Source organism: Aphis gossypii, chromosome X (assembly GCF_020184175.1).
Source record: "Aphis gossypii isolate Hap1 chromosome X, ASM2018417v2, whole genome shotgun sequence".
Taxonomy (NCBI): Eukaryota; Metazoa; Arthropoda; class Insecta; order Hemiptera; family Aphididae; genus Aphis; species Aphis gossypii.
In genome coordinates, this window is record NC_065533.1 from 7,303,063 (window position 1) to 7,368,683 (window position 65,621).

A 65,621-nucleotide genomic window follows, 5' to 3' on the forward strand; every position below is an offset into this window, starting at 1 on the left:
TGCAGCCAACAATGAAAGAGTCTGACTGAAGAAACTAAACAGCACAATAATAATTTCACATTATAAGTGAGTACAAATAATTAAACTTTATATAATTGGTAAATATTAAAAATAATTTATTTTCTTATCATCAGTTATTTATTATTTCTAACAAGATATTTATTAAAATAATATAAGCACACACCTAAAAAAGTCAACAGAAACATCTAGATCGTCTTCCAACACAATAGCATAATCAGCTTGCGGGAACAGTGAACTAAATGTGTTTGTTAATGCTGATTTATAATGCTGTGTAACTCGACGGCGGCGTGAATTGGTATTACTTGCAATACTCCCTCCACTAACTGCATTGACTGAATCACCTACAGCAGGCATATGCTGTACAGCCCTTACACCCAACAGCCGAGCTACTTCGACTGGTTCGTCATAGTATCCATCCACATGAACAGTAACCATATGTCGTTGAACACCTCGAGCATTCAATACAGATTTTAATGTCCTATACAATCAATATCAATTATAGAGAATAAACTAAAATTTAACTTCTTCAATAATATATAATAAGCATATAAGGTAAATTACTTAGTGTGCCTAAATAGAATAATTTTTATACCTGTAAAGATAGTCAGCTCGATTACCAGCTATTATTACCACAGGTATTAGATCAATATTTGAATCAGGTATCTGCATAAAAATAAGTTAAAATATTATTAACGGCCTGATAGTTATTTTATTCTATTGCCTAAAAAGTACCTTTTGCTAATAAAAATAATTCATACTCACAGGTAATGGATGGAAATCCAAAGGAGCAGGATGTATACAACTACATACGTCACCATAACCCTCGATACGGCTGCAGAATCGTTGTCTTCGTGCCAGTGGTGATTCAACTATAATGTCATCATCAATAATGGAACCACTGTCCACAAAATCACCACCATCATCATTGTTATCTTCTGAAGTACCAGCTGTTATCCACGATTCACACCATTCATCATCTACAAATCAGACATTTAATGTAAGTTATAAAAATTAAATGTAAAGAAAGTTAAGTGATTATGCAAAAGTTATACATAAATACTTACTTTGATTGTTATGACTACGATTTACGTCAAGAGGAACTTGTACGCGTAGTAAAACATCAGTGCCCCAAGAAGACAAGGCTGGTGCACTCTTACTATTATGTTGTACAGCTAAGCCTGGGTTACTATTATAGCTCTCTCCGTATACACGACCACCAACACCACCAACATTTCTTTCTTCTTCTGCATCATTATTATGATGTTTAGCTACCATTGCCCACATATCACGCCAACCAAGTTCCGATAGCCACAATGATCCACCTGCAGCAGATCCAGTTCCACTTCTACTAGCACTAGCACCACCTGCGCCAGTATGCATTTGCATTGCACGCCTTCCTTTACTGGTGAGGTGGAATGATGCCTCATCCTTAGGAGTAATATTCACAATTTTATTAAGTAACAATGGTATGATTATACTAGCAGTAATTTAACATAATTGAAAAATTGAGAAGCGACTAACAATTTTATTTATTATTAATCATCATTGAGTTAAAATGCAAATTTCTTTAAGCAAAGCGGTGTAGTATAGATCTCCTGATAATATCAATTAGGCGGTACTAACTTTAACAGCAAAAATCATTATACGACCAGAGGACACACGATGCAAAAAACCAATGAGTGGTTCATCATCCATGTATGTGTCAAATACCCGTTGAGCCATCACCATACCAGTATGTTGATTCAAGACAACGACATGCATGCCTCTATTGTTTAATGGATCACTATCATCAATCACCTGAAAATAAATAAATACATTTTTGTAAAGTTATAAATTAAATGTTAGCACACAATTTGTTTTTTCTTTTTAACCTTCAAACAACATGACGTGTTTATGCAGTAAACTTGTATAATGCATTAAACAACTTGCTGTATTCTAAGGCTATAGTAACATATTTGTACTTGGAAAATATAGTTAAGTATGTAAATAATGTGTAAATTACCGTCGCATCGTCAACACATATCCTCACACGGTTTTTACTGGACAGCACTTCTATAGATATATACTTTGCTGCATCGCCATTTTGAAGCCATTTACTACTATTATTGTAACCAATACCTGCAGCGGTAGTGGCCGGATCGACAGATTGGCGGTTAGTGGTAAGCAAAGTCAGTATCACGTTAACTAGGATAAACAGGATGACAGAGCACACGAGTAACATCTGTAAGCATAATAGACATTAGAAATGCTGTTTGATTTAATATTATATTGTACTACAACGGTCTAGCGAATATTCACCCTGAAGCGCTTCCAGCAACAACAGTTGCGGCGCATGGCCGATGTTGCCATGGTTTTCGTATAAATGCGCACGGAAAAATCACTCATTGTCACGGTTTCATCAGACCACTATATAGGGATTTTCTTTCGACGCTGTTCTAGCTTCGCCACCATATCACTCGGAACATTAGGAACAAAACACGCGCTCGACGTTACAAGGACACAGAGTGTCTTGTCTTTTTTAAAAAAAAAAGAGTCGCAAGTAGGTACTTTATATCTCTTACGGTTTGTGTCGCACTCTGTATCCCCGGTTTTTTTCCGCCGATTCAAGCTACCGGACTGAAAAGCCGAGATGGACGCTGTAACGAAAATACAAAATATTATTCTAATTCCTAACCTTACCGATGACTCAGTAGTCGATACTCACAATATAGTCGGCTCCTCGTAAGACTACCACCGTAGACGAGTAAGTATTTAAAAGAATATACCACCACCACTGCCGCCTGGGCCCGAAGATCGTCGTTTGTGCCCGTCAGTACGCGGCCGACGAATCGGTGATCAAGGAGATTGCGTCATGTCCACAGGGATCGTACCTGTGACGTTTCCAACGGTCCTCGGTTCAGCATCCGCAATAACAGCGACAACAACAAATGTCAAATAATGAAATAACAATAATATCAGTCTTGTCGTTCGAGCGGCTAGTGTCTGGATTGTTGATAACGACGGATTGTAAACAACAACTACACACTCTGTCGTCGAGGCTGATAAGAGCTGCGACATCGGCACGGGCCCGGATGTCCGACTCCGGCAGATGTCGCGTCCAGTAACGGCGTATGCCGACGGCGAACCACCAGCTTACGTGTCTTGTACCTGTTGTACCTAACTTGTAAAATGTAAATATTGAAGTTATTTGTAACCAAGTGGCAAGTACCTATCTGTACTAGTCATCGGCATACGCCATAGGGCATAGACCGAAGACGCGTGTTCCAGAATTGTATATGTTTGATGATGCAAATAGTATTTCAGAACTACCTAGCTAGATAATATATCAAAAAAGAAAAAAAACTATTCAAAAATTATAAGTTTGAAAACCAAATTCTCTAACAGAATAATTCTGATAATATTGCAGGTAGGTATAGAATATTTTAAGTAGCTACAAATTGTTAGATAATAAATAACACATTACAAAAAGTCAACATTTTTAAATACTAAATATAAATTATACATTGTTTTTTAATTTTTTCATACTAGGAATTAGGAACCGAGGTATAGTTCCCAGACACTTGGAATTTAAATCATGGTAGGTACCTATATATTACAACATTTTTTTTTTTTAATGGCTATGAATTATTACATGATAAATAACATAATAGGTAGTTGCCAAACAATGTAATATTGTAAAGTCAATATTTTGGAATTGTGGTAGGTAACACCTTATTTGTTATATTATTTATCTCCATAGATATATATCTATCAATATCCTCCCGTTAGTTTTTTCTCATAAGATTATTTAATTTGTTATGTTATAATCCTTTTGTCTTAATTCCTACGTTCAGGAATAAATGTGTTTCCAAGTATTCCCTCTAGTGTAATAATTAAAGTAGAATACAATATAGTTTTTTGTTTTAACTGCGGGGACAATTTATATCTTCATGTCTATCTGTAAAAGTTATAATAATTGCTAGGGCTAGGATAGTATAGGATTTTGCATTTTTTTTTAGGATTTACAGGGCATAGCTTTTCAAGCACAAAATATGATTTGGTCATATATGAGTCCAAATATATAGTTTTTATTTTGATTTTTTTTGCATTTTTTTGCACTTTTATGGATTTAGGGTCATTTTGTAGCATATTTAGGTCATTTTTTCAATTTTACGGGCATTTTTATACTTTTTTGAAATCTAGGTAATATTTTTATACATTTTCATTTATTATGTTTTTGATAAAAGTTTTGAACTTGTAACAGAAATAATATCGAATTCAATATTTCAATAAAATTATAGAGATAATATTAATAATAATGATAATAATACTCGCTATCGATAATAAAATCACGTATATTTTACAACAATAATCTTCGATACCGTGAGTTTTTTATAATATTATAATTTAAATAATTTTGTACTGAAATATTAATTAATAATTAATAATTATAGTGCATTTTTATAATATTTTGATATCATTTTTTATCTTTAGAGCATTTTTAAGGTCATTTTTAGGTTATTTTAATGTCATTTTTTAGGTTTTTCGGGTCATTAAAATCCTAGCTCTAAATTAATTGCTATCAAAAAATTCTAAAGTGATTAGTCTTTTCATCAATTCTTTTATTAAAATAACAAAATTATTTATTTTATTGTGAGTAATTTGCAAAAAATCGTCATTAAATTATTGAATGTAGCTTTAAAAGTTTTGAGCAATAAATATTTATATTATTGTCTTGAGAAAAAAAATTGGGCGGATCGCAGATGTTGATAATCAGATAATGTATTTAAGTATGCCCAGTAACAGCTGTTAATTGTTAAGCTGTTGTTTTAATTTATTAAACGCCAGTAGTTTTCTATAGTCTGTTGACTTTTCTGTTTGAATCGTATAATTCAAATCGACGAGGACGAGGCGAAATTTCCAAACTTATAAAAGCAATATTGTAAATAATCTATTTATTTTTTTCAAAATATATATTTATTTGATTTTTTTTTTGCTATAGTTATGATAAAATAAGATCTATAGAATACGGTTAGCAATCATAAAATCTAAGATTGAAGAATCACACTGAAATTTTTTTTTTGTTTAGTAAAGATTAGATTAGGTTAGTCAGTTTCTAAATTTTAAGTCTTCTTAAAAAGTAAGTTTTAGTACGAGATTGTATTTTCGGGATTTAAATGTTCATAGACACAATTATTGAAACGTTATAAATTATAATAGGTACTTAGGTATAAGTTATAACTTAAAACTTTAATATTCAACTAGTTTAAAATCATTGCCATGAATTATAATATTATTACTGAGAAATCCTCAGATTTTATCTGCAACCAAAACTAATCTGAGAATTTATCGAATTGATTAGGGATTACGTCATTATTTACTTTAATAATGGTACTTTTATAACTTATTTATCACTATTTTTTCATTTTAAAAAAATAGTTGCGCTAATATATGTACTGTGTAATTATTGTTATGTTATTTTCAGTTACATTTATTTTTCTATATACATTTTATTGCTGTATCAATTTAATACATAATGAGTTTTCAATATTTGTTTGTGTTTAAATACCTAAAAATTTTATATTTTTTATTATTTCGTTTTTTCAAAAATTGTTTATTCGATACTGTCAATTTAATTCAGTTATCATATTAGGCACTTTATTGTAAAGGAAAATGTTTTTGATTGGTCGTTTTAAATTGTAGCGGCAAATACAATAAATAAGGTTGTTTTTTAATCTAAATATTATTTTTCAGCAGATTTTTAGTATGACAGAATCGTTATAGGATCCCGCTGTTTTCTATAAATCTATATAATTTATTTCTTGGAATCTTATAATATAATATTTGCAAAATCAATCTTTCCCTTTAGCATTGATGCCTGATGTTAGTCTGTAACCACGATATAATATGTTTGCAGTAACATACAGTCATAAGTAGTAGAAGTAGATACACAAATAAATATATCATACCTATATAATAATAAAAATAATTTATAATTTATGCAAGTATACCTATAAATACTTATTTATTATTTTTGCAGGATTTATAAATTCTAAATTGAAAAAATCTAATAAATGCCATGGTTAAGAAATTTTCGGTAGACATATTTTACAGTTGTAATCAAACATTTTTTATTATGTATATATAAATGCTTAAAATCACGATGGTATTGTGGATATATTATGTGTAAGAATACGTAATAATATTTATTTTATTATAATATCGTTTGTGTATTAAATTACCATAGTAGAATATATATTTATTTTCATGCAAGTTGGTATGTAAAATATTAAAATTAGGTACATTCAAATACATTTATATACGAATTTGTGTGTTACTCATGTATAAGAAAAAGAAATAATTCACTGCGACATATCATCTTAATACCTGTAGTGTTTCTATCGGCTTATTTTATTCGTACAACTTATAATTACGAGTATTAAATTATGACCTATCATATTATTTTGATTTCTTTTCCTAACGCATTCATAATATACATATAATATGCAAATTAATTAATTAATTAATTTTAACTATAGACTGATTAGTCTAGTTAAAATAATAGTTAATGATGATAATGAGTCATGTGAGAGTAATCAATAATAATAATAATATTTTAACAGTAACATATTTATATCATCATATCTACGTCATAATCGTTTATCATTACATAACATTTATAATTATTGGAGTTTATCGGTTACGACTTATATGCATAAAAAATAAAAAAATTTATTCTTAATTCTAAACTATATATTACAGTAGACTAAAGCATCTAAAGTTGTCTAAAATAGAAAACAATAGCAACATTAATATTGTAAATATGAACTTGTACATATTGACTTATAGGTTGTATTTTGTCATCTACTTATAGGTATATAAATATATATATATATATAAATAAAATATGAAATTTATCTTGAACAAAGTAGATACATAGTAACTATAAAAAATAAATGACTCGCGAAAAAATTTAATAGAAACAAGTTTAAACGAATTAATGATATTTTTAAACTCAGTTAAATTAGCAATTTTTTTAACTTATAAGTTACTCATAAAAAAATAAAATCTATTAAGTTAAAAATATAGAACATATTTTTAATTTAAAATTAAATATTAACTTATTATTTGATTTCCAAAGAATATTTTTATTTTTATAGCTATTATAGGTCAATATCAAAATAACACAAACTTTATATATATATATAACTATCTCTTTTTATTCATCACAATAACAATTACCTACTTACCTATTTAAAATTTACGTGTAGTGTGTACTTATACCTATCTATTTAGTCATATTAAGAGAAAAAAACATTTTTCTGACAATGAAAATTAGAAACTATTTTTCATAGTTAATATTAAATAAATACGTTAACTATAAATTAAAACAAATGCAAAAAAATGAAAACCAAATACAAATGAATTGTCGTAGCTTATTAATTTTAATGCACATCTATAGAAAGGAGCTATGTGCCTATGTATATATATATATATATTATTAATAAATTTCCTTATAAATATATAACATAATACTGATAAAAATATATATGCTCCTATAAGCTTAAACTTGTAATGGTTTTGACCACAGAGAGTTAACATTTGTATTATATATTATACGATATACCTATCGTAGAAAAATAAAGTAAAACTAAACTTATCAAACAATATTACATATTTAAATTTATTACAATAAGTTAGTTTTTACAGTACAGAAAATAATAAGTATATTATTCGAATTATTTACATACCAATATTGACTGATAATGTTATTCATATTTTTACTTATTTTAATTAATAGTATATAAAACTATCAAAAACAATAAATAAAATAAAATAAAAACTAACACATCAAAAAATAAAAATGCAGTCTTATTAGGAAATTGTTAATTTGGATAAAAGCCAATTATAAGCTAGTAACTAGCTACCTTTATCCCATTTAATACGTCTCGTTAAATATGTATTTTTTATATAAAATTTGCATTTTATTGAAGTATTTTAGACCTAAATAGTCTACATAACATTTCCCAGAGGAATTTTTATTATATTTTACCAGTATATCGAATATCATAGAAGCTATGTGCTTCTACAAAAATCTACATTTTCACTGCAGGGGTTATAAGTTTTTTTGTTTAAGTGTCTAACTGGAAGAATACTTAAATACATATAATTCAATTTTTTTAAACCATCGAGAGATTTTTTTTATATAAAATTATTCTTAGTGTATTATTATAATATATTTTATCTATAATATGTTTAATGTATATGAATATATTTTTTTATTTATTGAGAAAAGACCCTTGATAATATACACATTGAGTGTAAGTACATGGGTTTACTAATGGTACATTTTAATTTGATTGTTACATTTTTGATTGTAATCTGGAGGCTGTATAATGAATTTATTGATATTAGTGATTGACTGAGCCACTGATGTTAGTTATTATAAGTATTTCGGCTATCAATTCAAGAGAGTTGTGGTTTATTCTTTAAATAATAAATATAGGTACAATAAAAATATGACAAGTATACCTCTAAATATTATTTAAAAATTATTTTATTGATGTCTTTATGTTTTAAAAACCTAACTGCAAGTACCAATATAATATGGATTATGTAATGGATAAGTTCTATTATATTATTATGTAAAAAAAAAAAAAACATTTTTTTTTTTATTTTCAACTTCTGTTGGAAAATACATTTTCAGTCGAAAAAAATAATAATAATATCGACTGTATTAAATGAGACATATTTTTTAATGAAGTAAATAATAAATATGCCTGAAAGAAAATTCAAAATGTTTTTGTTTAGAAATATTTAAGAACGTTTTTTCTCCACTTTTATTTATTAAATACATGTGACTTAACAGTTAAATAAAAATATTTTCAAGTTTCGTTAAAATTTGAACAATATTTGCCATACCTTAGACCCTATGGTAGGTACCTATGAGATGAGGTACACAATTACGATAAAAAACGTAATAAATTGTCAAGCATATAGTATAGATATTAGACGTAGTAGTTCTTTTGTATTATTTATGATTTACTATATTCAACAATGTATATATAAGTATATAACACAAATATCTATGTATTATTTGGTTTGTCAATTTCGATGTATTATTTCGACAAAGCAATAATTATTTGCTGATTATAATTTACTTTAAGATAATAAGGATATAATTATTATAATTATACGTATATTATGTCAGTAATTAAGGTTATTACTTATTATATACTCAACGGTAGGTATAAACGAAACTTGTTTCGCATGTTAAGTAGATAGTTTTATTAAAGATTTGCTCCTAAAGGAAAATAACATATAATTGGATTTGAATTCTGCATTATAGTATTTGTTTTTTGTAAGCAATTAATCATTTTGAAATTAATATGTCGTTTAAAAAACGGAAGATTACAAGTTCCTAGATTTCTATCGCGTATGAATTTATTTTTGACTCTTATAATAAAATATATCAATATTTTCAACCTACGAAAAAACTAATAAAAAACTTTTTATTTTTTTTAGCTTGCTATGCAGAAGCTATGACTATCACCCAAGGTCTAACAGTATGTATTTATATTATACATTTAACACAATTTTGATTTGGATACAACATAATTAGACAACATTACATCAACATAAATCGTTAGATGTCTGACGGCCATATAATAATCCTATTGATTCTTAAGTAAGATACACATATACTCATTGTATACACATATTATAATATTATGTAATAATATAATTATTTGAATCGGTATTGAGTTGGTAGGTAGGTATATACACATAATTTTATTTAGACATTTACTACATCGACCGCCGGCTGTGTTCGCCTTGTCGTAGATGTTAATTTTTATATTTTATCGAATAAATCGAGTTTAAGCATACATAAATAATAATTAATAACGTTGGTTTACACATTTTACCTATGCATTATATTGTAAGTTATTATATTACAATAATTGTTTTGATAGTAATCTAAAAATGTGTATATATGCCGTGTAGTTTAGATTTAAAAAATTGAATACATTATAGTTAAAACAAAAAAATTAGGTACTTATATATATTCTCATTTCTACATAGTAGCAGGTAGATATTATTTTAAATATGCGATTAAAACGTAAACGTAGTAAGCCTTATTTACAAAGTTGTGTGCATAATATAACTATATGAGCAGTAGCATGACCTTATAATTCTCGTAACTAACATATAATACATGTAATTACTCAATTACTCCAACATAATAATTAATAGCAGTCTACGAAGAAAAAAGCAATACAATTATATTTTAAAAACACGATGAGTGTTTTACTCATTTTTATTTTATAATTTTATTGTCAGTTACTTCTTTAATAATATTGTTTATTTACGCAAAATCAATAACTATGTGAATAATAATTATTCGTATGGATTAGGTAAGTACTTATATGAGTATTATAATTATAAACTGATATCCTTCACGATGTTCACGTTTTGTTTAGTCTGTAGTACAACAGACATGTCAAACACGCTGCCTGCGGTTAAATTTTTTGTGTCCCGCAACTACCAATATTAATAGACAAAATAAAAAAGGGTGGTCAAGTGGGTAACGTGCTGCAGATCTACTGTACAGTTTGAGGTATCGAGTAAAACAACAAATAATAACAAATATTCATGATTTTGATGAATTTTGTCAATATTTAAATTTCAAAAGTATGTATTCTTATAATTTTTGAATCAATTTAAGATTAATTCATGAGGAACTTTGTAATACATTCTCAAATATTTTGACTTAGTTAAAAAATTTTTATCGACATTCATAAAAAAAAAAAAAACTAAACAAAAACGAATATTTCAAATGCCTATAAATAACCTTAAAATAAACGAAATATTTTGAAAAGAAAATTATGTAAAGAATATTCCAATCTAATAAATAACTGGTAAAACTTTTGGTTTTTACCGATTTTTTTGAAAACTGCTGGAAATTTCTTACTTTAGACCTCTATAATGCACCAAGAATATTCAGTTAGCCACCAGAAACCACCCCTAAAGTTTTAAATTGAAACATTATTTCGAAAAGTTATGGTGTACACAGACACACAAAAAACACTTGTAATTTCATTGTATTTCATTGTAAAATCAATACATAATATTCATCACTTCGTTCAGAATCTATATTGATAATAATAAAACAGATTATAAAATATTAATTTATCACTACTATTATAGAGAATGGTGTTATATTTGGTATACATTATTATAATACTGTCTTATCTTCTGTTAAATTTTAATCGAATAAGTATTATTGGTGGTATAATATATTACATATTATATAGATAAATACAATTTTTGAAAAATGTTTATGTATATATGGCTCGCATAGTGAACTATTCAATATAATATTTGGCCCACTTGATACTTAGAGTTTGACAAGCCTGGTCTAGAGTTTTGACTCAATATATTTCCACTTACGTTAGCCGTTATAATTAAGTATCACCGAAGATGAGCGACGGCCATTACAGTCTGAACGTTAGACTAAACAAAACATAATTATACTATAAACTAAACTAAACTTATTCTAATTTATTCAATTTCTAGGAAAATGCAGTAAGGCATGTCACACAATCGAATAAATTTAAAAACCGAGAAATAACCATAAATATATGAACTTTTTATAATTTTCTTTCAGGAACTTTATCATAACAACTATTTGTATGACGAATGTGTACGTATATTAGCAACAACAATAGGGTTGTAATGAAAATTCAGGAAAATTTCATTGAGAAAATGTTGATAGGTAGAAATAGAACACAACTTTCTGTTTACATAATTATTGTCGTTATGAGTAACTATAAAACTATTTGTTACTCGTTTTATTTGTCACTACCTATATTATGTGCCATATTAAATTATTTTAAAAAATTGACAATTGAAAACACCGATTGTAACACTTTCTTTCTATTGTCGAGATTATTCTATAAGTAATTATAATATACTGAAATACACTTATTAGAGTTAGGGAAATTTAATAGCCATAATACATACATACATTTGCCTAAAGATAATAAAGGGTAGCACCTCAAAAAAACAAAATATTACCTATAATGAAAAAATAAAAACATTTTCTGAATTAATACAATTTTTGTTTTATATTTATTTGTAGTAAATGAATTACTTTTTTTTTTATAATTATATTTCCAATACATATATATTGTAAAAAAAAAAATTAGTTGGTTAATAAATTATTAAAATTGCTGTCAATGATAAGAAGCGCAATAAGTATACCTATAGCACTGAAAAGTGCACACCATATACCTAACATTGCAGGTGCTAGGTAGCAACCACTATAGTATATATGATAATAAAATTTAGGAATTTTGGTATTAAATTGTTAAGCCCAATTTTATTATTCATTTACAAAATTCTTAAAATACATAAAATTATGAATAAAAATTGTTTGTTTTCGATTCTTTAATTCTATATCTATTTATTATATAATTAATCTTTCATAAATTTCTTAAGTATTAAAAAACCAAATTTTTATTTTACCTGGTTTGCAGCCTATTCATTCAACAAAAAAAAAAAAAACACCGAAAGTAATAAGTTCCGAAGTCTATATTAGTATAGTAATGATCTTAATGATATAATTAAAAAATTGGGATGTATAATGAGTTACAGACATTTAGGTATATTATACATAATACATTATTAAATACATACATAAAGGTATGTATAAAATTTTATGATGATTTTTATGGCTTAATATAGATTCTTATATTGTAAAACGAAGATCCATTATTGGTTATCACTTATTTAGTTATCTGTGAATAATAATTTATAGACTTTTAAATTATTAGTGTTATTATAGTAAGCTTATTAATTCTAGTTTTTATGTTTAGTTGCTATTATCAAATCATCATAATTTCAAAATCACATTAATTATATTTTTTAATATTTTTTTAAAATTTAAACTGTGGTCGATTATTATAAAACAAAATACCTGTACTCAAACTTTCATAATAATATAAAGCAAGTAGCAATAGGATTATAAAATATAATAATCATTGCGTTCAGTGGAATAATTGACACTTATATAAAATATGTACATAAAATATATTAAATATTTATCACAGGAAAAGTTCACATTTTCATTATTTAGTTCATCTTTAAATAAACCAAATTATCGTTTAAAATATATTTAATACCACGCGAACCTGCGTGATAACATCATAAACATTTTAGATAATAGTAGTTATCATGGTACTTTTATGCTTCCTAGGTAGTTATCTATCAGTCAATTATTATCACGGCATCGTTGTCGTCGACATCAATTTGGTTATTATTCACTTGAATGGCTACTGTATTGACGAATTCGTTGTCAACGCGTTCTGTGTCATCGTTATTGTTTGGCCGGCTGTTCCTGACGATGATTTTCCGGCTTTCTTCCAGTCTATCCCGGTCCAGAGGCATGTAATATTCGACGTTTGGTAAATCTTTCATAACGCACGCCGACAACGCGGACCTGTACACTTGCATGTTTTTCGCTTCGAACCTTCATTATATTAGACAAGAAATATAAAACATAAATAACAATTTCAATATTGATATACTATGAGGCGATTCGTTTAAACAGCAAAACCTTGTATAGTAAAATTTAATTATAGATGCGAGTAGCTCGAGAAAAACTTATGTCCGCTTACTTTTAGTATTACAAGTGGTATGAACACATTTTAAATTGTATCTTATTAAATATACCTACGAGGGAAACCTAACTATTAAAAAACGACATAATATTATCTATTATTTAAAAATTTTAAGATTTAAATGTATTGGTAAGGAATATAAAGTCTATTAAATCATGTCATAATGGTTGATGCGTATAGGTATATAGGAAATGAATTTTAACTAATTACGACGACGACAAGTTGAAAAATAGACTCAACCGAAACTCCTACCATAGAGAAACTGTACCTATAAGACAGTGGCAAAACCCGTGTTTAATTTTGAGAGAGGAAAAAGTACAAAACAATTTACGACATTTACACATATATTATAGCAGAGTGGCGAGTTTCACCCATCCTAGACCGCAGTCAAGTTTTCATTTTGAATATTGTAAATTGTAGTGATTTTTTATTCCGTATAATATTAAATAATAATTTTTAAACAACAAACGAATTTGGTAATAATTATTATTTATTAGCACACGCGAAACGTCAAACTGTCGAAAATGTTCAATAAGCAATAGCACATTACACGTTGGACTGCGCAGGTAGATACTAATAAAAGTTGTCATTTGCCATGCGTCGAGTTGTGTATTGTTACGAAATAATTACTTTTGTCGTATCTACTGAACATATACTAAGTAAGTCTACTATCTAGTCAGTCTAGTTAATAGCCACCTGAATTATGATAAAAAAACGGAATTACTATTGTGCTATTGTTAGACTAGCGAAAAACTATCAGAATAATTGTAATTACTAATTGTGCATTGTTTACGATAAACGTCCGTATGGAAATTGAATCCTATAATTCTGGAAATATAAATATTTACTGTATCCACTACTGTCTATTAATTGTCTATACTGTTGAAAATATCCTTTTGCCCCCTCCTTGTATCCGTATGAGTATAAGATCGAATTTCATTACTTATCATACCAGATGCGAGTACTTATGCTTAATAGGCATTCAGTTTAATTTTATTTGACGTGTTAAACTAAACCCAACCCACCGTATTAAATTATTATATGTATACTATTATATTATACTTATCTATTGTCGTTAGCTTTTGTATATGATCTAATATATATATTTGTACTGAATATACATATACCTTATACCTATTAACATTTTATGTATGTACTTGTATGAGAGGGCTCGAAAGCGTTTTTGAATATTAACAATAGTTTTATGGTTCGATTTCCAAAAACGATTTTCGGACGCTTACAATATCGCTATCACTATAAGGAGTAAATAATATTGCGTGTGCGTCTTACGCGAGTGAACTCGACGCGAACGCGATCAAATGGTTTGATACTTTCGTCCTGAACTGGTCGATCGCGAGTCGCAGGACAATGTCGTCGCATCGCTTCCCGCCACGAATTGGATCGCTCGAACTTTCGGGCTCGAAACGCGTTCGCGTCGGGTTCGCTCTAAAAATTCATAAAATCTCCCCCACGGCCCCCTTTACCGCCGTCTCGTTCTCACCACTCGTCCATGCGATCGTTGTAACACTCCACCTGAGCTATGGTGGTTACTCCGTTAAAACCGCCGGCCACGAATATCATGTCGTCCAGCACCTCGACCGCGAAATTGCTCCGGGGGTTGCACATGTCCACCACCGGTGACCAGTGGTTGGTGGTCGGGTCGAACTTCTCACTGCTGTTCATCCTCACCAGCCCGTTGAAGCCACCGATAACGTACAGACAGTTATGGTACGTTATGCAGGACACGCCGCTGCGCCTGGTCTGCATGGGCGGTATTAGCGTCCACTCGTTGGTGTCCACGTTGTAAGTCTCTGCGGTGTTCATGCACTCTTGTCCGTTGAACCCGCCGGTAATGTATATTCTGCCTGCGCAATAGTGTTGTATAACAAAAATTGTGACGTTTCGTTGTCCTTATAATATTGTTAGGTATAGGTATAGGCAATAGGTATTAAATTATTATTAGCGCCCGGGACTTGCTGCACTTGAAAAGTACTAAAATATATGCGTGCGCTTAACAGTACAGAGTACCTAAAGATATGCACTTATGTTTTTTTTCTGCTCACGATTTTCAAATACAAATATTTTATTAAAAGGTATTTCTATAGTTTTTGTTTTACACTAAACATTTATATTAATAAGAACGGCAAATTTTGTAGGTCGACTAGGCATTTGAAAAACACGATACGATAACATTTTAAACGTATCGTATTAATCATCAATTAATATATGCTTTAAAAAATGGTAAATGTGCAAAAACATTCACTTAATATGCAACTTTTAATATATTAGTATAGCTGTATAGGTACAATTTTTATAATCGTAACGCTAAGAGATTTGTATACTAACTAAACAAAAAGTCAAAAGGTATTGTTTAGATATTATCATCGGATAAAAGTGACTTTGGTTGAATGGATTTAAATTTTGAAAAATTGATTTTGATTTGACAAGTTAACTATATAATTATAATTATCTACTGTTGTAAACTATTATATTATAGTTATATTTAATTTTTTTTCCATTGAAATGTCGATGAATTAAATATAGATATTTTTATAATTTAATATCGTTTTGTTATGAAAAAATAACAGTTTTTAAATATTAAAAATCATTTTCATTAAACTATGTTAAATTTTTTTCGTATTTTATATTGTTTTGAGTGATTTTAATATAATTGTGATCACACTAGTGTAACAGTTACAGAGGCTAGAGTCTTAGAAAATTAAAATTATTATAACATTTGTAATGACTAATGACATTACACTTACCATTCATCACGGCTGCACAGGCGTCACTTCTCTGAGAAGTCATAGGTGCTATCATTGTCCACTGGTTTCTTTCGAAATCGTATTTTTCCGCAGAGCTTAGCCGATGGTGACCGTCGAATCCACCCATTGCATAAATAATACCGTTTAATAACACAACACTGACATAACATCTGCCAATAATATTATAAACATTTATAATATCGTATTTCTTTATGAACATGTATTTTTTCTATAAATAGGTATGAATAGCTCCGATTTAAAGAAAAAAATCATTTAAAATATTTTGAGATCCTCAAATAAGTGAAAATGAAAATGATGCATCATAAAAATGTAAATTTTTCTTTACATTTATATTATATACAATTTGGTTCAACCATTGGAGACCTCGGAACATTCGCAGTTATCGTCACAACCACTGAAGTACTAATTATTTATATTTTAAGCAATTTCAACTAGGTATACGATTTTATTGTGTAATCGCGAGTTGAATTTTTAGTTTTCCAAACGTACTCGTTTGCAGGTATATGCACAAGAAATTTCTGATAATATGCACTTATAGTCTATTCATACAGTAACGTTACCGCACCTCTTACAGTTCATCGGAGCTACTTCCTCCCAAACTTTAGTGACCGCGTTGAACTTCCTACAAGAGTTGAAATATTCCAACCCGTCGAACCCTCCGATTATGTAGATGTAATGTCCCATGACGATAGTGCCGTGGTACGCTCGCGGCCCGTGCGTGTCCTCTTCGAATATCCTTGTCCACCGGTCGGATTTTGTGTCGTACGTTTCAATAACCGCGGTCGGGCTGCCACCGCTCCAGCCGCCGATGGCGAAAAGCACTTCGAACGGGTACCTGGGACGCGCGAGCGACGGTGCTATGGTTTCGGCCAAGCTCGGTGTCAGCTGTAGGTTGTGCATGAATTTCAATGTCTCCATTACGTAAGGTTTACAATCTTTTCGGTTGTCTATGTAATGGTGATCCTTGACCTACAATAACATAAATATAAATAATTCGCACGTGATAATTAATACACCGTCAGTACCTATTATTAGTCAAAATGAAAACTACTTCGGAAAAAAAAATATATATTTTTAAAAAAAAAAAAAAACGTTTTTGATCAATATGACTTTATATGTCGGGAACAAAGAATAGTAGAATAGTAGGCGCAAATTGAATTTTAAATTTGGAGCGAAGGACTGCAAATCTTTTCAAACAAGACCGCGAAGGTCATGGCTTACACTATCATATTATTTCAATTGTAATTTTTTAAACGATGAATACCATATAGGTAGTTTTAGTCGCTGTCACTATAAATAATACTTATACCTAACCTTCTTCGTTTAGTTATATGTTTGAAATGGAATGTCTTATAATAGCTACTAATATAATTTCAGAATCTCAGGTATAATTTATATATTTATTTGTTTTGTAAATAATCAACATTGTAATATAATCGTGCACATTATGTACGAACATTATTTATAAAAATTATTAGTAATAACAACGCAGCTATGAACTCGAATGACTATAAAAGTTTTGTAGCGTTATAAATGCCAAAAAAGAGATAGATATAAATCAAATAAAAATAAATCATAAAATATATGAGTAGAAAATTTAAATTTTAAAAAATTATTAAAAACGAAAAAAATAATCGAAAAACAGTTAGCTAAAAATAATACATTTTTCTACAATAATAAAAGAACTATCTATAATATTTATGTAAATGTTAAAAAAAAAAATATTATTATTATTATTTCATTAACAAATTAAAAGCATATATACATTGCAGGATTTAGCATATTTTTTTCCCGAGCCAAAGTATAGTATTAGAATCCTCTCATAATTCAGCCTTCTTTTATATTATGACACTGTTATTTGGTAATTTGACGTCGCTCGACTAAAACTTTTGGCTTTCCTAGATCTAGCCCTGCATATAGATATATTACTGTACATTAATTTTATTATTTTTTTTTTTGAGCTAAAGTATTATAGTCGATAAAGCGGGGACTAAGACTTTCAGGTGTTGCCATATTATTATCATTACGTTTTCGATGAAATATTTTGTGTCCATGAGACCAAAACGTATTTTGGGCAGCAGAAACAATAAATCGTTTTTCCGTCTTTCGGGATCCCTGTCCACCCATTTCAGTACCACGTCCCAAACAAACTCTTCCCGTTTCACATTCAATTGGTTATTTTCGATTATTAGTTTGAATTCTTCGTGCCGAAGTTTCATTAACTCATTGCCTTGTTCGGCAATCGTCATAAATTCTTTGATGATGTATTTGTACGCTGCACTTGTCAACGCTCCAAAGTAATAATAACTGCCAGATGAAATATTATTTTTATTATTATTACACGACGTGTGATTGAAATTAATTAAAATGGTAATGCGATTCCGTGGGATCGTAGCTATTTTTTAGTAGGTATGTACATACTCGGCAAATTGCAATATAGTAACACAGTTATCAGGTCCCAAACATTCGACGACAAATTCGTGACAGAGTTGCACCAAGCCGTCTATGCATAAATAATCCGCTGTCCGCATAATATCCATTACGTTATCATAGTTAATATCGATTTGTCTCATGTAAATGTACTGCAAAATAAATTCCATCGTAGTACTTTCTATCGATTTTAGATTTATTTTCGTGTAATCTCCTTCATGCAACGTGGTGGTGAAGAGTATTCTAAAAACATATCTAGTACAATACAAGCTTAAAATATCACGCTTAATGGTGGTTATATTGCCTTCAAAATAAGTAATTGTCGTACATAATAATTGTTCTATTTGTTAATTAATATTCTACGGTATTTAAATATTAATTATAAAACAATAGTTTATGATACAAAAAACTATAATATATAATGTTAAGTTCAAATATTTTAAACTGTATAAAACAATTAATGCTTGAAAAATAATATAAACAGTATGCGTATACATTATAGTACATTAATATCTAATAAACTTCTAAAACTTACACAATCACTACGTTTAAGTTTTCAGGTAATGGAAATTATCGTATATAAGTTACAGACAGTGCCGGATTTACCATTAGGCTAACTAGGCTATAGCCTAGGGCGGCAATTTTTTTCTCCTGTTTCGTCTCTATAAACAGATAAAAAATTATTTTACTTTTTTATTAGCGCTTTCTTGGCCACGTCGACCATTGGGTCATATATGAAGCTCGTATTGGTTTTAAAAAAATGATTGTATGATTTTGAGGCGGCATTTTCCTAATAGCGTAGCCCTGGCTGAAGAGGTAAATCCGGCACTGGTTACAGACAGTTACAACTTACAACTTATACAAACACGGGGACGTCTACATATTGTTGGGTAAGCGCAAGCCGTCTCTACCAAGTACAATGTGTATTTATTTGATTATATAATATTATTTATATTTTATACTCATTTTTTTTTCAATTTATAGAAGAGGGCGCGAGACTTTTGAAAATCTCCAAAGGGGGCATAGCCCGAATAGAAGAATTTGATTCATTTTCCCAAAATGAACTACTTCATTATTTCAATATACGTATTTTTTTTTTTCAAATAACTATATATATATACAAATTATAATTTACATAATATATTATTGGCTAATACAGGTAAGAATATTATGGATTGTGCATAATATATTAAAAACATAATTAACCGAAAAAAATGAATAGTTTTTTTGAACAAATAATATTTATTGAAAATTATAATTTATAATGACTTAATTTTAAATTATAAATTATCTATATATAACAATACATTATTAAGTTCAAACTAATTAAAGAGGTAATAAGGTCGGCATATAATATAATAAACTATATATCAATTATTGTAATCAAACGGTAAGTACCTACCTATAATTTAGGTTTATTTGAATAAATTATTTTCTGTGTAGGTTTAAACACAATTAATTAACTTTTTTTCTATTGGATAGGTTTTAAATACGTAAATTAAAATTATTTGTATGATAATAAATTTAAAGTGTGTTTAAAATGATAAAAAAAACCTTAAAATGACGCCACACTTGTATGTGTTTCTTAGACTTATACAAAGTATGTCTAACATACTCTAAAATTAGGAAATGTAGCAAACTTTGTGTTTAGAAGTTCCAATATAATTGTGTAGATACTAGATAATAGATATACTAACATTTAATAATAGAGTGAATTGATCTATTATCAAACTTAAAGGTAAGAATAGTATCTGTGTTTTTACAATATTTAAATGTTTAAGAAAGCGATGAGTATATAAAATATTACAATTAAACGTTTTTATAACTCGCATATAATAATATTATATATTATTAGGTATTTATAAAAACATTAATTATAAGTAAATTCATTTTAAAAACCAAAACGGAGATAATATATGTATAGGGCTGTAGTTTCCTCTTAAGTTTTTATTATGAATACACAATATAATAATGGATTTATTCTATTAAAACTTCTATAATATGATTACATAATTACCTATAGAATATTATAATAAAACGCCGCCAATTATAAGAATTACACTGTTTTTCATTTTACATTTCAGCCAATTCAGGATTACTGACTAGTACATAATATTATTTTATTATGTAATGTAAAAGTTAAAGTGTAATGTAATAGTACCTATTAAAAATGCACCGAGTAGGTTGTAGGCTGTGGCATTGTGAGGTGGGTCTATAGGAAGAGCAAATTTTGGGTGAGTGGGTATTAAAATTTATCATCAACGCGCATACTAGAATTAACGAAGTGGTATAATATAAATAAAATAATAATAAGCGCAACAAGATAATTTTATTATCAAGTACGTTGTTAAATGTGAATACGTTTATAATCAATATATTATTATTATTATCGATGTGTCTAAATCAAAAATTATAATAATATTATGTTCTATATTCGTTGTACAAACTTTAAGGCATACGGTGTTTTTTTATTTAATATAATATGTACGCATCTTTCTCACATAATTCTTTTTTTTTTTGTATGTTTGATAAAATAATATTGGGTGGGTTTGTGGGTGGATAGACTTAAATCTTTGCTCCTTGTGTTAAAATAACTCACCTCGCCACTGGTTGTAAGTACCAAATACTGACCTAAAATAATCGCTGGAGCCACTCAACACTGATCGATGTATTGGAAATGTGTCACCGTTATCAAGTATCAATGACGCGTCGCAGAGTTTTACGTTCAGACGGAGTTCGTTGAAACCATTTAGAGTATGCATAGAAACTTGTCGGGTCAGTCGCCGTCTGTACGAATCTTCTCCGTCGGATTTCTTGATTAAGTCTACCGTGTGAATAGTTTGATATTCGTTAAAACAAGTGCAGTTGTTATAAATTGTACGTTTTAACTTACTGTCCATGCTATTAAAGTTAAAATTATAAAAAAGTTAAAACTATTTACTCGATGTATCTATCGATGATAATATATATCTACAATTTAAAAATCAAAATAATATGTCTTGATATATATCTTTGTGAGAAATCGATATTTAAAAATTATAATTTTTTGTTTTGTTTTTTTTTTTCAAACATGAACTTACAAACACTTTAGTTAATATAGAAACGAATTCATAATTATAATATAGATACACAAAAAATATCTAATATCTATCTGCTGAATAAACCGAATATATGATAATATGTAAACATTATAGTCTCAATCTACATGGGTACCGTACTACCGTCTTACCGTTAAATATATAATGGACCGCCGAAAATTTAAATCGGATATGAAATGATTTCTGCAAATACCCGGCTGACGGCTGGTTATAATGTATGTATATATACACAATCTGAGCGCACGGCAGTGCGCTAGGCCAAGTTACAGCAATGCCAGTGTATCTTTACACGAACCAATTCGTCCTTTTTTTCTAACCCATATATCTCTGTTTCCTCTTAAGATAAACTTTTGAAATTTAAAACACAGATTAACCTCTAGTAGCTTAGGACGCTGTAAGAAAATGAGCCCTTAATATTGTGCCATTTCAAAATGGCAGGATTTCAAAATTTGCAATATTGTTACTGACTCACTGACTCACTGACTGATCATCAAAATTATAAGACACTTCCCGTATAGCTAGAAACGTGAAATTTGGCACACAGGTAGATTTTACAGTGTAAATAAAGGGAAAAATCTAAAAATTAAATTTTTTTCAAAATTAATGCCTCTCCAGAGTGTATTTCTTAACACGTTCAATGCTGCGGCCTATTCGCCGTACGTAACCGCGTCGCCGCAACAAATTTCCGCCCGGTTGACTATTCTAGTATATTATGTTATTTGTCATATATTCCTGTTACACCCTGTATATCATTTTAGAACCTACACATATATTTTCTTATACTTTATAACTAATAATATTATTTAATATATTATACTATTTTATTGTAGTTTAATTTTATATTGACGATAAACTGCTGCAGAGATACATATAAAATATCATTGAAAAAATTATATAAATATGTTTGCTTATAACTTATAAATAATATTTTAATTAAAATCTACTAGATTGTGTATTTCTAAACGTATGAAGTGGCGCGCTTAACACGCATAAACGTTTACTTTCAAACAGCGTTATTACAATATGGTAATAACTAATAAGCAATTGTTTGTAGTTGATTTATATATATATATATATTTATAAAACATAATCATGTTTTCGTTCATTTATTTTATTCAAATACAAAATATAACATAATTCTACAAATACAGAATATTTTAATAATATTCGTCGGTTTGCGAACGATAACCTTACAAGAGAAAATCTACAACTAATAAAAAAAAAAATTTTAAAAAATTAAAAAAATAAAACAGTAAAAAAATAAATAAATAATAACAACACGTCGTCCACGACGCTGAAGCCCGCAAAAATAAATGATATCCCCAACAAAAACATAACAGTGAAAAAAGGCCAAGTTCCAAGTTCCAGACTCCCTCCCAAAAAAGTCGGTCTATCAAAGTAGTGAAATCTACATTATGGCCAAGTCTGCTATTTTTTAATTCATAATCTCAATGCACTTCTACATTAAGGAGCAACACTTCTCTTTTTTTTTTGTATTGTTTAACACTTGGTCAGTTTCTGAATGAGGAATAAAACATCATTATCGAATGTGCTCGCTTATGACTTACGAGGATGATGGGGAGAAGAAGACTTGGAAAAAAGTAAAAGGTTTAGATTTCTTCTCAAAAAAGACAGCGAATCATAGTAAGTAGTGGTATCTACATTGCGGCCATGTCTAGTTTATTCCTTATTCAGAAACTGACCAAGTGTTAAACAATACAAAAAAAAAAGAGAAGTGTTGCTCCTTAATGTAGAAGTGCATTGAGATTATGAATTAAAAAATAGCAGACTTGGCCATAATGTAGATTTCACTACTTTGATAGGCCGACTTTTTTGGGAGGGAGTCTGGAACTTGGCCTTTTTTCACTGTTATGTTTTTGTTGGGGATTATTATTACTGCCAATGTTTTGAAACCATATATAGGTAATATAATATTATTATAACGGTTAGGTACATCGAACTCAGAATAGGTAAACTTATTGAGATAACATATTAAGCAACAATAGGTATCTGTTATGGCTTGTCACAGTGGTTAAATAATTAATCAGTACTGTTTATATTTGATAAAATATTTTATCTCATTAGGTCAAGAGTTTTTATTTTTTGTTTTCGGTTCCGATCAAATATTTTTCCGTGTTTTGTTCCAATATTCTTTATGGATATTAGAAATGATTAATTATTTTTTTCTCATATACGATTTTATGAAAATAATAAAATAAATTTTCACAAAAGTACAAAACACAATAATATGGTTAAAAAGTCGGCAAGTGGGTACCGCTCTGCTGTACATTAGGGGGTGGGGTGGACCTCGGACTAGGGTAGGTTTAATTTGAATGCAATGATAGGTATCATTGTATACGAAAAACGATTCTGAACGGAGATGATTTGTTAGTCTAGATTATTTAATGTTAGATATAAATACAAACAATTTTATGAATTTTGAACTACAAAATAATTTGCAAATATTCATGATTTTGACGAATTTTTGTCAACATTTGAACTTCAAATGCTAATAAAAAAAATTGTGCCTGTGTATTCTTATAATTTTTTAATCACTATAAACATAACATATGAGGAACTTTGTATACAATTTTCAAGTATTTTGATTGGGCCAAAAAAATTTTATCGACACTTCCAAAAAAAATTTTCAGAAAAATTGAAAATTTCAGTTGTCTATAAATAGCTTAAAAAAACTCAAAAGATTTTGAAAATTTGACTGTATATAGATAACACTAATATAAACATTTTGTGAAAATTTCAAATATTTACAGTGATTAGTTTTTGAATTACAACCATATAAAAAAATCGATTCGGTCGAAAACTGGTTTTGCGTAAAAATTCCCGTTTTTCCGTCATTTTTTTTTTTGTTTTTCTCGATTTTTTTGAAAACTGTTGGAAAATGTTTACTGTTTACATCTATTATGCACCAAAGATATTCACTTTTCCATCGGAAACCATCCCTGAAGTTTGAAATTGAAGCATTATTTCGACTAGTTATGCTGTACACAGACACAAAAACAAAAAACATACATCATTGTAAAATCAATACATTCATCACTCCGTTCAGAATCTAAAATAATGAATTGAAGTTAAAAAATATTGAACTAATAAATGTAGTTATAAGTCAAAAAACTAGTCTGAGCAAGAAAATGAACGATTTGAATATCGTTTTACAAAAATATTGTTGCATTTATTCACCAAGACTCAAATAGGTATAGATACTTTTAAACCCTAAAAAGAAGGTAGGTATACAAATGACAACCTAAAAATATTTCTTCTGCAATTACATTGAGAAGTATATTACCTAGAGCATTATATAAATACTTACAAAAAGAAAAACATTTTCCTTTAGTTGGTTTGTATTTTTATCTACGTGTATAAATGGTAACATTAGTATTACTTTTCTTTATCAACACTTCGAAGATAAGCAGTTCAATTTCCAAAAGAACCCGGCATTTTTTCAGGTGTAATAATGTTAATGAAAACGAAAGGTATCTATTTTAAAAATATATTATTATTTATTGTGTTTTAAATAAATATATTATGTGAATTAAAATTTGAAAAAAAAATCTGAGGAGAAACACTAAGCTTATAGTTGTATCTTTCGATGAAACATATGTGTCAAGAAGAATTTATTTTGACAAATGTATGAACAAATGGTTGGACCATATTATATTTGTGTCCAGACTGTTGTTTGAGGTCTAAAAATATAAAATTAATTATGTATTAGACACTTCAAGCAAAATTTTTTTAGGGTTTGTTGTTTCTTGGAAACAACGTGTTTATTATAACTATGATACACCAATGGGCAATGACGATGCAAATCCTAACAAATATAATTTGCAATTTATATGAAATTATATACAATGTAGCATAGGCGTCCCCAGACATTTTTTTAGAGGTAGGAAGGCAAAATTTTTTTTTATCTGAATATATAGGTAGACCTATTTGTAGAAACTTATTTTTCATTAGGAATTTTACCAATTGCTGTGGAAAAAACATTATTTCAGCCTCCAGAGGGGAGAGCAAGTGCCCCGTCTTGCCCTCCCCCTTGGGGACGCCCATGCAATGTAGTGGCTATAGATAATAACATGGGCCCATAAAATGTTGAATTATGGCTAATTTATATATTTCAATGAACAAAACTTACTTTAAACATGCTGTAACAAAACAAAATATTTGCTTTTGCGGATGCACCTCATTTATTTTAACTATCTAGGAATCATTTTCTGGACTAGAAATTATTTAAATGATTTCAAATAATTTATAAATTAGTTTATTTTATGATACAAATACTACAATTTTTACAGAGGATTCGTTTTACCTAATGGTTAATATATTGGTAAAATAATTTTACACAAATTTTTAAATGTAATAACTAATACCAGATTAAAAATGGACAAATAGGTACGCATCAACCTAGAAAACGCGTTCCCGACCGTCAATGGGATTGTAATAGTAGGTAAGTATACTATCATAATAATTGATTATAGATTAATATGTATAACAGAACAAAGGAGCTTATCTCGCGGTAACTGTCACTACCGATTTAATAATAAAATATTTAAACTTTATATTTAACTTTAAAAATCTTACAATAGTCAATAGGTATGTTATCTGACCTTAAAAATCAAATACTGTATCTAATAATATGTACATATTAGGCCCTTTTTATAAAGGGAATTGAAATATTTTATTTTTTAAATAACGTCTTTTCAATCATATAATGTTAATAATATATTGTAACTTGAATATTTAATTGAAGTTGTAAATATTATTGGTTTACTATAGCCTATAGGTATACTTATTCTTCATCAGGCAACTATTTACTTAAATCAGTGTTAAAAATGAATATTAATATTTAAGGGAAAACGCCATAGTCATTAATTATACATTTTTTTTTTTTTTAAGAAAGTATTATCATAAACAATATAAACAATAATATAGTTAAAAATATACTTACAAAGAGATTGTGTATACTAATTAATTCTTAAATGTAATGGTCTATCAACGACCACCGCTTCATAAATTGGATCACTTATTGATACTATTTCCATTGACCAGGAATTGATTTTAGGATTATAAATTTCAACTTCAGTAGTAGTTCGAAACAATCGAGTTCCTCCAATAACATACAATAAACCACCCAATGTCACTACTCCTGTAACAAAATATATGATATAATTCAATTCAATTCAAATACACTTTTGGAGAGTTTCCTAAAAAAAACGAATGATTATAGTTACTAGGGTTCTCTCGGCCTAAATGCATATCAGCAATCGATGTCCAAACTCCATAACTGGGGTTATAAGCTTCAACACTTTTAAGAACTCCTGATTCATTATATCCACCAACAGCATACATTATGCCGTCCAAAACTCCTACACCAACACAAGTCCGCCTTATTGACATTTCTGCAATTGGGGCCCAACTGTCTTGAATGGGATCATAACAATCAACAGATTTCAAACTCCTACCATTATAACCTCCTACCTACATTAATTAGATAAAAATATAAAATGGACGACATAATTAATATATTAAAATTATTTACTGCATATAAGAGGTTATTGAGCACTCCAACACCACAATTACTTCTCATATTAGACATACTTGATACCATTTTCCATTTTTGAGTATCGAGGCTAAAAACTTCTACAGGCATTTCATAACGTTTGAGGGAAGGAGAATACACTGCATGGCCGCTAATCTAGCATTTAATACAATATAAAATATAGTATACTCGTAGATAGTACCCATAACATATTATAAGTAGTATAATATAGGTACAACATACAGCATATATACAATCATTTAATACACCAACTGCATATGATTGTCGACCAACTGCATATGATTGTCGACCAACTGCATATGATTGTCGACCAACTGACAAATATGGCTTGTGAACAGAACAGTGCAATTGTAAGGATGTATCTAACATTACAACAGAATTCAGCCGTCCTCTATTCACAACAAACACAAATCGATCTTTTACAACGCACAGATTAGATGACTGACAGAAGTTAGTATTTTCTGATGCAATCTGCACTTGGTTGGTTGCTGGGTCGTACCAGTTTAAAATAAACTTGTCATTTGAAATACACGAATTTAACACTAAAACAATCTAATAGAATTACATGCGATTAAAAACATTGTGAAGATAAATCAAGAAAAAAAAGATACAAACTTTTGGGAACTGTCTAGGTTTATTCCGAATCGTTTCAGGAATAGAGGAAGGATTTACAGACTTAATTAGATTAAAATGTAATGCTTCAATTACATAATCTTTACCTAGAAATATAATAATAATAAATTATTAAATTATTTACATTGAGTAATAATAAACTTATATGTATGAAAAAAAACATACATTTAGGATCATTTTTTAGAAGATCAACTACATTTTCTAATAAATACTCTTTTGAAATTAATGGCAAACGCACATGTTCCATTAGATTGGGTAATAAATGTTTTCTCTCATTCAATTTATGTTTTACCCATTTAAGAACACATTCGTATACCTAAATAAATAAATTTAATTAATATACAAGGAAAGAGATTATTGAAAATCAGCATCAATAGTCCTTGTAATATTTTCAGTATTTCAGTGGCGTATTTAAGGGGTGATATATGGGTGTTAGATCACCTCCCAACAGCCGTATGTATTATGTTATTGTTGTTGTTTTAGTATTAGTATTATTTATTTTATGTGGCATGTGCTTTATAATAAAAAAGTTTTATACAACTAACACATACTTATATAATAATTTAAATCAATATATGATTTTTGTTAATGTACTATGGGTGGTTCCTCCCTCACTCTCCATGACACTATTAAACATTAAAACACCCCCCCCCCCCGTAAAATGAATCCTAGATACACCACTGAATGTATTAACATATTTATTTTAGATTCTAAATAAAGCGATGAATGCATTAATTTTATAATTATGTAATTATGTGTGTGTGTGCGTGTGTGTGGAATTGCGGACAATTTCCTCGCATTATATTTTCGATGCAAACATTTATCCCCATTTATTTTTTAAGTTTAAAATTTAATAATATTTAAATACTGTTCATATAAAGTATAATAGTACTAGCATAACTATTGTATTATTAACTACAGTAACATTGAAATCTTAAATTGTATCTAAAACTTAATCAATTATTGTGTTGTCAAAAACTTTCTTAATTACCTATTTGATTTAGAGTTTAGACTATTAAGATAAGATTCATACAGTGAAGGTTTCAATAAAAAATTTAAAAGTTCAATAAGATCTCAGCATCCAAATATTTGGATTTTTATTGAAGCACTCCAAAACTCCAAAATTAAATTCAATAGCAATTAATAAATTATCAAAAATCAAAACTGGTACGGTTTAAAAAAATAATAAATAATTATGAACGAAGATTAAAAATATGTGTTTAGATATAACAAATAAATCGGAAATTAAATGTTTTTTACAAAACATATTATTTTTATGCTGACATTTTTAGCTATTTTGACATATTTTAGATTCCTAACGAAGTGATGAATGTACCTATTAGTTTTACAATGATATGTGTTTTTTTTTTTTTTGTACAGCATAACTTATTGAAATGGATTGAAATTTTCAAAAAAATCGAGAAAAACAAAAAAAAATTAACGGAAAAACGGGACTTTTTTACGCAAAACTAGTTTTCGACCAGGTTAGCTATAGAGAAAACTCATAACAGTAAAAATTTTATGAGCGTTTGAATTTTAAATGTTTAAGAAATGGCGTAACGATAACGATTTATCTTCAAACGAAATTAAATAATTGTTATATAATTCAAAAAACATAAGTCGTGGATATTTGAAATTTCACCAATTATTTAGATTGGCATTTTCTTTACATGTTTTAATTTTCAAAATATTTCACTTATTTTAATGCTATTTATAGGCACAAGGCATTTGAAATATTCGTTTTTGTTTAGTTTTTTTTTTTATAAATGTCAATAACAATTTTTGGCAGAATCAAAATACTTGAAAACTTAATACAAAGTTCCTTATAAGTTGGTTTTATAGTGATTCAATAATAATAAGAATATACATAGGCACATTTTTTTTATTAGCATTTGAAGTTCAAATATTAATAAAAATTCATGAAATCATGAATATTTTGTAGGTATTATAATTCATAAAAAATTTAGTATAAGAAGCTAAGAGATCAATATTTAATACAATATTTTTCATAAGTTTGGCTTACAATAATTATAAAAGAACTTACATTTTGGTTTATTTAGGCCAATTAAAACATAAGACACCTTTTCACCAACCACTGGAAATTATTTCCTAAACTGATAAATCATCTTCAATCAGAATCGTTTTTGTTTACAATGATACCTCTTATTGAATTCAAATTTAATACATAAATTATAGTAACCTAACCTACTAGATCGACTTTTTTTGTTTTTGAACCTGTAGATTAGACTAAATTTTTTTATACAATTTTTATTACATTTATAGTTATTAAAAAAAAAAAACAATTTATAGCCATTTGTATTAGTTATTAATTATATTTTAGGTAAATATATATAATTTCATTTATAATTATAATTTATTATATTTATGAAAAAAATTAAAATTCTTAAAAAATAGAGAGAAAATATCCGCATCGAAATATATTTTTGGAGGATACCAGGAAAAATGTTCTACTACGCCCAAAAACAGTCGTGAGGGGAATTGTCCAGTTACCGAGTGTAATTACAAATTGAATATTCTTAATACATTATGGAGATAAAAAGTAAGAAATTTCCAGCATTTTTCAAAAATGTTTAGAATAACCAAAAAATGTGACGGAAACCTATTTTTACGCAAAATCTATTCTCGACTAAATACATTTTTTTTATATCGTAATTTTTATATGTAATTTCACTGTAAATACTATAAATTTTCACAAAATGTTTATATTAGCGTTAGGTATCTATATACAGTTAAAATATTCTGATTTTTTAAAGCTATTTATAGACAACTGAAATTGTTGATTTTTCTAAGTATTTTAATTAAAAATAATATAATGTCGATAATTAAATTTCTAATCCCCAAAAAAATTTGAAAATGTAATATACAAGATTATTTCTTATAAGTTGTTCTTATTGCAGTTAAAAAAAAAAAAAAATCGTGAGCTAAAATTGTTTATATAAACATTTAAGTTTTTACGAAATTGTCAAAATTGTGAGAATTTCAAGTAATTTTGTAGTTAAAAATTCATTAAAAAGTTGTTATCATTTTAAATTTAAGATTTAAATTAAGCATTTAGTTTCCCATAAGTTAGGTTATACTCTAAACCACCACTATTTAAGATTATATTTTACTAAGTGTAGGACTATTGGTATATTGCTATTTATCCACAGTATTAAAATACAACATTAATCATTATCAATTAAAGTTTTCATACTTTTTCTTCAAATGGAACAGCAATATCATTGCACGAGATTAACTTAATCACTTCTTCGGACGATAAATATAAAAACTCATCATATTTAACCATTTCTCTGAAAAATAATAATTATATTATATACTTTATTATATACCTAACTTACCGAGGAAACCAGTAAATTATAGTTATCATACAAAAAATGTTTTTTAATAAATGCTTCACATTTTGATAAAAGTTCTACACAGTTGTGTAAGTCAGCAAATACTTTAATACCAAGACAATTTGAAGGATCCAGTTGTTCTTGTAAAAACTTAACACATACTTGTTTTACATAGTCTAGCTGTAAAAGATCTGCAGCTGCTAACACAAGCTTGAGCAATAAACAATTAATTTAACTCAATTAGATTGACGTTAGTACATAACAAATCAAATATTATATATTTATACCTGTGCATTTTCTTGAGTAATCATGATTTCTCCTGTATAAATATAGTCAATCAACAGTTGTAAAATGGTGGAGTCAAACTTTTTTATATTAACAAGATCTTTGTTGCTTTCACCAAAATTAGAAAACATAGCATTGAAATATGGAGTAGCCGATGCCAATATATTTTTATGTCCATATATTACAGTACCGTCATCTGTTTGTAATTTAATATCACAAAATCTGTCATTTCTAAAGTTAAAAATGTGTTAGATATAAGAAATTATTTATCAAGCAGTTATAAAAACACTTATTTTTTTTTATAGTCATACTTATTGCGGGAAGATTGAAGTACTTCAAACATTTTGTCTTTGTGAAAATTGTTTTTAAAACTTTCAGATTCATATTTATAGGATTTCAGAGCAGGTTTTTGTACAGAATCCATCTCCTCTTTCACAGACATAGTACCTTTTAAGCCGAGTTAAAGATAGTTGATAATTTATGTACATTTATTATGTGAATGTTAAATTTAAGTTCATAAATACTATGGATCCATATAAAATAGTTCCAATAAATTTATAAGTGATAAAACAATAACTAAGTTACTATACATTTAAATAGTTGTTGTAATTATTAATTAGCCTAACTCCCCTCTTCCTAATTTCAGGAAAATTATTAAATATATGTTTTATTATCGAACCGCAACATCTAAATTAATACTACAGATTTCATATGAAACGCATTATCGTTAACCCGATATCAGTTTTATTGCAAAAGTAACGATGAACGAATATTGAGGGAAATGCTGATGCGATAATGTCAGAACGATAATACTATAATATCTGAATTGCTAATGACTTATGTACAATTTTTTTTTAAATATTTTTTCTGATTGCGAAAAAGCTAAAGTGCTTTATCGAGATTACACGCCAGCCGTCTCACCAGAACATTACTATCCATAACGATATTATTTTTATCAATGCTGGATCATTTAATTCTTCAATTTTTAGAAAAAAGGCTTTCTAAACATTATCGAGTAATGTTCACTCTACAATCATTAATTTCTAAGTACATAACTCAAAATACTATATATTTAAACAGGTTAGCACTACCTCGAAAATGACATTTTAAGAATACTGACGTTTACAATGAGAAATAAATTGTTCCATAATTTAAATTTTGTAAACTTCTTATTAGGTAATAGACAATAGTCAAGTTTATATAGTTTGGTTTAAGTATGACAATGTGTAATCTAACCTCCCCCCCCAAAAAATATCTTTTTATGTACACACCAGGTAGATAATAATTGGTTATAGATATAATAATTTTTAACTTTTAATAAATACTTATTATTCATCCTCCAAGTTTTAAAACTATCTTTAAGTTGGTTTATTATTAGTGCGGGGATTCGAAATCGTAATATTGAAAATTTATGAGTAAAATTTATAAAAGTGCAATGCACCAAATTATGGTATAGCAGTATAGCACTATAGCGTATACTGCAGGTAAATTATATAATGCTAGTACGTAAATAAAATATAATTTAATTTAATATAAATATGTTTTCTTACCTATTATTGAAGTGTACTGTAACAATCACTAGTACTGATGATGGTATAAAAACAAACTTGTTTATAATTATTATATTATTATATTTTAGTGTAATTCAAAAATAGATTAACCTAAAATGCCAAGAATTAAAATTTATTCATTCGATATAATTCTTTGTATAATTAAAATTAAAATTATATACCTACATTGAACACAGAACGGTCAACGACTATAATTTTTCAAAATCCTGACAATGTCTATTGAAGAGAAATTGATGATACTATAATACTTGCACCTTATAAATTTTAAATTATAATACCTGTTTCGTGTGTATTGTCGTGGCTAGGCTAATGTTTGAGTAGTCGGTATCATTATTTATTTAGTCGAAACTCAAGAGTGCACTCTACAGATTACAGTAGCACTAGTATATGACTGTACAATCACGTGATAATTAGGTATATACCATACAAAAATATATTATTGTTGTATTACACAATTTGTATTTTGCATTTAATCAATTCTATAAGCTAACAATAGAAAAAGTATTAAACTAACTTAGTGCATAGGCACATAGGTCTATATAATGGTAATGGTTATAGGTAACTTAATAAGTGAAATTTTTTAGAGATAGTAAAGTGCGCCTTGCCGCCTTACCAAATATATCAGCTGTGGCAGCAGTCACTTTGAATTTTTGAGTTTCATTTGTTGTAATATTTCTAATAAAAGCGCCCGCACCTACAAAAACATTATTTATGTGCCTACTATACAGTTTGCCTGAATATGAGTACCAATATATCGATAATTAGACAATAAAAACTGTAATATAACCATGTTGCATGGTTTAATTTGTATTAATTGCGTATTATTACGTTTTAAAATATTTTAATACCTAGGTACTTGTAAAATATTATAATTTATTAAAACTCAATACTGCGCAATCAAATTAATGTATTTATTTTCCACGATGTGCAGTTCATATTTTAGTTATTTAAAAGAAAATATATTCTTTTATATGAGACAATATTGACTTGGTATGAACATATTATTATATAAGTATCTCTAAATAACCATCATATTAGTGGCATACATGGTTAGGAGTGGTGCATACTAATACTTGAATATACATTCATAATTAACATTTAAATTTTATACTTGTACCAGTTCACAGTTGTATGTATATATAAATTTGCTTTTGCTTAAACATTATCGATCGTATTTTAATTTTAATTGTTCGTTAGTATGATTAGTGAAAATAAGGGAACTAAGTTGTTGATTATTATTTTTAACCAAACATACTTTAAAGTTGATAGTCCTAAGCCTATAGGTACCTACAGGTTATACAATAGAAAAAAAGAAGACAATCAAATGGAGGTGGAGGAGGACCGTCCACTGATTGTTTTTGAATAAAAAAAAAAAAAAGACAAATGTGTTAAAAATTGTAACTTGCAATGTATACCGAAAAAGTACTCAAATAATACATACCATACATACCATACATTGTGCTATTTCAATATTATTGCATTGAAATATGTAAGCATAGTAAAGTTGCCTATAATCACATCGTTTGGAGATGGAAATTCATTTGTCAAAATATATTTTATTCCGACAAAACAATTTCAATGAAAAAAAAAAAAAAAAAAATAAAACACACGTGCAGGCTACGTTTATTATTCAATTCACAACCAGAAACCACTATAACTAATTAAAATTAAAAAAGTAAACATACCTTGACGAAACGAAAGGTAACTCGTTTCATTGGGCTTCAAATGCAAACAGTTCCGTTGATAAATTAAACTAATCACTTGGTTATTTGATAATTGATTACACCATATTAACAAAATACAATAAAAACAACTAGATATAAGTTTAGAGCGCGGATTTCTATGCAATTGCATATTTTTTTCCTATTAATATTTTTGGATTTTTGTCAGTTATCTCCACGAATCATCATAATTTGAAGCTAATGGTGAATTTTTTTTTTGTATATTTCTGCATATTTAAAGGTTATTGCATATTTTTACATATTTTGACAAAATTCAAAATTTATTGCATATTGAAGCAAAAATTTAATTCGGAAAAAATCGATTCGGTCGAAAACTGGTTTTGCGTGAAAATTCCCGTTTTTCCGTCATTTTAGATTCTAAACGGAGTGATGAATGTATTGATTTTACAATGATTTAGGTTTATTTTGTTTTTTTTTTTTGTGTCTGTGTACAGCATAACTAGTCGAAATAATACTTCAATTTCAATTTTGGGTGTGGTTTTCGATGGAAAAGTGAATACCCTTGGTGCATTATACAGGTAAAAAGTAAACATTTTCCATTAGTTTTCAAAAAAATCGAGAAAAACAAAAAAAAATTACGGAAAAACGGGAATTTTTACCCAAAACCAGTTTTTGACCGAATCGATTTTTTTATATGGTTGTAATTCAAAAACTAATCACTGTAAATACTTGAAATTTTCACCAAATGTTTATGTTAATGTTATCTTTATACAGTTAAATTTTCAAAATTTTTTAACTTTTTTTGAGTTATTTATAGACCACTGAAATTTTCGATTTTTATGCGAATTTTTTTTTGAAGTGTTGGTTAAAAAATTTTGGATGACCAAAAAACTTGAAAATTTAATACAAGGTTCCTTATGAGTTGTTCTTAATGTAGCTAAAAAAAATTAAAAATCGTTACTCACAATTTTTTTTATAAACGTTTATAGTTCAAATTTTTACGAAATCTGTCGAAAACGCGAAAATTTGCAAGTAATTTTGAAGTTAAAAAATCATAAAATTGTTTGTGTTAATAACTAACAATTAAAAATACAACACTAAGTTTTCCATCAGTTTTCCTTCAAGTATCTATAGAGAAAACTCAAAGCATCATTATAAGAAAAATTTTAAGTGCGTTTGAATTTTAAATTTTTACGAAATCGCGTAACGATAACGATTTAGCCTCAAACGATTTTAAATATTTGTTATTATTCAAAAAGTATAAGTCGTAGATACTTGAAAATTTTACCAGTTATTTAGATTGGCATTTTCCTTACATGATTTAATTTTCAAAATATTTTGACTTTTTTGAGCTATTTATAGACAACTGAAATTTTCAATTTTTCTGATAATTTTTTTTTGAAGTGTCGATAAAATTTTTTTGGCCCGATCAAAATACTTGAAAATTTTATACAAAGTTCCTCGTATGTTATTCTTATAGTGATTAAAAAATTATAAGAATACATAGGCACAATTTTTTTTTTATTAGCATTTGAAGTTCAAATTTTGACGAAAATTCGTCAAAATTATGAATATTTGCAAATTATTTTGTAGGATTAATTCATAAAAATGTTTGTATAGGTAGCTAAGAGTTGAAAATTTAATGCAAGATTTTTCATAAGTTTAACTTACAATAATTATAAAAGAACTTAAATTTTGATGTATTCAGGCCATTAAAACATAAACCACCTTTTTCACCAACCACTGGAAATTATATCCTAGGCTGACAAATCATCTTCGTTCAGAATCGTTTTTCGTATACAATGATACCTCTCATTGCATTTAAATTTAACCTACCCTAGTCCGAGGTCAACTCCACCCCCTAATGTACAGCAGAACGGCACCCACTTGCCCACTTTTTTTTTTGTTTTTCTCGATTTTTTTGAAAACCGTTGGAAAATGTTTACTTTTTACCTCTATAATGCACCAAGGATATTCACTTTTCCATCGGAAACCACCCTCGAAGTTTGAAATTGAAGCATTATTTCGACTAGTTATGCTGTACACAGACACAAAAAAAAAAAACAAAAAAAACATACATCATTGTAAAATCAATACATTCATCACTCCGTTCAGAATCTAAAAAAAGATCAATATTTAGAATTATGAATCATTACACATACAATATAATAAATGGTTGCTTGCACTGTTGACTGTTGAATAAAAACGTATAATATAAAATATGGACTTACAGTTTACACCCATCACATATATTACAAAAAATACTAAAGCGTACAGTGGACAGTAGCCAAGTGATTATTACTATTACTAAGAACAACGAAAATTTTAGTAGAAATCTATAGTTTTTTGTCAATATTAATAAATCAGGGACATTTCTGTAATATTTTATTATCTATAATTATGAAGGTATCTCGACGATAGTTACCGAGATAATCTCGGTAGACAGTTCAAAATGAATGCTGGTTACACTTGTTCGGTCGTGATTTAATTTTTTTATGAATCATATTATTTTATATGATTAATATGTAATATGATAAAAACATAAATATTATGATAATGATAAATTAATACGTATATTAAAAGAAAGTATAATTTAATTGAATTATTTGATCAAATTGTATCTCTAGCTGTAATCAAACGTTAACAATCATAAAACTCGGTAGGCTGAAACCTTATTTATGACGCTGAACATTACTATTGAAATTATTGTAATAAAATTTAAAAACCCAAATTTATCTGTATTTATTTATTTTAATCTATGTTTAATATCGTTTTGAGCACCTTAATTTTATTTACAATCTGCATGTAATCGTATTTAAGTATTTTCATTCACTAAGTAAATTTGATAAATATTTTTTTATCACGGCACGTTTTAAACCTAGCCATATTGTCAATATTAATATATTATGCAATAAAATAATTAAGTAGTTAACAAATAGTAGTATGTTGTAACTTAAAATAAATATTTTTAATTTAAAGAACGAGGATATTGTACTATACTGTCTATGGTTAAAAGCTTCAGAAACGTTTTAAAATATAAATAATACAAACAGGCAATAATTTTTGTTTTCAAACGAGGTTATTCTATCAAAAAATTGATAAATTCGAAGGATTGAGGAGAAGTTTGCTCTAAAACAAATTTGGTATTTGGAATAATTTTTTGGAACTGAGAATGATTAAAATGCATAATAGCATGGTTTATTTTTTTCTTTTTATTAGTTGTTGATATAATACCAATTTTTTATAACTTTCGAGTCACGATTATAACATCATTTAAATTGTAACTGTAAAAAAACAACGTCTTTTAAAAATGTATCATAAGATTATTTAATATGTTTAATCCATGAATTTTATTTACATTTTGATCTCAAGTCTTGGAGGTAAAATTTGTAACTAAGTTTGATATTCGAGGAAATTGTATAAAATATTGAAGCATATCGTACAATTGTGTTATGGATATTTACAAGTTTAATTAGAAATTAAATTCTTTCTCTTGTTACTACGCACAATTTATACGTCAATTAGGCATTAATTTGCTGCAGACAAAATCATAGAGGAATAGTGATGGACAATGTTTAAGTAAATAGTTTTAATCCATATAAATATATAATATATACATTTTTAGCTAGGTGTACATGATATTTATTATATAACCAGTCTATAGATTAAATTGTTCGCAACTTGATAGCTGCTTCAAAGTCAATAACAATTAAAAAAAAATATATTAATACTATCAACCGCATTTTACAGTTACGTCAATCATTAAAATGTAGGTATAATGGTAGGTACAATGGATAAAACTACGATATATTTGGCAAAAAAAAAAAATAAACATGGACGCCGTATTAGACGACTTCGTATATAAAAATAATAAAAATAAATATAATAATTGGTCCTCAGACAAGGGACAAGTTAGGATTTCGTTTGCTGAACTCATCGACCACCGTCAACGGTCGAATCTTTTCGGTACTCCCGGTACCCTTCGGCGCCTGTGAATATGACGTCCACCCATACTCGGACAGCCTGACCGGTAGCTGCAGACAAGTAAAACGTCCGCTGGGCCGTCTTTACCACGAACGCGCAACCCTGTCCCTTGATGCTGTTCGTATGGTCGACGTACACTTCCTGAATGTCCTATTATATAAACACACACCGGAAACAACATTGTAATAATGTGACAAAATCAGTAAAATAGGTGATGCGAATAGTAAATGGATACACAACATGGTAGGAAACTGTTAGCGCACATTTTATCAAAACGAATATCATGCCTGTGCAAATTCGAGCTATATCCCGAGAGCTCTGTACAAAAATTAAACCTACTTCTTGGCGATAAAGCTTATTGTTCGTTTGTCGTAATAAAATCAGAACAATTTTTGTAGGAACACATATAGAGTTCAATAGTATTTAATGTTTCGATGTACCTATAATTACATACAAATATATATTTTAAATACATGAATACATACTGCAATAACAACTCGTGATGAATTGTGTGAAACGTCGTCATTGAATTTTTGATCAAATCGAGAACGTACGAGAGAAATCGCGAATATCTTATGACTTATTTACTGTTAATTCTGAAGTTAGTTCATCGGCAGATGTAATGGCGACGTACCAATACAATATTTTTAATACCTAACTATTTGTAAATATTGAGTTTGATCTGTTAAATTGCAAATTAAATTTGAATGTTAATAATTTTCAAATTATAAATATATCAATTCTATATCGCGGAATACAATAGTCGACTTGAAATGTGATTTCATACTTAATTCTGGTATGCCTTGGGTTAATATACGTAATAATATATTCACATCGATAAATAAACGCGGTATAGTAGATACCTATGTAAAAAAGTACAGCGCAAATCACGGCGGTCGTGTATAGAAAAGTTTTCGGGAAAATTACCAAACACACACACTCACTTGAAAACGAATCGACACCCGCGGCGTGATTTTCTTGTCGGCCGCGGCGGCGCCCGTTCGCTGATTGGCGGCGTCCGACCGATCGTCGGATCGGTGTCGGTAATAGGACAGGGTCCTCGATTGCCTGTCGAACACGAACCATCTCTTCAGCCACTTACGTCCGCTTCGGCGAGCGTTATTATTGCTACCGGAACCGGAAAGCTTTTTCAAATAGCCGCGGCACGACGTGCTGTCGATCCAGAAGTGCCGGTCGACGCTCGCGCCGTTGTCGTCGTCCAGTTGGTGTCCCGCCGACTCGATGTGTGCGCGCAAGTCGAACGCCGTCTGATTATTGGCTGAACCTTCGTCGTCGTACCGGATCGGCAGATATCTAGTCAACGGTCTCTGTGGTGGTAACACAAAAAAGCGAATAGTACTTTTATCATAACGATATGAGTTGCAGTGCATAAGCAAGACACGCAGTTGAGCGAGCGCCCGTCAACGCGAATAATAAGGTGGCATACTAACTTTTGTGATGTCCGACGGAGATGTTTTGTTCTTTGGTCGGAGTTTGATAGTGGCCCCTCCGTCGAAGATAGTCGACATCGACATTCGTGAAATAGAATCATCCGATACCGGTCGAGCACAGCCATCGTCCTTCATAGTAACAGACACGAAAACATTAATCTACTGACTACCCATAATTAAGTCACCCGAGGCAATGGAATCTCGTGATTTAAAAAAAAATATATTTTGTGTATAATTAAAATAATAAAATACCGCACAAAAACATATTTATTTGAACAGGTTCTCCTTCTCGACCTATTTTAGAGAGAATAATTTAGTCTCGCCTACCGTCTTCCTACGAAAGGTCTAAGTAGTCGTAGGGGTAAGATCTGCGGCTGACAGATATTTTAAACGGAAGTAACTGCTAAAACAATAATTACCTCGGCACCACTGCTGCCTATACTGCTACAGCATGTTGTCGTCATGCTACCAGTCATCAAGCTGTTGATGTTGTTTGCTGTCGTGTCTTCCGTCACGGGAGCGGATGTCGAAAACCACGGTGACCTCGACGGCTGCATATCCCACGACAACGACGACGGTGGTCTCGGTGACAAGGGAGATTTCATGTGCTGGTCCCACGACCATTCCAAAGACTTGGGAGGTTGATTATGTTCTGCCGCTGACTGCATGGAATGCATTTCTTTGTGAAACTGATGAGGACTGCGGTATTGATCTGACATGATGTCTGTTGCGGCCGTCGTGCTGGCTGCGGCGGCGTCCAGCTCTTGCAGTTTCTTGTGACCCTAAATGACAATATTATTATACGTGATACATTAAGTAAGTAGTAACAATAGTTGTCAATTAACTGCATGCATATAACAACATATTACATATATGCAATTCATTTGGGAGAGTATAAAAATTGCTGGAAGATGTGAACAATAACTTATTAATTAGACAAAATAATATGTTTTATATTATTTAAATTGATTTTTTTTTGTAAATACTAAGAAATTTATTTTTAACTAAACTTGTATCTAATGTACTTATCAGTCACTGAGAGCAATCTTTACTATTGAAAAGAAACTTTGTTGAGCTTTTTACACACCCAAACGACGTGTTAAATAGTTAAAAACATGTTTTCTATTTCTAAATAATCTAATGATGTCATTGATGATTTTATTTAACATAGAAATAATAATTCAGTGACTAAATATATTATTTTTTCGAAAAATGTTGATTGGGCAGGATTTTGATTTTGAAAAGTCTAAATTATTATTATCTTTCGTATAGCGCTTATAATAATAATAAATAAAAATTAATATTAAATAATCAAATTTATTCGTGTTATAAATACCTGCTGGATAGACAGTGTCACTGTATTTATATCAGCCCGCAGTGCTCGTAACTGGTCATCGCCCACGCTTCGGAGCTGATCGAGCTGCGCACGTAACCATTCGGCACGAGCCCGCCGAGCACGCCTGACCGCCACGGCAGCGGCACGGTCCCTGTGCAACTCCTCCCTACGAGCCAGCCATCCGGCCTCTTCTTCCAGCAATCCAAATTCTACATCTTCATATAACTATAAGACACACCAACATTATGTAAGTATAATATACTATTATTGAAGACAAAATAAATCGTTATCGACCGTGACGTTATTTTTATGATTCGTTACACAATATATATAATTATGTATTGTACTATAAGACATAAGTTCTAATATTATATTATTTTGTAATGTTATTATTATAATGTTTCACCTTTTGTTCGGCATCCAATAGTTCCGTCTGTTTATCAATGGATGCACGTATTTCAGTTCTCAGCACGTCGTTGTCTTCGATCGATTCTAACCGTTTCCGTAACCTATGACGATTATTTGAATATTATAATGATAATAAGTAGATTACTATTTATAATTATAAAATATAAATAATAAGTAAATTGTAATAAACTGTGGGTGTATACTATATATAGACACTGTAATTAGATTTTATAAATGGGGTGCTGGGTGGGTAGCGTAATATTGGTAGTGGCATAAACGACAATATACAATCTATAGAGGTATACAAGATAGTTATCACGGAACAACTATTATAAGGGAGTGGCTCGAGGGATGTATAAAATAGGTTCTCAAAACAATTAACTACAAACACAATTATAAAGAACATATTTTATTTTTTATAATCATGACAGGTTTATAGAAAATACCAAAGCTCGAAAAGTTATAACTAATGATCCATAAGTCAAGTTAATATAATAGAAAAATGTAAGTCAAGTTTAAAGTTAAAAAAGTCGTATCTGTCATTGTAACTTGTAAAAGTTACTAATTAAATAGAAAAACTGCTAATAATTTCAAGCCTTTAATTTTAAGGCTTTAATACTCATACTTATATATTTTACCAAAAATATTCTGAACAATTAGAATTTATCATCTTACCCCATATATCTAATGTGAAGTGATTTGTGTTTATTACACTTAACACTATAATAATAAATCTGTGATTAATGATATTATATTAAAAATAGGTATAACAAATGACTAATGGTAAATTAAAAATATACATGAATAAAAACAATATTATGTTGTCAACATTTCCTTACATTATTTTGGATGTAAAATATTATTGATACGTGGTTTTTTTGTTGAATAACTTTGATAAAACAAATAATATTATAATCAAAAGATAAGTTGTTTTTAACATCATATAAGTATTTAATTAATAAGTCGGGAGGCAGTATTGCGAAAGCGGTCCCCTCCCGGTTGTCGATTCCAAACAGAAAAAAAAAGGTATTTAATTAATTACTGAATTACTAAAATCAATTGATATGATAATTTTGTTAAGGAATAGGTATACTTAATTATTTCGTCATCTAACCAAAAGATTTTTTTTATCTACGTTTTTGTAAACTATGTATTTATAATTCATATCAAAGTACACTAATAGTAAATTAGATAAAAGTTTATACACAAAAATAAAAATATATTGTAGTTAAAATAATACATATAAGATCAAGTTATAACAGAAAGGACGTCTTTTAATTTAAACCCTACAACAGACTAATTATTATTTATTAATTATTAATTTTTAAAAATATTTTAATATATTATTATATACCATTTTTTATTAAGTAATGTTGAAATATTTTAAATTAATGTTTTTAGGTGAGATGGTAATTTTGAATTGACATTTATTCAGAGTTGTATTTAAATAGGTACCTGTTATTTTGATCCCTATTGAAATACAAAAATAAACAATAGTATATTAACGCCGAACAATTGCCTACAATTCAGTGACATTATAAATAATATTTTCTAATATACCTAACCATATAATAATATTGAAAAAGCTAAATTTATGAAAGAGGTTGATGTAATAAAATAATTGTTTAAATTGCCAATTGGAATATTACACATCGATTTTCCTTTGATTAAATGTTGGTAGGTACATGTTAACTCATCAACATATTTACGTTTTATTTTATGTGAGTTGTTTTATTATACTTATTTAGGCCCCCTTCACCAAACTGTGGTAGTAATTGTCAGATATTGGCTATTGTATTGGTCCCATAAAATTTGTATAAGCTTTCCGTTGTTCGAGTATAAATTATGGTGGTTCCTTTACTATTGCTTCTTGATGACGAGGGTAAATTCGTGTACGATTATGGCTTTTAGAAATATAATAAGAATAAATTACCCTTGGAGTGTTTGCCGGTGTCCTGCTAACTGCGAATCAGCTGCCATCCTCTGGTCTTGCTGTTTCACAGTACACGAGTCCATTTTTTGCCGGCAATCAGCCACGGCGCGATCCAAACCGTCTACGATGTTGTCCGACTGGCGAGTTTCATCGTCGGCAACATCGAGTTCAGCACGCAACAACGCGGTCTCAATGATTAACTGCAAACACACCGATGCAAATTTTATTTATACTACTACGAACTCGCAAAATAGTTGTTTATGAATAAAAATGTATAATTATGTAAAAATCATATGAATATTTTCCACAGTTATAAATTTAACTAATAATGTATTTTGGTATTTGCTCATAAGTTATGTAACCTTAATGAATAATACAATTTAAAGTTGTGTTATTAGGACAGCATTAAGTTATTAAAGTATTTACATTTTTTTTAGTGAACCCCGTGGATTAAAATTTATTAGTATAACATTCATTGGTATTTAAAAATATAAACATATTATATAGAATTAATAATTGAGCAATAATACATAATTATTTCAATATCAAATGGTGATTATTAATTCCAAAGTTTGAGTTTAAAAAGCTCTTGAACAAAATGTAATGTTTATGCTTGGAAAAAATTTTTTTTTGTTGTTGATATAATTTGTTAACAATATTTCATTTTTTATCGAGTGATTTGGTTGTTGCACGCACATACACATTACACATAAATCGTTGTCACTAATTCATAGTAAAAAGAACTAAAAACCTATAATAATGAAGGTTACGTATAGGATATAGATAATATTATTTATTAATAATTGTTATAAAACAAATAAACAGATAGTAATTATAATATATTTAATAATTTTACAGGAACTTAGCAGAAAAATAAATAGGTAATATAACGAAATTCTACTAAAAATTGTTATGTAATATACATAAACCTATTATTGTGAATAATTATTTATATACATTGCCAAGTTGATTATTTAAATGGCTTACGATTTAGGTATATTAATAATAATAATAATATTAAAATTAACGATTTAAATGATTCCCGGTGTCATTTAAAATCATATATTTTTTGTATCAAAATTAATGTATCTACATAAATGTAATATTAATCCTTGTTACCATACTAAAACTTAAGTTTTTTAAAAATAATTTATTTTATACAATGTTCTAAAATTTAAAAATGTTGAATAATTTATAAACATGTATTAAAAATTCAAATTAAGGTATGAATAAAACCCATGGCCACTGTATTATTGAGTGTACCTATTTACAAGAAAGAAATCACGTTTCTAAACAAAATCTAAGATTACGTCATCCAAGCTGATTATACGATTAATCAAAATATGAACACAAAACCAGATATAAATGACTGAACCGAAACATATTGATTATTATATTCAATTTTTTTGATTTATATATTCGTATTATTTAAACAATTTTAGCATCACGCCCTGTTTTTACGGTTGTTGGAAGCATTACATACTATACCTAATATAGTATTAAAGTGTGTTTGTTTGAATAAATTTAATTAGATATGAAAAATGGTCAGTTAAAATTTTTAAACCCGATTTGTATTCGTTATTTTCTCATTACATTTACAAAGTATTTGTGTCACCTTTCAATCTATTATATGTTTATCGATGTATAAGTATTAAGTGGGTAATTAATACATATGAATAATATTAATAAAACCAGTTATAGTTAATAATTAGGTATATATAATCAATTTAAAAAACTGAAAAATCATCTTTTTACTTAAAAAAAAAGATTATTAGTATTAGACATTAGGAAATGGGTTGACTCCATTATTATTCTAAATTTTGATTAATACCTTTATAGGTATAAATCGCTGGATGTTGGAAACAGAATGTGTTTCTATATAAGGTAAAGAGTATAGGTTAGGTAATATACACCAATGAAAAATTTACTTATTACACAGTCACCTATATACTGTTCATATATTGGACTTCACAAAAACGTTCCCACTCGAGCATATCCACTAGTTCAATTGAAACTTGAATAACAGAGAGTACAATATCATCGCAATAATGACAATATTACATAACTGTACTAATAGTATTTAAATTAAAAACCAAGCTTTAATTTATCGATACGATGCACTCACCTCCCGATCGACTTCTTCACGACGCAAGTGCATTTCTACCAGCCGAGACTTGTGTGCGGACAACTCGACCAGTAGCTTTCGACGTTGCTCGGCTGCCTCAGCCAATTTGTCGGCAGCGGCAAACGAAATTGTCGGAGCTTTCGTCGAGCTACCGTCTTTGGAATCCGCCGCAAACGGTGACGAACGCAGCCACATCGTTGTCGTTTGCCACGAAGGCGGTGGGGACGATTTGAGGAATGTCGAATGCAACGACTGTTGCTGCATTTGTTGCTGCGGCCGGTCTGACGATTTCAACGAGAAGTTTTCTGCAGTAGTCGGCGATGTTTTGAAACCGGCGTCGGCGCCAACTTGGCCGTTGTGCTGACTCTGATCGAGTTGGTTCTTGCTACTGTACAAATCATAATAATATTCAAAATCAGACGAATCGTAATAATCACACTATTTTATCCAAAAGCTATACATATATTGTTAAGAACACCATAAAAATTAAAAAATAATTATGAAATGTAAACGTAAAAAACGAAAGCGCACGAGTGTGGCGTGTGCCTATTGGCATATGTATTATATTATAATATTATAACACATATATATATGCGCACTAAGAAAAAACAGGCCATATGTTTAATGTAAAGATAACACCTCTGGATAACGCTTTCCGGTGCAAGGCGAACATTAACCGATGCTGATCAATTTCTTTTTAAATCACGTGTATACCGTCACGCACGTTGTCTATCAATTCTATTTTTAAAATAATGTTTTCTCGTTTAATGGATCTGACGATGCCACGAACATAATATTATTGTATATTATATTGATGTTCTACAATCGTCCCGCCATGACCGACGAATAATATTCTAGGACTGCTAGATATTGTACGCGATTATATTCAATAGGTTGGTCATCATTATAATCAAGTTAACTATATAAAATGTTGTATAATTACAACTTTGTGATCACTATTTCTGGAGTTTGCACCTAAACTTTGGAGAGACTGTGAGGTGTTTCAAAATTGATAAAACAAACGATATTGTAGTACTGCTCGAAATGTCTTCGAGTCCTATATTTGGTAGAGTTCATATGGCGGCCAAAGCTTAGTGAAAAGGATCCTTTTGAACAAATGTCATAGTTCAGAATTTTTTCCTCCGTCGTAAACTCGTGATACCATATTAATTTATTTACTGTAATAACCTTAAATTCATTTTTTTTTATATTTGAATATCGTCTTTTTTGTAATTTTTAAAACTAGTTAAAAATAAAATATGTATTGTATGAATGATTTTAATAATGATATTACGGCAGCGGGGCGATAACAGACCAGTAATAAATTATAATATAAGAACAAACACATGTGTGATACTTTCAATTCGTCGTAGATGATATACGCGGTCGATGCGTCGATAAAATCCAAGTATCCAAGAAGAGAGTTAAAGTAGCCCGGATGCGGCTTACTAATTATTGATCATTTATCATATACTATACTCACTAATTATAATAATTTTTATTAGTTATAATATAAATATCGCGTTTACAAAACATACTGTGTTGTGGAAATTATACTTTTGTCAGAATTGTAACGATAACTGCAGATATCTTTACAACCATAAAAAATTTAAATTTATAGAAGTTATAATATAATTAAATAATATGTGGTAAAAATTATGCGTAGGTATTACTATTTTGTTTAACTATGTTATAATACAGTTTCTTGCTTACGACGATATACTTTCATTGCAGATGCCATTGTTGGGCGTCGCTTTAATATAATACATCGTTTTTAAAAAAAAAATATTATTACAGTTGTTCTTGCAGTTATATACACCGATATATTATTATAATAGTTTTTGTGTATTTGTTGTTACTTATGCAACAGGCGTTCCATGTACGGTTATCCATGTGCTCATTATTATTAGTTCAACGTTCAAATAAATATTAAATATATCTAATAAAACATGTTGACTTGACAAGAAATACCCGTATGACACTGTACCGTGTGTATTGTGTACATTATACTTTAACCAATAAAAAGAAATGATATCACACCAAACACACAATATGTGTCAGACAAAAATCTAAATGAAAACTATCATTTAGCTACATATAAACGCATTAAAGTTGAGACATCATTTCAAAAGTCAAAGCTGAAAGTAATATAAAACAATTCTTTTTTGTTAATTATTATTTATTACACTTATCTAAGAGTATATAATATGATAAAAATAGCATTTAAAAACAAACATTTTTTTTGACAAACAAAAGTTTTTAATTTTTTTTAATGTACGAGTATCTATATAATTATTTATTTATTTGATAAAAAATTATGTATTTAATTAGCGAGGAACGTACATCATTATTCAGTGGTTACCAATAATATTTAATAGTCCCAACTAAGTAAATATATACTACCCTATAAAAATTATATATTAAGATAAAGTTCATTAACATACGTTAGCCATAGTGTATAGAAATTATTCGATATTGCATATACTCTATCAAGACATCAAGTCAATTATTGAATAAAATCAATTAATAATTTTATTTTAGAAAATCAAATTATTTAAATTAAAAAATATCCACATATTATTAAACTATAGATACTCCATCTGTAAAATAAGTGTAATGAATTTAATAGTATTATTTAAATAACATGTAATTACATTTTATGTAATTTAAACCTTAAAAGTGATCCTAATTATTAACTCTGAAAAGTTATAATATTACTTGTTATAATTAATTGACAGATTAAATTAAAAAACAGTTGTTTTTAACCCAAGAAAAGTTCATAGTGCGTATTATTAATGCGGGTGTGAACAATGTATAGTGATTATACACAGTTGCTGTATACCTATACCTAATATGACTAAGGGCACCGCAAGTCATAAGAAATGCATATTATCCACTCCCTCGTAATTATTCTTTAGCTGATTACAAAGGTATACCTATACATATAATTAATCTGAGAGAATTGTTTAAAAAAAGAAAATATACGAGGGTAGTAATGTTAAAGTATCCACAAAATATTTAAATAATAAATAAATATTTACAATAACGTATAATATCATTTTGAATTTGAAAGTTTTTACTTATTATAACATTATTTTTAAACACTAACGTTTTGATTTACCTTAATTGCGTCAAACCTCTCGAATCTATACTTCAGCGGTATGAGTAATAAATACTGATTATAATTATTTTCCACGCTCCTAGGTCGATACCTAGGTCATGGTCACAATTTTTAAATTTTGTTTGAACGAACTTATACAAAAAAAAAAATTAGAAGGGACGCATTACCATATTAATTCGAAAAATGTATGAAATACAACTACACACAGTTTTTGATATTACTCATACTGTGATATAGGCCCTTCATGGTTTCATTACACGATTAAATTAGATACATATAGGTTATATATGTACCAGGAGTACTCATATATAGGTAATACACAGACTACGAAATTTTATAAATGTACCTATATTTGGTATCTTGCCATTTTTGTGTGTGGTATTGGGTATCGTATTTGTGCAGTAATGAGAAGTGCTGCTTATGAGATTTATACTTGATCACGAAAAAGTGGTGTATATCCTTAACAATATACCTACCAATGTTTATAAATTTTATCAAAAAAATTTACCTGCTGTAGTGTAATTCTTCAATGGCCGTCGTACAAGACGGAACAAGCGTTCTTATTCTGGTCCTTGGACTTCCGCATGTTGCGGGTGACGGTGGATGATTATCGTTGTCTAAAAATACAGAATCACTGTCTCCACCAGCTGTGCGCAGTGACAACGGTGACATAGCAGGAGAAGACGGTGTAGTAACAGACGGCCAGGTCGTTGATGACGGTGACAGTGGCGACATCATCGGCGACAGTGGAGACGTAGGCGAAGACGTGTCTGTGGCAGATTTCTTGCCATCTCGAGGGAGAGAACCATTTGTTTTGATACTAAAATCGGAATAAAAAAAAAAAAAATATAGTGTAAATGGTTAATAGTTCAGTATACCTATACATTTAATCATAGGTAAATATTATTATACAACACAGGAGTTGCCAACCTTATTATATATCAAGTGCCAAAAACCTATACAATTTTTACCAAAAGTTACAAAAAAATTAAAGTATAATTTTTTTGTTGATAGATTGAAGGTGATTATTGATAATTTATTTTTTACGATAAATATGAGTTTAAAAAACTGTAGCTTGCAGTGAAATTCTGCACTAATCACTGCATTATGTACACTGCTGCACAATGTTATACATGCAATGAAAATTATTATATGTAGGCGTTAAACATTATATAATATATACTATGCAGTACACCTAAAAATACTAAACGGCTATAATACATATTTCAAATAATAGAGTACTCGTATAATCTAAGTCCTAAAGATGTTCACGAATAAAGGCTACAACTAAACAAACTAAATAAGAAAAAAATTATAACATTCAACCGTTTGAGGAAAAACAAAAAATACTTAATTAAAAATTCGATAAGAATCTAAAATCACCCAAAATGTGATAATAAGCGTAGTTTTACTTTAATTTTTAAACAATCCATATTTTTCCATTAGATCAAAGTCAAAATTATCCTCTATAAAATAAATGCCCGTAAAGGAATATCACGTGACTGCAGCGAGACTAAAATAAATGTATAAACGGTATCAGGAATCGTAATTCATATATCAATTATCATGTTTACCTATACATGCGATAACCTATATCATTAATAAGAGTTAATTTGATCTCATCAATTGTATTAATGATGCACATTATCTTAATTAATGCTAAATGGTTGGTTAACATTTTCTCGAATCACTTAGGCTAATGAACATAGTCATGTGGGCGGAATAGCATGATATACATATGCCACTGCGTATTTTTCGATTCAAGAAACGGCCATATTTTGTAATATTGATTAAAGACCTTCGAGAAAAACCTTAATATTTATAAATTTGAAATATTGTTTTAAAAAATTGTCTTGCTCGAAAAAAGATGATAAAATGTTATGGATAAGTTTTAAAAACGCTAAAAAAATATTTTTGAAATTAATAATTATTATAACAAATTTCATATTTTAGGAAAAATACAATATTATGATTTTATAACTGCATTTTTTTTTTTTTTTTTTGTTTGAAATGAATGACCGAATATTTTCTTTTACTATACTCCTGCCAACGAAGTCCGAGCACAATTATGCAGAACCCGGATATTATTGCACTTGCAATTGCATAATATAAAAACAGTGTATGTGATAAAATAAGTATCTTACCGGTTTTGTTGCGGTGGCGTGGTCGTCGATGGCGCCGCAGTGCCTGGCGACGTGTTCCCGGAACTTTCGGATTGAGGCTGCTGTTTGCTTTTGTTCCGCTCTTCGTAGTCCACACACGCCTGCAATACTTCATCCAACTGCTGTTGTAAGCACTCGGCGGTGTCCCGTTGCTTGATGTTTTCCTTGTCGTCATCCCGCCCTTCCATAAAATCTCCAGATTTATAGTTATGCCGCTGGTAGTAGTACTTAATATTATATAAATACAAATAAATAATTACAAAACAAATAAAATATGTGTACGTACAGATGTTAACATATCAACGTATTTGGTTTTAATTTAACCTTTTCGTTTTTGTACTAAATTTAGTATTTATGTAACAGTAATTACTTGATAACTTAATTCCTCTAAATTACAGAAATTCGGCGATTATACATTTTTACACCATATATGTGCAGATAATTGGTTTATTTAAAATCCATATATTGAATGGAATTTGACACGAAAAAAATGATTCTATACACTTAGAGGAAATACAGTTTTAATTTCTATGATTTCGTTCCATTGATTTAATATTTTATTGTTTTCTCAAAATGTATGACAAATTTCATCATTTCAAAAATAACACAATTAATTTAAATGTATTTTCTTTAATTTAAGGATAAAAAAATACAAACAATATTTAGCAAATCCATTGATTTTTCAGCAAATGACATTCGTCGATATGAACGACTAAGTGTCAAAACAACATAGTTATACGTAGAGAAAAATAACAATTAACGGAGAAAATAAGTGTTTTCAAATAGCAAAAAACGTTAAGTCTGTTTGTCTGGTCGAGGAAGATCAAATAGGTAATTAATAATGAAACCATTTTCACATTGATAATTTACATTTTATTACACACGTCACACACAGTAAGAGCCGGTTAGCGTATTATTATTTGTATCAATGAAATAATTTAGATGTAAACTATGTATGGGTATTATGATTAGTTAATAGATACCACATGCGTTATTTACCGCATTTTTTCGATAGGTTACTTCCCACGCGATGTGGCCAATGATAAATATTATATAATATTATATATTTAAATCGTATTTTAACGTCAATGCAATTTTAATAACATATAGGTACGTAATAATTAGGTAGATACCAACTTAATCAAAAGAATCTAATTATATTTAAATATTATAAAAATAGACTATTTATATAGCAACAAATTAATTACATTCAAATTAAAACTTATAAACTCCAATCCAAATGCAAAATTTCAAAAAGTCATTTAAACTTGGTATTGTTGTTTCTTCGTACCATTCGAAATGGTTAATAGTTAATCATAGAAACTTTGAAAATGCTATATATTATTATTTTTTAACACGTTAACTGCCGCATGGCCGCCGGCAGTCATTCAATATTGGTATATGTTATACGCCGAGCATATTTTTCAATGTATTCCAAATTTGTATATTTTTTTACATACTTTTGAACTGTTGGCATAGTGATCGCTACGGTCCTGCAGGTCCTGGCCGGTCGTGGCGTACGCGACGTTTTGCACGTTGGCCAACGGTACGGCCGCGGTGGAATTTGTCGGAGACTTGGGAACGCGATGGTGATGATGGTGGTGATGATGATGCTGCACCGGGAAACCGATGACGGGATTCCGGTCGTAGTAAGGGCTGGGCAGTTGCAACGGTGACGGCGGTGGCGGGGTAGTAACCGCTTGGTCCTGCGGGCGGCCGGGACGAGCGGCCGTGACGGCGGCAGTGGCGTCGTCAGCTTCTGTCGGCGAACCGATGTGGTCGGAAGGTGCGTCCGACTGCGGTCCGGCGCCGGTGGCCGCGGGCGGGCCCTGGCGGTGGTGCTGGTGATTGTACCGGCCGGCCGTGTCACCGGTGACGCCGGTCGACCACGGTAACGTGCCGCCGGGCGGTGACGTCTCGGCCACCGGCATCGGTTGGTCCAACAGGGCCTCGAACCCGGTGCGGTCGTGACGCCGTTGCGGCGGCTGCAGTTGCAGTTGCAATTGCATCTGTTGCTTTTTGACGTTCATCGAGACGGCGGCGGCGTGACTCTCAGCGTCTCGATATTATAATTTAAACCTGTGTGCAGATTGTTACGTTGTAATAATATAATAATGATATGCATATGTACACAATTGCTTATGCACGATGACCACACATGATGCATTGTGCTACGACGATCATATTAAAGATCGTTTAAACTGCATAATAAATTATCATTACAACAATATAATCGTAATAAAACGACGCGCACGCGCACGCGTACAAAGAAATGATATTTAATATTACGCGTGCGCGTCTGCAATAATAGTAGGTACCTACCTAATATACTGCACATTAACAATATAATAATTACGTGTAAATAGTGTACGACGACCAAGCGCGGTTTGTGCGCAGACTTGTTATAATATACCTACTCGTGTTTTTTATATTAAAATAATTATACGACGACAATATTATTATTATATACCGTATCGTATTTTAACATAATATTATATGTAGGACGTCAAATGCATTAGGATTGTTCGAGTGCCGCTTATGTGATGACGGCAATATAATGATAATAAAATAATGTTCCGTATACTAATCGTTGACGGGTTTAATTACAACAACGACAGTTGTAAACTGTAATACGAGCTCGATATAAATGATAAATTATAATTAATTTACCGGCAACGCCCCGCCCGTCGTCTTCGTGTATTATATTATAATATACGCATAATGAAGCGACGCGCTGAATAAGAGATAACAATTATTATTATTTTATTGACGACGGCACGGCCGCGGCGGTACGTTTGACGACATCTGCAGTGAATGTTATTTTTTTATTTGTATAATAGTATAATCGATGGCGAAGACGCGGTGTGTTTGCTAATAATGTTTTATGTCTGCATTACAACGCTGTCGCCACTTGAGAAGTATTTTATTATAATAAAATATAAACATTGAACATAATATTTTCATTACGAGATCACAATAATATTATGGTTTTGTAGGGTGTTTAAATTTCGAGAAATATTTTTACGTATAAATGAAAAAAAATCTCGGATAACAAATTGGTTTTCAATTTAAAAACTAAGGTGCGTATAAAAATGTATATCATGCAGTGATAAATTATATAATTTTATAGGTACATCATGATTCATGGGTAGGTACATGCGTATTTTCGTTTTTATAAATATAATAACTTTTTGAATTGAACGCACATCATTTTATACTCTTGGAAAATCTATCATGATATAGTGTTTTTTGCAACTGTTAAGTTATAATATGTACCTACCATATAGATATAGAAATAGAAAAAAAATATCATCATGCATACGTCTTAAAGTAGGTAAGACTGTAATTTGCATACTGTAATAATAATTTACAATTTTATTACACATAACTAGTTAGGATATATATATTTTAAGGTTAAACTACTTACGTTTATTTCATAAAAAAAAAATACATTTACACAATCCTTATTATTTACTTTAGTAACTACGATGAAAAACTAGAAATATAAAATATATACTATAATATTATAGTCATTTGGTACATTAGTATACTGTTTTACAAAGGATAATTTTTTTACATTTTAAATATTCATGAATATTTATAATTATATCTTAAATTTTATAAATATTATGTCTATTCAGCATTTTCTACAACAGTACACGCACGTCATATACTGTCAGTATCTTTATGATTGGCCTGAAGTAACGATGGCAAAGTAAACTACAGTATTATTATAACACGAATAACAACGCAAACAACAACGCATACATAATGCGTGGTTAAACGACGTAAGAGAAATAACAGCAGTTTTTTCGTAAACGAGACACAATTAGTATACCTCCCACAGTTCTACACGCGCTTCATACTTATTATACATACGCACTATATATGTCTATAAAACTAAATGACTTTAAAAACTGCTGTAGTGATGTATATATAGATTGTTGCGCATAAAATTGATAAATTAATTATTTAGTCGCCCTCGCTGGTGCTGTGATCATGATTAATTGAAAAACCACGTCGTATGGGTTAAACATAATATACACCGGTACTCGGTAGTCAGACACACGTCATATAGTTTGATGTTGCTGGAAGACCACCCGTGTCTGATGGTCCCCCCGAAAAGAAACGATTTAGCTAATGACTACAACCTACAATATCCTACAATTTACAAACTAAGTATTATACAAATACATCAAGATACCTATATTTAAACTATATCTGTAGCGTGTATCGGGTAAATGAAAATTCCATTCAAAAATACATTACGTACTATTCCTAAGTTTAAATTTTATAGTTACTGTCTGAAGTCTAGTCAGTATATATCCTGGGTTTTCATAGCGTATATAACAAGCCAAAAAGAAAAATTGTTTTTAATTACGCGTATTATAGTGCATATCAAAGCAACGAGTGCCAAACACTCGAATAATTATTGGCTCGTGCTTAATACTTAATACCAACATATATAGGTACCGATGCAATAGTATTTACATATGTTAATACATGATTCTCATACATTATACATATTATAATATACGAACTTGCGATTTATCACGTTGTTATATATACGTTGCATGAATTTCAACATCTAGTTATTTTTTCAAAAGGTCTTTCATCTGGCGGTGGATTTCTTATGCGTACTAAAATACGTGTAATGCGTATAGATTTCTACAGAACATGTTACATTTGCCACGGACAGAATTTATAACCCAGAATAAAATAATAAAGGACGGACGGACGGACGAATGTACGGAATTTACACATTTACTTATCAATCGTGTACGGAATTTACATCACATCCCCGCAGCGCATAAACATACACTCCATACGATAAACACAATCAATTACACCTATCTACGATATTTTAGTAACAAAATGTCGATTTTTTAATCCGATTGTGTTGTCTGCTTTATAGATATTGTTCCCGTGAGACTATATTACTCGTATACGAATTGTTCGCGTGGGAACTCGTGTGCTCGCTCGCATTCTTTCCGAGAATATTTTGATTTTTGAAAATCGTTCGGAGACCCGACCATAAACTCGGTAATATAATATATACTATATTATATAATATACGCTTATAAAGCCTCTTGGGCATTCCAGTCCTGCCGACCCACCTCCGCGCGTTTCAATTTTCGTGTAGATTCTTTCTTTTTTTTTTTTTCACTTTTATACATTATTTATTTTATTTATTTATTTTTGGGTTGTTCTACAGGAGGATGCAACGATTTATACGACTCGGTTCCCGGCCAGCAAACATAACACAATTTAAGTTACCACCGGAAACCCAACCTCGTCCGCGGCACATGCGTTATAATAACACGGTATATAAAAACGTCACTGTCGTGTCCGTTGCCTATGGGTGCGAAAACAGTACTGGCCGCTTGTATTCCCGCGATACGTATAGTAATAATGATCGTGTCGGTCGCCCGATTTGTGCTAACCGGTTAGTTTTGCCGCCCCCGCATATCTCTATATAGTCCGTCCCACGTGCGGGCTCGGGTTTTTTAAACAAACAAAATCGTGGGAAACGTCGAAGGAGCCGCGATACGGGAGCTGCAGTTGCCAAATGCGGACAAGAACGACGGAAAATCGTATCAAAAACGACCGACAGATCCGGCGGATCGCAAGTCAGCGCGAAAACCGCAACGTCGGCCGTAAAATCGCTATTATTTTTATAATATAAAATACGCATAGTAACCGAAGTAATAACGATCGATTGTTTGTTTGGAATGATAAACATTATGACGTGTTTAGCGACGATGTTGTTGTTATTCGTATTGACACGGTCGCGAGACGGTTTTTTTTTTATTTTAATTTTCAAATGCCGCGGCAGCTATACGGGAGCTATGGCATCATAATATGCAGTACGGCATTGCGCGAAATTGTTTTAGGTGCCCGCGACAAATGTGAGAAAAACACTCGACGACCGCAAACAATAACACAATCCGATATATAATGTGATGATGTACATTTACGGTATTTTTTGTTTACGCTGTTTCGTGGTTGACCGCCCTCCTGCACCCGTCGTGATATAATGTTATTATATTATACAATGTATCACGAGGTGTAAAAATCCACGTTTTTTTAAATATTTTTTTTTCAGTCAAAAACAATATACCTATAATATAATAATATAATAGTAATATACAAAAGTTAAACATCACACGAGATCGTACATACTTTGGTCTCTGAGTATACCGCTCAGTAAACACACTTTTAGTACCGTTTACGTTTAGGGTATTACTTTTTAACTCTTAAAATAATAATTATGTGTAATGTTATTATATAGTCGCGCACGCACTAAAATAACGCGGGCCCCGTCATCGTCCCGGTCGTTACGTTACGACCTAAATAAATCGTGTTAAAAATATACTTGCGTTACCGTAACAACTAGTTTTTACTAATTTTTTTTTTTTCATCTTATCCTCGCGGCGGATGCGCAATAAGCCAATAAATAACGTTACGATCATGTGCGCCTCCGATGTTAAAATACCGGACCGCAGCGGACGATCGTGACAGTAATAATTAGTGCGGCTAATAATATTAATCTAATAGATCATATTTTACATCGGTATAGTGATACGAATCCAATTATTATCGACCGTATTATTAAGAGCCGCTCAAGTACAAGGTTGCAGTACATGCATAATGTATAATAACTATATTAGACATATATATTATATATATGTATATATCATTCAAGTCGAACCTTCCGAATCGCGTTATGAAAATATTAAATTTTTAGTGTCTGTCGACGAGGGTCAAAAGGGGGAGCGCTCCAATCGTTCGTTCGTGTGCCGAATCGTTTTTTACTACGACTAGCTCCGACGGTTATACAATATCGCGATCGTATCATATAATATTATTATACGAGTGTTATATAGGTATACGTAAATTTTTGGACACAAACAAATCAAAATTCTCATCTATAGCAACATATTATTACATGTAAATCGTATATTATCATCACGTGAACGCATTACTTACGGTTGAAATATTATTTATTTCGACGACGAAACTATTGTTGCGATTTACGCGGCAAACGCGCGCGCCGCGGCGGTCCAGGACGCGCAACAGAGTGGCGATTTTCGATCCCGACACGGAAACGTTTTTATCGTAATAATATTATAATATTATTATCGTCACGGCGATGGCGGCGAACAATCGTCCGGCAGATGATGATGCTGTCGTCGGTCGGACCGTTGAAATCACATGACTCGGCGATTTGAACGCGCGGACGGCAACGGAAAAAGCCGGAGAGTGGACGACGCGCGCGCGAATGCACCGACGCCGCTGCTGGTTGCACACTGCGACCGCCGTCGCCCGTCGTCCGCGGTCCGTGCCGGTCGGTCGGCGGCGCAGCAACAAAAAAACACCGTCGCCGCCGACAAATACGCCTCGTGAAACAACACGCCTCTGTGCGCGTGCGCGCGCCGCCGCGGTAATAATAATATTTCCGTACCAGCAACAGCAGCAGCTGCCTAGCCGGTCCCACGCGGCGGCGGCGGCGGCGGCGGCCCAACGGACGGACGTCGACCGACGACGACGAGACGCGACGATGGCGCTCCTCCGCGCGCGGTCATAGAAAATAATAATAATAACGAAGACGATCGCGTTCGTTATTGTTGTTGTTATTATTGTCGTATTTTATATAGGTATAGTGCGTGCGTGTGCGTGAGGTATGCGTTCGAGCTGTGCGTGTGCGTGCGTCCGTCACCGCTTTGTGTGCAGCAGCTGCGCCGGCAGACTCCGGAGATCACGGCGACGTGCGGTGCGATGCCGCCGCCGCCGACGAAGAGAGCGAGAGAACCGCGTACGGCGAGAATGAGAGAAATTTTCGTCGTCGACGTGTGATAATATTATTATTACCGTTGTCAGTGGCGTATTTAGGATTTTTTCCAGGGGGGGGATATACGTGGGAAAACATAATTTCCTCGTCGGTGGGGGGTTATTACACTTACCGACATTATATTAAACTTACTAGTAAAAAAAAAAAAGACCAAGGGGGGATCTATCCCCCATATCCCTCCCCCGTAAATACGCCACTGATTGATAAATGAATAGATCAGTGTAATGAAAGTGTTAAATTTTAAATAATTGATAAATAATTGCAAAAAAAAAAATTATTCTAAGTTACCATATAGGTATTATCATATAAATATAATATTGCTATTATTCGTTGTCGTTGGTTGCGACCGATTATTGGCACGTCTCCCCCGACATGTCTGCGAAGAGACGATGATTTACTTTTAAATATGCGAAATGCGATGTTATTATGCGTTTTCGTTATCGTACGATATACGACGGGACCTATATTATATATCGAACGCGATCTTAAAACTGCAGTTATAGGTACACCGGCTCGGGTATACGATAGGTACACGACTACGGCGGCATCGTTATGTCCCGCGAGTACTGCAAATAATATATATTGCACAACGCCGAACATTAATATTATTATTATTATACTATACATGCCTATTATACTTATATTATAGTTATAAACAGACACGACAAGCCATAAATGTATATAATAAAATATATAGTATTGTTATGGCCCGTAACTAACCTATGACTTATGGGTATATATAATATATTTTATCGGCAAAAAAATCGTGTACTTAATTATGGAAATACGTAGATGCGGCGGCATTACCATGACTTACAAATTAAAAAAAAAAAATTTGATATTTTGCCCCTCGCGCAAATTAAACGAGAACAAAACGATTTTTTATATTGTTATGATTACGCGTTATTGGAATTTAATTTAATTTTTTTTTGTTTTCGAAACGAATTGACCGAGATTACATCATCGATGATCACGAAACAGAAATGGTAACGACGAAACGGTTTGTGTTTGCTGGATAAATAATAATGGTACCTAACGGCTAACGATAAATAAATAGTGTTTTTTTACCGACTGTTTATACATAGTATCATTGTACCCGTTGGTATTTGTATATTGTTAATTAATTCTGTTTATTTTTTATCATTTCGAGCCGACGTAAATAAATAAATAAAAAAAAAATTTACCGTCGGTAGAAAATTCAAAGAACCTACTTAAGAAACACATTTGCATACGTGACCAGTGTAAGATCTTATACTAAATTATAGTACATAACTGATGTCTGATATTACTGTTTGTAAATGTGCATATTATTCGTAACCAAAAACAGATTATACCTACTTTACTCTCTATACTTCTATACTTCTATAGTATCCAAACATTAAATATACAATAATAATATCAAATGCGTATTATACATTTTTGTATACCTATAAATGATTACCAAATTAAAATCTATAACACTTAATTAACGACTTTTTTATGATTTCTATGATTCCATAAATCAGTTTTTTTTCAACATTTGTTATAATTTTATATAGTTCTGTCACTCATAATATATTATACTTGTGTAATCTGTATAATATATTTTCTATAATGTAGACATAGGTCCGTTAAATACACATTCCCCTCTATAATTTACTACACATCATAATTTATAATACGTTATTAATATATTATAACGAATGAACAATATTTGTTATAGGTATTTTGAAGCAGAAATAATTTTAAATGGTAATAATCGGATAGTGGTTGCAACTTGCAATCACAAAAATAGAAAAGATTAAATCATATATCAATTTTATTGATTCATAAAAGTTGGTAGGTATACTTATAAATGTATAGATACTCCATATCATACCTAACGGTGAAAAGTTCAACGCACGTTGTTAATGCGTAGGTATAATATATAGTACCTACTAAATAATAATATATCGATGTGTAATAATATAATACCTATACTTTTACAACATTAACCGTTATCAAAAAGATAAAAGTAAAAAAATATGTAATTTTAGATCATACAATTTCTTTGATAATAGGTACGTATTTAAATCTAAAAATACATTTTTATTTTAAGTATTAATTTCTCGCTTTAATAATTAAGTAATCAACTAATACGATAAAAAAATGCAATCTTGTGTCAATATCAATATCTATTAACTTTTCTTCAAGTCTATTCAATCTCGGAAGTCTCCACTTTCTGGTGTCTGGTGACACCGCATCACATAATATCAGTCTTTCGTCAATATCCAATACAGAAAATATTTTCTCTAGATGATTTCAAATCTATCATCAACCCACTTCTAACACTCTTAAAACCTCCGCTATTTTAAATCTACTAATTGGTCCAAACATATGACAAATCATTCATCTTTTCATATATCTCTTTACTCTTCATTATTTCATCGTGCGGTATGTATCCATTTAATGACTAATCATAAATTCATATACATACAAATAAACTTAACAAAAAAATGTATACAGACAAAGCTTTTTTTTAAATTAATAAATATGTATACGTAAACTATTTTTTTGTGTTTCGTCAATGATTTCTCTGCATCATTTATCTCCTGCACATGTCTTATAAAATGTCAAGTAATCACAAGTATGATTGTAAAATATATTTAGAATTAACTTTAATTTTACAAAAATAATGTTTGTGTTCAGAATATATTTTATTTAAGTAAAAATGTCACTATGTCGGCACAGTGCACGGTTAATATAGATATATCTATTAACCGTTGGCACAGTGTTCATTGGTATTTTCTATAGCTGTTGTTTGTTTTTTTTATATTGGTTTCCCTTGCACGCGGTTTGTTCACGCGTAGGTAAATGCGATTTATAATCACCGTGAATAAAATCTGTTTTTCACTCTTTAGCTATTTATTTAACTATCAAATCTTCATAATAGTTATCTATTATACATAGATTTGATCACGTCTGTGTTTTCTACTAAAATATAGGTACCTGTTTTATGCCAATTATCTTAGTCTTGCTGACTATCTTAATTATCGGATAAAACTTCTGAAATTATATTTGTATAGAAATACTCAATTACATGAGGTTAACTTGAAAGTGATTTTTTTTTTTAGTTTAAATCCTAAATGAATCAAAATTCAATAAAATCTTGAGAATTAGGAATTTAAAAATGTTAATTATATTGAAATAAACTAAAAACAATTTTAAGAGACCTCGATTATATGACTTTTTATTTAAGGATTTAATTGTAGGCAATTTTTAATTTCATTATCGTGGCCCATGATCTCTGCAGTGTTACATAGTCGTAAATGATTTTTAATGTGCAGAGTAGGGTTCAACGCTGGTAGTCACAAATAAACACTTTATATTTTTAATTTTTAATTTTTAGTTTAATATTATACAATTAGGGTTTTGTAAAATTTATATTTCAAAGTTTTCAACTATAGTAAAATAAGATAACATATTTTTCTCAAAGGTTTCTGTAAAATTTATTTAAATAGTAGACAATTAATGTGTCAAATGTATCTGTTAAATTTAAATTTCTTAAAAAATAATTATCAAACTTTAATTTTATTAAAAGATAAGGTGTTTAATGTTAAAATGAAAATGTACAGTCTTAGTGAGTCCCGCTCAACCAAATATGTAAGAAAGTTGCTTGTAAATAAATTTTATAACGAATTTAAATATATCTTTTGGAATAAACAAATACATTCTTAACATGATTAGCAAACGATTGATATTTTTGATAAACAAAAAAGAAAGAAAAACAATTAATATTTGCGCACGTGTGATGGCATAGCATTTTATTGACGCGTGTGCACGTGAGATAATGTTCTGACATTTATTTACACGTTGTCAGATACTCACATAGACTAATAAATTATTACCAATTGAAATATACATATTTACACCGCCCACTTGCACGCGCTTAGAAAATTACCTATTATGAACTCTTTAAAAATCAAAGTTAATAAGATAATATTATGAAACTAAAAGTTATTTAGCCATGGCTCACACAAAGGAATTATCTAAACTTGGAGTTGCACTAAAGTATTTTGGTAAGGCGAATGAAAGTATGAAATTTTAAAATTTTAAAATAAATATTCAAAATTTAAATTTAAATATTCGTGTTAAAAAAAAAAATATTATTTTACCAATTCGTATCTATTATTTCTGTAAAATATTGCGTACTATTTGAGTCAACAAAGGCATATTATTTGATGTATATATAGAAGATATCTGATTAGTTACGTTATTACGAAGACTTTTTGTTCATTTGTATTCATATATGTATGTCAATTACACTAAAGAAAAATATATTAACAACAGTAATAGTTATTGTTTGGCATTATTTAAAAATAGCTACTAAACTTGTATGTATAAGAAAATAATTGAATTGGTAAAACTAAATGTGAACTATATACAGTCAACTATTCCAATAACATTTAATTAAATAATTTGCTTATTCACTGTATTTGGCAATTTGCCATATATTTTACGTAAGCTAAAGATAAGTATTTTTTTTTATCAAATAAATAAACATAAAATAAGTAATAAGCATGCATAAAATACCAAAACATTAAAATATATATACATAATATTACATAATACCTACATAATATTAAATATTTTATATTATTTTTTAGATACGCATGTATCAATATTCAATTGTGTATAAAATAAATAATACAGTAAAAATATTACATAAAATAATAAAGGTAACAAAAAACATGGATTTAGCATTGTAGCATTCTATATACACAAATCTGTGAGCTGAAAACATTTAAATACAACATCGCATTACATATTTTTTTGTCTTGTTTAAACGTTTCTTTATCGCTCGAGAGCTTCTATTGAAGTGAGAACAATATAGTGTCTCTCTCCATTATGTTGGTTTAAAAGTGTATGTTTTAGTGTTCAGCGATTATAAAAATGACGTATTCATATTATTATGTCTTATATCGATAAGAATTCGAGCCTTCTTGGTTATACTCATACTTACATAACTTATAATTTATATTTATTATATAACTCACAGAAGTCAGTGCCTATATAACCCACGCAGGAAAAAAGTTAGAAACCATATGTTATATTTAAGAACCATTAAATATTATTAATACTATCGTATTTTTTCTGATTTTAATTGGGGAAGTACCTATATACGAGCAATATATCTTTAACGTTCTGTCAGCTGTCATCGCGTAAAGCCACGAGCCGTCAATGACTTAATTATTGTATTTATTGTTCAGCCGGAAATATCAGTTTGACTATTATGAGTGATATTATTTCTATACTCATTATAATAATAATAATAATATGTTATGAATTTATGATTGTATGAATAATATTATTAGTTCTTGTTATACTTATAACTTATATATATATATTATGTGATGATAGATCAATTTTTTTTTTCTTATAACATTAAGTTTCAAGTCTACGAGTATTATAATTTATTCTTATAAAAGTTTCTCATTGTAAAAATTGTATGTTACTTTTTTTTTATTATTTAATATAATTTAATTTATAAAAAATATTCTATAATTAGTTTTGCAATTACTGCGTCATTATACCCTAAAATTATTTTATTAATTGTGATGGTAGTATTAATTACTAATTAGAGGTATATAATTTTAAAATGTTAATGAAACATCAACATTTTTAAAGTACAAAAGATCTGAAAAATATTTTTTATACCTAAAAATAGTAAAAAAAAAATGCCTACCTACAATTAATATACAATATGTCACATTTATTTTGTAAAATTACCAAATTATTTGTGTAATTAATTATATAACTATAATATTAAGAGCAAATATTATTTGATTACGACACACACACACACATATGTACGAGTACATGCATTATGATTTATGAATATAACCAACCAACAAGAGCATTTAAAAATATCTATATGGTTTAATTCAAAACTATTTTTACTAAACTTGTGTATTGTTATTGTATATGAAATAAATGCAAATATTCTTTTTAGTGGGTTTTATTTTATGTTTTTCGTATTTCTAATTTTTTTTACAGTTAAAATAATTTTAAAAAGAACATCTAATTTGATTATGCACGAATATTTCTATTATTATAATACATATTATAATGATTGATGGTTTTGAGTATTATAATAATTGATTGTTATGCCAATATAATATATCAAACGTTA

General features: G+C 29.5%; 3 protein-coding genes across 4 annotated transcripts in view; all 3 read right to left on the minus strand.

The window, feature by feature from the left end:
• Window positions 1-2,994, minus strand: part of LOC114123263 (protein O-linked-mannose beta-1,2-N-acetylglucosaminyltransferase 1-like) — a 6,734-nt gene extending 3,740 nt beyond the window's left edge. The window contains exons 1-9 of the mRNA XM_027986168.2: window positions 2,726-2,994; window positions 2,320-2,657; window positions 2,024-2,242; window positions 1,645-1,818; window positions 1,086-1,449; window positions 784-998; window positions 614-684; window positions 185-499; window positions 1-34 (exon numbers count right to left, since the gene is read on the minus strand). The exon at window positions 1-34 is cut by the window's left edge and continues 198 nt beyond it. Of these exons, the coding sequence (XP_027841969.2) occupies window positions 1-34; window positions 185-499; window positions 614-684; window positions 784-998; window positions 1,086-1,449; window positions 1,645-1,818; window positions 2,024-2,242; window positions 2,320-2,406 (1,479 nt within the window). The 5' untranslated portion in view covers window positions 2,407-2,657; window positions 2,726-2,994. The remainder of the gene's footprint in view (window positions 35-184; window positions 500-613; window positions 685-783; window positions 999-1,085; window positions 1,450-1,644; window positions 1,819-2,023; window positions 2,243-2,319; window positions 2,658-2,725) is intronic.
• A 10,165-nt stretch (window positions 2,995-13,159) lies between these two features.
• LOC114123278 (uncharacterized) lies at window positions 13,160-33,737 on the minus strand. The gene is made up of 19 exons (XM_050207000.1): window positions 33,582-33,737; window positions 33,396-33,506; window positions 32,157-32,292; window positions 31,848-32,076; window positions 31,595-31,770; window positions 31,419-31,515; window positions 28,370-28,520; window positions 28,187-28,290; window positions 27,794-28,123; window positions 27,551-27,706; window positions 27,243-27,489; window positions 26,977-27,157; window positions 21,530-21,820; window positions 18,890-19,141; window positions 18,496-18,775; window positions 17,034-17,437; window positions 16,448-16,617; window positions 15,184-15,547; window positions 13,160-13,531 (listed from the first exon to the last, which is right to left on the minus strand). Exons 3-19 carry the CDS (start codon window positions 32,285-32,287, stop codon window positions 13,270-13,272), a joined length of 3,825 nt encoding a protein of 1,274 aa, XP_050062957.1. The 5' UTR covers window positions 32,288-32,292; window positions 33,396-33,506; window positions 33,582-33,737; the 3' UTR covers window positions 13,160-13,269.
• Window positions 33,738-38,672: 4,935 nt separating this feature from the next.
• Window positions 38,673-58,992, minus strand: LOC114123280 (uncharacterized). Of its 2 annotated transcripts, XM_050205586.1 has the most exons (13): window positions 58,728-58,992; window positions 58,609-58,666; window positions 53,079-53,697; window positions 51,601-51,845; window positions 49,965-50,276; window positions 46,336-46,723; window positions 44,211-44,410; window positions 42,276-42,378; window positions 41,870-42,094; window positions 40,953-41,315; window positions 40,534-40,662; window positions 40,027-40,410; window positions 38,673-39,232 (listed from the first exon to the last, which is right to left on the minus strand). In XM_050205586.1, exons 3-13 carry the CDS (start codon window positions 53,646-53,648, stop codon window positions 39,032-39,034), a joined length of 3,120 nt encoding a protein of 1,039 aa, XP_050061543.1. In that variant the 5' UTR covers window positions 53,649-53,697; window positions 58,609-58,666; window positions 58,728-58,992; the 3' UTR covers window positions 38,673-39,031. The 2 variants fall into 2 exon arrangements, with proteins under 2 accessions (XP_050061543.1, XP_027841989.2); XM_027986188.2 differs by having other exon boundaries at window positions 58,609-58,992.
• Between the last annotated feature and the right edge of the window lie 6,629 nt (window positions 58,993-65,621).

What these genes read in the sequence shown, in the direction of transcription:
- LOC114123278 (XM_050207000.1), bottom strand. Translation starts at nt 32,287, where the DNA reads ATGTCTGTGAAAGAGGAGATGGATTCTGTACAAAAACCTGCTCTGAAA. An exon ending in TTACTCAAGAAAATGCACAG is followed by an intron (nt 31,771 to 31,847) that starts GTATAAATATAT and finishes TTATTGCTCAAG; the next exon opens with CTTGTGTTAGCAGCTGCAGA. An exon ending in TCTAAAAAATGATCCTAAAT is followed by an intron (nt 28,291 to 28,369) that starts GTATGTTTTTTT and finishes TTATATTTCTAG; the next exon opens with GTAAAGATTATGTAATTGAA.
- LOC114123280 (XM_050205586.1), bottom strand. Translation starts at nt 53,648, where the DNA reads ATGAACGTCAAAAAGCAACAGATGCAATTGCAACTGCAACTGCAGCCG. An exon ending in ACGCCACCGCAACAAAACCG is followed by an intron (nt 50,277 to 51,600) that starts GTAAGATACTTA and finishes TTCCGATTTTAG; the next exon opens with TATCAAAACAAATGGTTCTC. An exon ending in TAGGCAGCAGTGGTGCCGAG is followed by an intron (nt 40,663 to 40,952) that starts GTAATTATTGTT and finishes GTTACTATGAAG; the next exon opens with GACGATGGCTGTGCTCGACC.